General features: G+C 45.8%; 2 protein-coding genes and 1 long non-coding RNA gene across 3 annotated transcripts; all 3 read right to left on the reverse strand.

Moving 5' to 3' along the window:
- Positions 1–22,068: 22,068 nt before the first annotated feature.
- Positions 22,069–24,474, reverse strand: LOC120663822. Its single transcript, XR_005670634.1, has 2 exons — positions 23,370–24,474; positions 22,069–23,203 (listed from the first exon to the last, which is right to left on the reverse strand). It is a non-coding gene; the product is annotated as an uncharacterized LOC120663822 (long non-coding RNA).
- Positions 24,475–27,269: 2,795 nt separating this feature from the next.
- Positions 27,270–28,717, reverse strand: LOC120695000. Its single transcript, XM_039978331.1, has 3 exons — positions 28,021–28,717; positions 27,838–27,943; positions 27,270–27,454 (listed from the first exon to the last, which is right to left on the reverse strand). Exons 1-3 carry the CDS (start codon positions 28,189–28,191, stop codon positions 27,270–27,272), a joined length of 462 nt encoding a protein of 153 aa, XP_039834265.1. The 5' UTR covers positions 28,192–28,717.
- Positions 28,718–28,832: 115 nt separating this feature from the next.
- Positions 28,833–46,898, reverse strand: LOC120695001. Its single transcript, XM_039978332.1, has 7 exons — positions 46,773–46,898; positions 46,519–46,692; positions 46,064–46,438; positions 45,829–45,967; positions 30,430–30,950; positions 29,216–29,305; positions 28,833–29,102 (listed from the first exon to the last, which is right to left on the reverse strand). Exons 1-7 carry the CDS (start codon positions 46,887–46,889, stop codon positions 28,971–28,973), a joined length of 1,548 nt encoding a protein of 515 aa, XP_039834266.1. The 5' UTR covers positions 46,890–46,898; the 3' UTR covers positions 28,833–28,970.
- Positions 46,899–72,089: the final 25,191 nt, after the last annotated feature.

Genomic DNA, 72,089 nt, shown 5'->3' on the forward strand with positions numbered 1-72,089 from the left:
GGCTTAGAAATGAAGAAAAATATATATAAAACCAGAAAGTTTCCCGACATGGTCAAATTTTTTTATGCAAACACGGTTAATTTTATTCTTGAGGGGCTAGGCGTAAGGGTGTTTCCTTTTCCACATATGCTTCTTTTCTTTCTTGCACTTTTTATACTTTCAAGAAGACAAATCTCATTTACTGTATTTTGTTGTAGTGGTAATATATACGTTTATATGTAGGATTAGGAGGAATTAGTAAAATATCTGGCAGATATATATTTTACAGGCTTGGCTGGCAGATATAGTGTGACAAGTAGGAGTCTGTAATAGTTAGCAGGAGCTAGTATTGTGCCTCCGAGTTGAAAGGTATCGCGACATGTAGCTGTTAGAGTACCTAGACGTTCTTTCCTCCATCTCAATTGAGCCGATGGGAGGACTGGATCGGAGGTACATATATAGGCGCATTTGCTATTGCCACCAGCTATGCAGTTCAAAACCGTGCTTGCTAATGACAGCAGCATTTTGCTGGCCTCCAAAAAAAACTACTTGTTGACCTTAATTATACTGAGGCTAGCTAGGGGCAACGTGCTTAATTTATATTTTTTTATCTACAAATCTGATCACCGCTAAGTACAGGTACAGACTGTATTAATTCTTTATCTAAAAAAACAGGCTGTGTTAAATGTATCTTGAGGTACTTGGTCCCTCCTTAGGTTGTATCATATCATGTCCTAACACAACTGCTTGGAGTACTTCCCTGAAAAGAATACTGCTGCTGGGCATCAATATGTGTTCTGAAGAGGCTATTAAATGAAACGTGAGCTTAGCTTGTATACTTATTGTGGAGGTACATAAAATAAAATCAGAATTTGTATAATCATTTCATGAGTTTTCTACAATAAATATATGTTTTCCTGAAAAAACCTTCCGCTAATATCGTGTAGAAGTACTATATGGCACAGTATGCCGGAGAAATGTATGTTTTTTTATATATTTTTGTAGCTTCTTTATTAAACACTGCCCAACAATAAACCACACGTCACATTTCACCTACTCTTCTTCAGGAGCTATAACTCAATTAATTTTAATTTGTTGCTCAATGTCCTCTGCATAAGTTATTATATATAGATGATTCGTATGCAAAGGAAAATATTGAGAGGCAGTGGAGGCCTGCTCCTTGGTGTGATGAGTGATTGTCAACACGTGGAGTGGACTAACAGTGTGTAGTCGCGACTCTGTGGAGATTGCGCCAGTTCTTGGTCTGTGGTGGGCAGGTACACGGATGGCGCGGTTGCAGCGAGATGGTTTGGACAAGAGCGAGGCGCGTGCCGATGGACCATGTGGCGGCGTTGCGGTGGCGGGAGCTCGACGACCATGCGGAGGCGGGAGACCTTGCAATGGCGCTGGAGGCCCAACCGGACGACCGTGCGGTGGAGAAGGGCGGCCCAGATGCTTGGGCCACTGCTGGGCCGCGAGGCGATCCACTCCTGGCGCCAAGGCGGGACGGCGTGGAGTTTGTTGGTACCTCGGGAAAAACCAACGGCGGGATGCGTCGACGTCGGCCAAGTCGAAGAGGTTTCGGCGGGAGGTCGGACACGTGGCGTCATCGGGCTCGGCGGGTGTGCCCGGAAACATCGCGCGGGAAGGGTTCGCGGTTCCCTCCAAAACCGCACCCGAACTCGGTTTCGGCAGTTTTCCAAAAACTGCCCCCGGAAGATTCCAGAAGGACGCGTGGCAACATCAAGAGGATTGCGTCGAATCGAAGCAAACTTCTCGGAGTTGTCGCGGCCATCGGATGTCTTCGATGTATCTTTTCCGGTTTTGCCCCTACGGGCTTTTAGTTTAATTTCAGCTGTAGGGGTATTCTAGTCTTTAGTAGTCGGAGGCTTGGATGGCAAGGAAGGGGAGCAGGTGGGAGGGGACGTGCTGGCTTGGGAACAAAAGGCAGGCACCCTCCCTGGGTTGAGGGTGCGCTGGGCAGAGAAAGAAAAAGAGCTGCAAGCCAGGCGCCATCTCTCCTCCCTGTTCTTCTTCTCCCCTTCCATCTCTAGGATTCTAGCAATGGATTTTTGAAGAACTTGTAAGGAGATCTTGTGGGAAAGGAGGCCCATCCCTCCTTGTGCCCTCGGGGCTTTGAAATCAAGGTTCGTTTCATGTTCATCTGAGCTCTACATGCATGAATCATCCTAGTTCTTGATTTCCTTGTTCTGGTGTTTCTACTACTTGTTGCTGTGGTTCTTAAGGTTTTTCTTGGCGACTAGAATCATCCTAACCAAGTGCTAGAATTCATCTAGATCCCGAGCCTTCAAGAACTCAGTTTTAGGAAAATTCTGAAAACCCCGTTCTTGCCTCGTTCTTCGTCGATTCCTCACAATCCATGGAGTGGATCGTCGATTCCTTTGGTGGGTAGGTTCACAAGGTCTTTGTGAGCGTGCCTGCGAAATTTGGTTAGATTTCGACTTGATTTGGGCTTTCAAACGTCAAATCTCTCTCAGGTTGCGGGCTGGAAAAACTCTGCTCCGCTAGGACAGATTTTTCCCTAACGCCGGTTGAACCGACGCTAGCCTTCGCGTGCGTCGGATCAACCGGTGAGTGCGTTTGTCACGGGTTAGGGTTTTTGGGGTTTTGTGTGATTGCACCGGTGCTTTGATTTCCCCAACGTCGGTTTAACCGGCGTTACTAATTTGGTTTTGCTGTTGAGGGCGTTCGACCGGTGTATAGGGTTTTGTCAACGTCGGTTCATCCGGCGTTCATTTGCTTCGGTCTGTGAACCCTCTGAACAACTGCACCGGTGATGGAGTTTTTGGGAGCATCGGTTTAACCGGTGTTCATTGGGTGTTTTGACGCATTTTGCAGTGTCTCTGGACAACTGCACCGACGCTCCGTTTGATTTTGTCGGTTTAACCGGTGAGGCAATGTCGGTTAAACCGACGCCTTTCAAATGTGACCGTCGGTTCGACCGGTGTTCGATTTTCTTTGCTGCAGGCTCAGTATCACCGGTCTAACTGACGCAGTTCAAACGTGTGCGTCGGTTCAACCGGTGATATATACCTTGCGTTGTTCTTGCACTGTCTTTGTGCGTTTGCTTCCGTGTTTGTTTGTATTGGTTCCTAGGGATTTCTTGTGTTGTTGTAGCTTCACTATAGCTACTACACACTTTGCCTAGGACTAGGGTTGGGGTGCACTCTTGAATCTTGAGCCGAAGTTTTGTTTCGCGATAATTCCCGAAGGCTCCCATTCACCCCCCCTCTGGTCGCATTTCTCGGTCCTACAATTGGTATCAGAGCCGGGACGGTTTCTCTATAGCCTTCTCCGGTTCGAAACCGTTGTGCGACCATGGGTTCACCGGGCAAACCCCCGATCTTCGATGGATCCGATTACGACTATTGGAAGGTGCGCATGCGTGCCTATCTTTTGAGTCTAGGTTCCGAGGTCTGGGAGATTTGCGTGGACCCTGATTATGTGAACCTTGCGGTCCGTACGACCGAGCTTCAGGTTAGGAGACATGAGGTCAATAGCAAGGCGTACAACGCTCTCATAGCCTGTCTCTCTCGTCCTGAGTTCGATCGTGTCAGCGACCTTCTCACAGCCCGGGAGATCTGGACACGGTTGGCCAATTTCCATGAAGGAACCAACCATGTCAAGTCGAGACTGTATGAGACTCACCGGCGGGAGTACGAGAACTTTTCTCAGTTGCCGGGTGAGAGCATTGACACCATGTTCAGTCGTTTTCAGTCGATTGTGAACAAGGTGCGTGCGAACCAGCCACAGGGCACCCAGGCCTACTCCGATCATGAGAAGGCTATGAAGCTTCTCTATGCTCTTGATCGCAAGGTCTGGGAGGTGAAGGTCCAGACTATCATAGAGTCTGCTAGCTATGAGACCCTCACTGTGGATGAGCTGTTCAGTAAGCTCAAGGCTTCGGAGGTGGAGAAGCTCTCTCGAGCTAAGATGGAAGGCAATCATGCTGATGCCTCCGCCTCCAAGTCTATGGCCCTAGTAGGCACCTCTGGAGCTAACTCTGACCCTTCTCTTGGAGGTTTTTGCTTGTCTTCTCTTGTGTCTGTGACAGATGAGCAGCTGGAGGTGCTGGGAAACGAGGAGCTTGCATTGATCATCCACAAGTTCCAGCGTGCCTTCAACAACAGACAAGCACGAGCGAAGACCTGCTTCAACTGCGGCAAGACCGGCCACTTCGCCGCCGAGTGCCCCAAGAAGAAGAGTTCCAGGGATGATGACGGCCACTCCAGGCACGAGGAGTACCGCGAGCACCGCCACAAGCACAAGAGTGAGCACTCCCACAAGAAGAATGGCGGACGCTCCAAGCGGCACCACGAGCGGAAGAAGAAGAACGTCGGCAAGTACAAGGACAAGCAGGCGTTCGTCGCCCGGAGCGAGGATCACTCCTCCACCAGCCAGAGTTCGACGTCTTCGTCCTCATCCAGCTCCAGTGACTCTGACTCACACCACTGCGGCGAAAAGAAGCGGAGCTCCAAGAAGAAGGCCACAGAGGGCTTCACTGGCCTTTGCCTCCATGCTGGGAAGGCGGCCGGTCTCTGCACCATGGCCATCGACTCCGACGCCGACGGAACTCCTTCCACTACTGCAGAGCGTGCACCTCAGCTAGAGTCAAGCTCTGAGGTACGTCCTGAGCACCCCACTCCTGAGGAGTTGGAGGATCTTTACACTGCTCTAGATAATCAAGACCTGATCATTAAGGATGCAAAGAGGCAGTTTAGAGCTTTGAGACAGGAGCTGAAGGAAGCTAAGCTAGCTCTAGAAATTGCTCAGTCTGCACCTATTGTGGAGGAGTGTGTTGAGGAGGATGAGTGCAGTCAGTGCATCGGTTTGATGTCTGACCTGTCCGAGCTCAGGAGCAAGTATGATGAGAACTTGCTCAAGCTCGAGGAGGGCAAGAAGACCATGGATGAGCTCAAGTCCCGGCCTACCCTCTTGGGTGCTTGCAAGGAGTGCCCAGCACTTAGAGAAGAGCTTAAGGAGAAGAATGTTGCTTTGAGGAAGTTGGAGAAATCCGCAGTTCCTAGCTCTTGCTCTGCTGATTGTACTGTGTGCCCAAGCCTGATCTCTGAGCTTGAGGAGGCACGGAAGGACAAGACCCGGATGGAGGAGGAGAACTCCCACCTTCGGGAGATTCTCAGTTGGGTGTCCGCCCGTGAGCCTCAGTTGGGCATGATGGTTCAGCAGTTTAAGCGTCCTGATGGTGTTGGGGTTGGTTTTGCTTTTACTCCTGCTGACTTTGTCCAACCCTATGGTAAGATTGGTGAGATACTTGAGCCGAGTGTGAATGTACTCTCTTCCACAGCTTCACCAGTTCCTAAGCCAGCACCAGTTAAGGACGGAATCCTCACTGAGCCACCTAAAGCTCCACCTAAAAATCCAGTGTGGGTTCCCAAACCTAACCATCTCAAGAACCGACTGGATACACTCCCTCCTAGTGGTAAGCCAATTCCTAAGCCCAAGGTGAGGACTCAGCCCCCCAGAGTTCCTCAGAGAGCCCCAGCTTCTACACCACAGCCTACACACAAGAGAGAGCCTTACCTGTGTGAGTGGTGCGAAAGGGAGGGTCACTTGGCAGAATTTTGCTTCCGGAGGTTGAGGTTTGAGCGCAGGCAGTCTGAGAGGCGCGCTCCGGAAGTGTTCCACCAGCCTACAGGTGGACACACTCCAGCTCGACGTAGGCAGAGGCGGGATGCCAGGCCACATCGTGTAGGTGGAGGAGGGGGAGGCGGTGGTGGTTACCGTGCTCCTATTGGTGGTTTCGCCGGCCCCGTTCCACACCGTGCTTTCGGTGATGGTCAGGGTGGCCGAAGCTTTGGTGGCGGAGGCGCACCACGTTTTCCTCAGCGTGGTGGTCGCCAGCCACAGTTTTCGTTTGAGGATACTTACCCTGCTTTCGAGCAGATGGCACGACACTGGTTTGCTTCTTTCTGTGCTAACCCTAGTGTCGGGCCATTTGCCCGCTCTTTCTCTTCTTACTGAGCAGGACACTCGAGGCCTGGAGGACATATGGCTCATGGACTCTGGTTGTTCGCGCCACATGACCGGAAGTCACAGATGGTTCTCCAGCCTCACCCCGATGAAGGACAAAGAGTACATCACCTTCGGGGATAACAGCAGAGGAAAGGTACGTGGAGTTGGCGCTATTCGGATTTCAGATGACTTCACCTTGAGAGAAGTTGCTCTTGTTGATAAGCTGGGTTTTAATCTGCTCTCTGTCTCACAACTTCTTGATGATGGGTTTGAAGTGAGTTTTAAGAGAGGTTGCTCGCGTGTTCTTGATTCCAGAGGAGAGTTTGTGTGCGGCATTGTTCCTTTTGGCCGTGTGTTTCGCATTGACTTTTCTGGATCTTCTTCTAGCACCTCTCACTGTCTGGTGACTGGTCAGTCTTCTGAGCTCTGGAGGTGGCATAGGAGACTCGGTCACTTGAGCTTTGATCTACTAGTTAGGCTCAGCTCACTTGGTCTGATCCGAGGATTGCCCAAGCTGAAGATGGACAAGGACCTTGTGTGTCACCCGTGTCGTCACGGGAAGATGGTTTCCCTTCCGCACCCACCTGTAAATCAGGTGATGACATCGCACCCTGGCGAGCTTCTTCACATGGACACCGTTGGTCCTGCTCGCGTGCGCTCTGTCGGTGGGAAGTGGTACATTCTTGTGATCGTTGACGACTTCTCTCGGTACTCTTGGGTTTTCTTCTTGGAGACTAAGGATGAGACTTTTCAGCACTTTCGTGATCTTGCTTTGAGGTTACAGAACGAGCTTCCACATGCCATGAGGGCTATCCGCAGTGATAATGGAACTGAGTTTAAGAACGCTCGTTTTGATGACTTCTGTCGTGACTTTGGTCTTGATCACCAATACTCCTCTCCTTATGTTCCTCCACAGAATGGCGTGGTTGAACGCAAAAATCGGACCTTAGTGGAAATGGCCAGGACGATGCTCGATGAGCATAGGACTCCTAGGCGTTTTTGGGCCGAAGCGATCAACACCGCATGCTATGTTGCCAACCGCATCTTCCTTCGCTCATTCATGAAAAAGACTTCGTATGAGTTGCGGTTTGGTCGACAGCCCAGAGTGTCCCACCTGCGTGCTTTTGGTTGCAGATGCTTTGTTCTGAAGGAGGGAAATCTTGATAAGTTCGAGTCTAGGAGCTCTGATGGCATTCTTCTTGGCTATGCTCTTCAATCCAGAGGCTATCGTGTTCTTATTCTTGAGACTAACCGGATCGTCGAAACTTGTAATGTAACCTTCGACGAGTCCACTCCTTCTTTGTCTGCTTCTTTGGAGTGTGCAGGTGATGATGAGTTTGGCCAGGACATCTTCGAGGATGAGGATGAGCCTGAGGCCTTTGAGGGTGATGGTGGTGTCCCTGCGCCGGCTGCAGGCCCACTCCCTGGAGATTCGAGTTCAGACGACGATGGCGGCCCGCTCCCCACAGCTTCGACTACGGCCGATCCACGTCCAGCTCAAGGTTCTTCTTCCGGGACCCATGTTGAGGGCGGTGGTGAAGCGACTTCGTCAAGAGAAGCACCACGACACATTCAGCGTCGTCATCCACCTCAACAAATGTTAGGTGACCTCAATGAACGAACCACGAGGTCCAAGGTAACAAGTATCGCTGGCTTTGCTCATTCAGCGTTTGTTGCCTCCTTTGAGCCCAAAGATATTGGACATGCTTTATCTGATTCTAACTGGGTCAATGCCATGCATGAGGAGCTAGAAAACTTTGAGCGAAACCAAGTCTGGGTCCTTGTAGAGCCTCCACCAGATTGCCACCCTATAGGTACCAAATGGGTTTTCAAGAACAAACAGGGTGAGGATGGGATGGTTGTGAGAAACAAGGCTAGGTTAGTAGCTCAGGGTTACAGCCAGCAGGAGGGGATAGATTATGAGGAGACCTTTGCACCTGTAGCTCGTTTAGAGGCCATCAGGATCTTTTTAGCCTTTGCAGCTTCGAAGGGGTTCAAGCTGTATCAGATGGATGTTAAGAGTGCCTTTTTGAACGGGTTTATAGAGGAGGAGGTCTATGTGAAGCAACCTCCTGGCTTTGAGAGTCCCAAGTTTCCAGACCGAGTCTTCAAGCTTCAGAAGGCTTTGTATGGTCTGAAGCAAGCCCCTAGAGCCTGGTATGCGAGATTGAGAGCCTTTTTGCTTAAACAGGGGTTTGTCATGGGATCGGTAGATAAGACCTTGTTTCTCCTCAGGCGTGGTGCTGATTTTCTGTTGGTTCAGATTTACGTGGATGACATTATCTTTGGTGGCTCCTCTCACTCTCTTGTTTCTAGTTTTTCTGATGACATGAGCAGGGAGTTTGAGATGTCTATGATGGGTGAGCTTCAGTTCTTCCTCGGGTTGCACATCAAGCAAACCCGGGATGGCACCTTCGTCCACCAGGCCAAGTACACCAAGGACATGCTCAAGAAGTTCGACTTCGGGGACCTCAGTCCCATGCCGACTCCCATGAGCACTTCTACGGCGCTGGATGAGGACACTGAAGGTGTTGCTGTGGACCAGAAGGAGTATAGGAGCATGATCGGCTCGCTCCTGTACTTGACGGCCACCAGACCCGACATCCAGTTCGCGGTCTGTCTCTGCGCGAGGTTCCAGGCTTCTCCACGCACTTCTCACAGGAACGCTGTGAAGAGGATTTTCAGGTACCTTCGATACACTCCTGAGTTTGGCTTATGGTACTCCTCTTCCTCTTCTCTTGCGCTGGTTGGCTTCTCTGATGCTGATCATGGTGGGTGTCGGATTGATCGCAAGTCGACTTCAGGCACTTGCCAGTTTCTTGGAACTTCTCTTGTGTCTTGGTCTGCCCGCAAGCAAACTAGTGTAGCCCTTTCCACCACAGAAGCCGAATACATAGCTGCTGCTAGTTGTTGCTCCCAGATCCTTTGGATGAGACACACTCTCAGTGATTATGGCCTAACCTATGGCAGAGTTCCCATTTTCATTGACAGCACCTCAGCCATTAGCTTAGCCAAGAACCCCGTCCTACACTCTCGCTCCAAGCATATAGACGTGAGGTTCCACTTTCTGAGAGATCACTATGAGAAGGGTGATGTCGAGCTGACCCATGTGCCCACTGAAAATCAAGTAGCCGACATCTTGACCAAGCCCCTAGAACAAGCCACCTATGCTCGCTTGCGGGGAGAGCTTGGCGTGTGCTACCCATTTTGAGTTGGGTAGTTGTTTTTGTAGTTTAGGTTTTGTTTTTCCTTCTTTTTGCTTTTTCTTGCATTTTGTGTACATACCATCTTGCATTGCATTTGCTCATATGCATTACACTTGCACTAAGCTTCTCATGTATGATATCTGCATTTACTTGTGCCTTGTGCTATGCTATGAGTTGTATATATGCTTTGACCATGAGTAGCTAGCTCCTTTGAATATGTTGTATATTGGCTCTGAGCTTAGCTATTTTATTCTTTGAAAATCATAAAACATGGTCACCTTCTGGATCTGCTACTAGCATGTGTAGGTTTGTATGCTTATGCTATCTTGATCATGCTTAGTGGCTAGGTCCCTTGCTCTCACATGCAACAAGATGCCCTCTTTTCTGTTGGAATAGTTTAATTGGTATCTAATTTCAAAAAATCCAACAATTTGGTTTATCTTGGGTTGCTTTGAGTGAAAAGATCCAGGTGGGATTGCTTGCACCACTGTTCTTGTATCGAGACTGCTCCTCTGGAGAACTTGGACAAGGCTGTGGATGACTGAGAGTGGTGTCTTAAGCTTCTGATGGTCCTTGACCTAGGCTTGGCACATTCGTTAAGTTAAGCGCCTGCAAGCCTTCAACCCCTGGCACCGAAATTTGAAAGTTTTCAATTGGTATCAAGGCCGCTTGAGTGGCAGTTGCTGTGATATGGTTTGGGTAGCTCACCTGTATGTTCTTGCTAGCTCTAGCATGCTTGCTTGCCTTCTAGTATGCTAGGTCCTTTATGGTGATGCTTTTCTTTTACAAATGACAAATGCTTGCTCATGATCTGTATAGATATATTCTTATGAGCTTCTTCATGCATTGTCTTTGTATATGCACCCTCATAAGCTGTGCTGATTTGACCCTTGCAAATGCTCTTGTTCTGTACCTGGAAGCTTTTAGGCACGCATGCACTTCATGGCATATTTCCAGGGGGAGCATCTAGGCAGGGGGAGTTTCCTTGACGTGTGCCTTGTCAACAAGGGGGAGAGAATGTTGGTTTTTGTCTCACCTTAGGGGTTAGGGTGAAATTTCTTGATCCTTGTCCAAAGGGGGAGAGTTTGTTTGTTTGATCTCAGGGAGAGATTCAGACTTTGAGTGTGCACACATCGGGGGAGAGTTGCATAGTGAGGGGGAGCTGCATTTCAGGGGGAGTTTTTGAGCTTTTTTCATGCTCTTTGCTGGTTGCGTTGAGCTTAGCCTCTTTCTGGAGGAACCAGATTTGCACATGCTTGGCTGTGTTGAGCCTTGCCTCCTTCTTGAGGGGTCAAGCATGTTTTGGAGTCAGTGCGTCGAGCCGTTGCCCTTGTCTTAGGGGCTGACTCTTTTGGCTTTGCTATCTTCAAGTGATCTTTTCTGGCTTTCATTCGCTTTTGATCACTTGAGTTAGCTCTCTTTGTTTTCTATTTCTTTTTGGTTACCCTTTTCTTTCACCAGTGCCCGTGTGGGGTATGGTGTTGACAATGCACTCATCAAGGGGGAGATTGAGAGGCAGTGGAGGCTTGCTCCTTGGTGTGATGAGTGATTGTCAACACGTGGAGTGGACTAACAGTGTGTAGTCGCGACTCTGTGGAGATTGCGCCAGTTCTTGGTCTGTGGTGGGCAGGTACACGGATGGCGCGGTTGCAGCGAGATGGTTTGGACAAGAGCGAGACGCGTGCCGATGGACCATGTGGCGGCGTTGCGGTGGCGGGAGCTCGACGACCATGCGGAGGCGGGAGACCTTGCAATGGCGCTGGAGGCCCAACCGGACGACCGTGCGGTGGAGAAGGGCGGCCCAGATGCTTGGGCCACTGCTGGGCCGCGAGGCGATCCACTCCTGGCGCCAAGGCGGGACGGCGTGGAGTTTGTTGGTACCTCGGGAAAAACCAACGGCGGGATGCGTCGACGTCGGCCAAGTCGAAGAGGTTTCGGCGGGAGGTCGGACACGTGGCGTCATCGGGCTCGGCGGGTGTGCCCGGAAACATCGCGCGGGAAGGGTTCGCGGTTCCCTCCAAAACCGCACCCGAACTCGGTTTCGGCAGTTTTCCAAAAACTGCCCCCGGAAGATTCCAGAAGGACGCGTGGCAACATCAAGAGGATTGCGTCGAGTCGAAGCAAACTTCTCGGAGTTGTCGCGGCCATCGGATGTCTTCGATGTATCTTTTCCGGTTTTGCCCCTACGGGCTTTTAGTTTAATTTCAGTTGTAGGGGTATTCTAGTCTTTAGTAGTCGGAGGCTTGGATGGCAAGGAAGGGGAGCAGGTGGGAGGGGACGTGCTGGCTTGGGAACAAAAGGCAGGCACCCTCCCTGGGTTGACGGTGCGCTGGGCAGAGAAAGAAAAAGAGCTGCAAGCCAGGCGCCATCTCTCCTCCCTGTTCTTCTTCTCCCCTTCCATCTCTAGGATTCTAGCAATGGATTTTTGAAGAACTTGTAAGGAGATCTTGTGGGAAAGGAGGCCCATCCCTCCTTGTGCCCTCGGGGCTTTGAAATCAAGGTTCGTTTCATGTTCATCTGAGCTCTACATGCATGAATCATCCTAGTTCTTGATTTCCTTGTTCTGGTGTTTCTACTACTTGTTGCTGTGGTTCTTAAGGTTTTTCTTGGCGACTAGAATCATCCTAACCAAGTGCTAGAATTCATCTAGATCGCGAGCCTTCAAGAACTCAGTTTTAGGAAAATTCTGAAAACCCCGTTCTTGCCTCGTTCTTCGTCGATTCCTCACAATCCATGGAGTGGATCGTCGATTCCTTTGGTGGGTAGGTTCACAAGGTCTTTGTGAGCGTGCCTGCGAAATTTGGTTAGATTTCGACTTGATTTGGGCTTTCAAACGTCAAATCTCTCTCAGGTTGCGGGCTGGAAAAACTCTGCTCCGCTAGGACAGATTTTTCCCTAACGCCGGTTGAACCGACGCTAGCCTTCGCGTGCGTCGGATCAACCGGTGAGTGCGTTTGTCACGGGTTAGGGTTTTTGGGGTTTTGTGTGATTGCACCGGTGCTTTGATTTCCCCAACGTCGGTTTAACCGGCGTTACTAATTTGGTTTTGCTGTTGAGGGCGTTCGACCGGTGTATAGGGTTTTGTCAACGTCGGTTCATCCGGCGTTCATTTGCTTCGGTCTGTGAACCCTCTGAACAACTGCACCGGTGATGGAGTTTTTGGGAGCATCGGTTTAACCGGTGTTCATTGGGTGTTTTGACGCATTTTGCAGTGTCTCTGGACAACTGCACCGACGCTCCGTTTGATTTTGTCGGTTTAACCGGTGAGGCAATGTCGGTTAAACCGACGCCTTTCAAATGTGACCGTCGGTTCGACCGGTGTTCGATTTTCTTTGCTGCAGGCTCTGTATCACCGGTCTAACCGATGCAGTTCAAACGTGTGCGTCGGTTCAACCGGTGATATATACCTTGCGTTGTTCTTGCACTGTCTTTGTGCGTTTGCTTCCGTGTTTGTTTGCATTGGTTCCTAGGGATTTCTTGTGTTGTTGTAGCTTCACTATAGCTACTACACACTTTGCCTAGGACTAGGGTTGGGGTGCACTCTTGAATCTTGAGCCGAAGTTTTGTTTCGCGATAATTCCCGAAGGCTCCCATTCACCCCCCCTCTGGTCGCATTTCTCGGTCCTACAAATATATGTGGGCAGATGCATTCATGTATTATTGTGGATATATAGGGTTTGTGTAGGACACGATGCGTTTATTTGTTTATCAACACTGCATAGGTTTGGGTTTGGTAGGCATTGGGACTTGGGAGAAGTCGTGCATGTATGATTTGGTCATTCCCAGCGTTCTCTCTTCTCTCTGGTGGCTAGCTCGACTCCAACCAATGATCCTTCTCCTGCCATCAGCTATCTAACCAGGTAACTATCCAAATCCAGATTATCTAGCCGGCCGTTCAGCAGTGAATTGTCTAATCGGCTGTTTAAAATCAGATTAAATTAAACAGTATATAATAAAGATAGTCAACTCTTCACTATTTCCATACTTGTTCAGCTGTCGACGGGGAGCGCCACCACTACAGCAACCTAACAAGCTACATCGGTCATGACGTCTCCTGCTGGGGCTCCACGGCAGCCCGCGCGGTGGCCTAGTGGAGCGCCCGCGGCAGGCTGGCTCATATCTACGCGGGCAATAGCGCTTTGGCTTAGCCGGCGCTCATACGCGTTGTTGAAGTCTCTCTGCGTTGTGCCACCCGCATGTTAGGAACATATATAAACTTGCTTTAAAAATAGAAAAAGTACAGATTATACTCTCGAATTATCACAAAAGTCCGATTTTCAACATTCAACTACAAAATCGGATAACGAAGACCATCCAGCTGTCGAAACCGGACAAGTTTAGCCCCTAGAGTATGGTGGTTTCAAAGGTGTTTTTTCATTCCAAGAAAACTAAAAATATTTAAATTGAAACTAAAAAATCATAAATAATTCATTTTAAATTAGGAAAATATGAAACTAGTATCATTTTTTTAAAATGTAACCTATCTATTGGTACTCTACTTCTCATTTATTCGGATCCATTTTTTGTATTCCTACTATTTGTTTGCATGTAGTTATGCCTAATATTTTTGAATAAAATAAGATTCAAATAGTTCGATAATAGATAGATTATTTTTACAAAAATTCTGGTACATGTTTCATATTTTTCTAATTTAAAAGTTTTAATTTCTTAGATCTAATTAGATTTATTTTTATTTTTTAAGAAAAATATAAAACCACCTTTGAAACCATCTCCAAATTTATTCGGTTTTGACAGTTGGATGGCCCTTGTCATCCGGCGGTTTTGTTGTTGAAGGTTAAAAATTGGACTTTTGTGGTAGTTCGAGGATGTAAACTGGACTTTTTTTTAAAAAAAATTATCACATAGCTCATTACATATCCGTAGTCTACTCTGATGGACTATAGTAAATTCAAGTACTTTTTCATTACTAGTAAAGATCCATTCATGCAAAAGTACACAAGACCAACCATGCCAACTTCGTCCTCTTCATGAGCGACTGGTGACCACATCTGTATGTTTCTCCTTCATCCGCCGCATCATGGCATGAGTATATATATGTGGCTTAGAAGAGGCATTGGTATCTGTATGCCACTATGCCAGAAAGTTTGCGAGACAGTCAATTGTCGTGAGGGATTGGGCATAATGGTGTTCAGATCAAGCCGATTTCAATATGGTCCTTTAGTTTCTTTATTACAATTCTATGCTTTCAGGAAGACAAACTATTCCATGAGTTGCGTTGTACGTAGTAGTAATTTGTAGGATTGGGAGAGGAGTTAGGAAAATATATCGCAGTCTTTTGCAGATAATTTGTAGAGCCAGAGCCAAAGGTGTGCCCTTAGATGAATAGAGACGTAATCATGTGTCGTCTTCTGAACAATGCTCGAGAATCCTTTGATGACATTGAGATCATGATTGGAAAGAAGTAGTCATCGCAGAAAATGTGGTGGCGCATGTTTTAGGTGTTCCGGAAGGAACTGGTGAGAGTCTTGAAGCTTGCGGTCCAGAAAAATCATCTTGTGGCTGACCACGGTGCATGGCGCCAACAGTGAACACCGAAAGGTCAGCTTCCCTCGAGAATTTCATGATGCTCGGCTGGGTTGCGTTTGGCTACAGAAAAAATGCATGTCTTCTCCAATTGTTGGGAAAACAGAAATGAAAGGTTGTATATTCCAATGAGTTGTCTTAACTAATGTTAAACTTGATATATGTAACCATGTACTAAAATAGTTATAGCAAAGAATGCATGCTTCTGCTTGGAAAACAACTTTTGTATCGGTTGAATTATCAGGCCTCAATGCAATCATCATTATTGGTAAAGATTCATACTAAAGTACACAACACCACGGTACCAACTTTTTCTTCATGAGTGACTGGCCACATTTATTTCTCCGCCTTCCGCTGCATGATGACACGATGATATAAGTCAATAAGGTCAGTCTCAGTGGGAGTATCATCGACACAGTTACCTAGACTGGAATCTTAAAAACTGTGCCAGTGGAGTGTCATCACCATGACACTCTTCTCATATTTCATGACACTTTTCTCTTCTCTCTCCTCATACTATTGGTACATATTATCAAATTTAATGTCCATGACACTCTTATAACACTTCCACTGAGATTGGCCTAAGTGGCTCAGCAGTGAAGGATAAATATATAAAACCAGAAAGTTTGCCAACAAGTCATTTGTATTCTTGAGGGCTAGGAATCATGGCATTCCGATCAAGCCGATTTCCTTATGCTTCTTTTTTCTTTCTTACACTTTTTGTGCTTTTAGGGAGACAATTGTTTCATGTGTTGTGCTGTAGTAGTAATATGTAGGATTGGAAGGAATTAGGAAAATATCTTGCACCAATGCAGAGTTGGATAGCAGAGCCAAAACAACTTGGAGGTGTGTATTATCATTAGTAGTCGCGTAGGTTGAATTCCATAGAATTCAATGGTATTGTTTAGAGGGGCTAGGCATGATGGTGTTCCGATCAAGCTGATTTCCTCATGCTCCTTTTCATTCCCAGACCTTTATGCTTTCAGGAAAACAATTGTTCCATGTGTTAGTGTTGTGTTGTAGTGGTATAATACGTAGGATTGGAAGGGATTAGGAAAATATCTCGCGCCATCCATGAGTTGGTCCGCAGAAACAGAGCAAATTAGAGGCGTGTATCATTGAGTTCCATGGAGTTCAAGGTACCACGGCATGTAACTTTCTCTGTTTCGTGTCGTGCTTTCTTCTTCCTTCAATGCAGCCTGGTTGGAGGATTGGAGCCGTCTAGGCTTTGCAACGGCCAGCAGTATGGAGTTCACACATACTTGTTCACAGTGCTTGCTAATGACCGCAGGGCTTGTTGGCCTCTAGAAAAAAAAAGAATACTTGAACCTTTACCGGTAGGCCTGGGCATTCGGTTAGAACCCGATCGGTTCGGTTCTTCGGTTCGAAGACAAGTTCGGTTCCTGGAAAAGGAGGACCGATCGGTTCTTTTCAGAATCAAGAATCAAGCAACTTCGGTTTCGGTTAGTTCGGTTCGGATCCGGTTCTAACCGAAGGAACCGAGTTTTACCAAGCCAAGGGAAAAAGAAAGAAGAAGAAAAAAGCTGCCGCAAGAGGGGTGTTGCTGCTCGGGCAGGTGCTGGCGTGCTGCTGGCCTGTTGCCGTCGATGGGCCGCCGCCGTCGATGCACCGCCGCACGCTGCCACCGCGAGACAGCCGGAGCGGCGGCGCTAGCGCTGGCCGGGGCGGGCACGCCTGCGCGGAGCGGCGGCGGCCGGCGCTGGGCGGGGCGTGCGCGCCCACAGCCGCGCGCTGCCCTGCGCCCCTGTCGTCGCCGAGAGGAAGGGAGGGAGACGGCGGCCGTGCGTGGCGCCGCCGCACTGGTAGGGAGGGAGGGAGACGGGCCACCGCGCCGGGACTCCGAGAGGGAGGGAGACGGGGCCGGATCGCGCCGGGAGGGACTTGGGAGGGGCGCTGTGCAGCCACCGGCCGCTGGGGTGGGAGGTGGGGGTGTTGTGGGATTGGAATGGATAGGGTTTGCTATTGGGCTTGATGGGCTGAATGTCTAGTTGTGTATTAATTTCGATTTTTTTTCTCTCGGTTTAACCGAGAACCGAACCAAATTAATCGAGTAAATTCGGTTCCTGAGAACTTAGAACCGAATGGGAACCGAAATTCTCGGTTTCGGTTCGGTTCGGCTCTGGTTCTCGGTTTTTTCGGTTCGGTCTTTGGTTCTCGATTTTTCGTGCCCAGAGCGATTTACTGGGCTAGCATGAATATATCTTGCTGGAACTATGTACAATAATCAGGTAATTGTGTAATTATCAAGGTCCCATATAATACCCTTTAATAATTGATAGGTGATTACTATTTTAATTCTGATCCTGATAGAACTCCAGCAAATGCCAAGGCCAAGCAAATGACGTCGCAACTGTGTATGGTTTAGGTTGGGAGGTACTGTCACTTATCAGGACTCCATTGGAGGATTGAATGCAGGTGCTTGCTGCAATGCCACGGATTGGCTGGAATGATGGCATTGTTTGATTGGAAGTTTTGACTTATATTAATCTACAATACGCCATTCAATCGAAAGCTTTCCATCAGGATTTAAAATTGGCCGAGATACTTCTTTATTTGTCTCCTATTGCCACAAAGTTTGTAGGTAAAATTTGAAATGGCTTTGTGCTCAAATGCCTCAAATGTTTCATGTTTGGATGCAATCCAACTTGTGTATGCAGCACTAATGGTGTCTTGCTGTGCTGTTGTTTTTTTTTCGGACAGATAATTTGAAGAATCTTTTTGGGGAACTTGATGGGCCGGCCCATCCGGTTCCGGAAACCCCGAGCCGACGCCCCAACCTATCCATTCCCGTCGCCGTCGCCGTCGCCGTCCTGCCCTCACCCCGCTCGCCCAGAGCGGAGCCCCCCACCACACCGCTCATCCGGCCGGCACCAGCCCAGAGCAGAGCGGAGCTCCGGTCACCAGGTAAGCTCAGCCCTCTTCGTTTGTCGCACCAGCCCTCGCTTCCCCGGCATGACAGTTTCGATTCTGGATGCCGACGGATTCGTAGGCTCCGTCGATGCCGCCGCCGGGGCCGCCCCCCCATCCGCCCGGCCAGTCCGGGCGCCGGCGTGCGCCCACCGCCACCAACGCCGGCGTGCTGCCCCCGGACCTGATGTTCGACGTCCTGCTGCGGCTGCCCGCCAGGGAGCTCTGCCGCCTCCGCGCCGTCTGCCGCTCCTGGCGCTCCTCTCACCTCCGACCCGCTCTTCCTGGCCAATTTCCGGGGCGACGAGGCGCACATCCACATCGTGGATCTGTCCGGCAGAGTGGTGAAGCGGGTACCCAACGCGGACGGCCACCGCCTGCTCTCCACGCGCCTCGACCTGGCCAGCGCGGCGACGGTGAGGAACAGCTGCCGCGTGCTTGATCCGGCTACCGGAATTGTTCGCAGGCCGTCCACCTCTTTCGCATTTGGGAGGTGTCATGGCTCTAGGTGGAGAGCCGCACCCGGGTGGCGGAATGCACCCGCCTATCCCTCAGGGGTAGTTACCCGGGAAAGTGCAAGCTATTCTCCAGATCTACTCATGGAGCAAGAACACAAGAACACTCGGGATTTAGAGTGGTTCGAGCCGCCGGAGCGTAATACCCTACGTCCACTGAGAGTTGTATTGCTTTTGGATCTGTGAAGGAGTCAATCCTCTGCCTCCCAGTCCCCTCTTGGACCTGAGTCTTTCTATAACGGGTGTCTCCCTTTTATAGAGCGAGGAGGACGTGTACACAGGCGTTGGACCCCGACAGGTGGGTCCAACAAAGATGTATACTATACTAAATAGACACTAATGGTGCTACAGTGATGGAGAATCCATTGCCGGATACACTTCATCGTCCTGTAGACTCTCTGACCGAGGAGGGGTCCTCTCCTGTCCCATCGGCGAGGCACCCGTTGAGGCAGTGTAGGTTGCGGCGTAGACTGTTAGGTCTACTACGTAGGCGTTATGATACTCCGTCGCCGAATTGTCATGTCTAACTGGCGTAGCAGACCGACGCGCGTGGCGTGAGTGGCGCCAGCGGCTGTACTGTGCACCTTGGTAACGCGCGACCAACAGTACAGCCTGGCGAAAGTCTCCTCGGGCTCCACTGTGGCAGAGTGCTCTTAACGTCTCCCGCATTGAATGCAGTAGGTAGGCAAGTCTTCCCGAGGAAGCTTGGCAGACGCGCACGTACCTGCGCCTGCGGACACATGGCGGCTCCGGACCTCCCCAGGCGGGGTGTCTGTTTCCTCCCTGCTGAGGGGTTCGGATAGTATATGGGGGTTCGGGACCCCGTGGGAGGTCCAGGGCCCCCCGGCTGTTTTGGCTGAGTGCTCCCTTCTGCGGGACACGTAGTGACACCGGACCCGTCCCCGAGCGGGATACGGGTCTCGGACTGTTGGTCTGGTGAGATGGAGTCGGACTCTAGGGGTCCGGCTGGTCAGCTCTTTTGGGCGCAGTTACGGATAACCACACGAGTCTTGACATAGTAAGAGGGGATACGCTAGTCCAGAGGTACCGACAGGAGGATTGCCACCACTGGAGAGTACAAGGTGTTCCGGATTTTGGACCTCCCCTCCCACCTTGCCAATAACAACGAGCACCAGCTATTTGAGGTGCTTACCATCAACGGTGCTTCCACTTCCGGTTCTGTCCGTGCGTTGTGGGGGGCAAGGCGGAGCAATGCCCACTACGTTGAGGGGAGCAGTGCCATCGTTGTTGGTGAGGTGGTCTACTTCAAGTTGAATAGTATATACCACACTCTGATTGAAGCTGGTGTCCCTGGCATCATTCCAGACTGCATCGTTTCGTTTGACCTTGAGAGTGAGGAATGGAGGGATGTTCTCTGGGAGCCAATAAGTGACATCTTTTTTACAGATGATGAGTATGATAAGCATTTGGAGGGCTACCCAGGGTTTTTTTTTACAGACCGTTTTGGTGAAACCGCCGGCCACCGGTTCCGGTAAACCGGACCGGTTTGACCGGTTACCGGAAAAAACCAGTCAAATTCAAATTTCAAACAAAAAACGGCAGTTCAACCGGTTTTCACCGGTTAGCCAACTGGTTAGACCGGTAAACCGGTCTGGTTTGAGTGGTAACCGGTCGGTTTGAGTGGTAACCGGTCAAATTCAAATTTTTTATTTTTTAGTTTAAATTCAAATGCCCGCAATTTTTTTCTTTTTAGCCTAAATGAACCCTCCAACCCTCTTTTATATTACTTTTACATTAATACAATGTATAACATGTTTTACATTGTATTTGTATACTTTTGTATGAATGTTTTTTTGTTTAACTTCAAATGTTCGTAAAGTAAACTAAATGAACGACTATTTGAAAAAAATTGACACTATTAGATTCGTCGCAACTTGAAGTTTTTTTAGGAATTTTTTGAATTTTTTTTATTTTTTAAATTTAAATTTGAATTTTGAATTTGGGTCAGTTTGAAACCGGCCGGAACCGGAACCGGTTCAGACTGGTTTGACCGGTTACCGCGGTAACCGGACCAGTTCCGGTCGGGAAAAAAATCCCTGGGGCTACCACGGCCTTTGGTCTGAGATTACTTTAGCTGATCTGAGAGGCTCCGTAGCTCTTGTGCACTACCGCAAATCCCAGCACATCATTAACCTCTGGCTTCTGAAAGACTTCGATGATGGTCTGTGGGTGAAAAAGTATAGGATTCAGATTGAACCGGTTTTCCCGACTGCCGAGGGGTGTGTAAGGGCATTGTTTATGTTAGATGATGGAAGGATAGTCATACATTTCCCAAAGACTGGACTGCTGTTCATCTATGATCCAAGAACCAATACTTCTGTACAAGTGGAGATTAGACATCTTGATGCGCTTGCAATGTACACTGGAAATCTGCTGAGTTTACAAGTTGGCGAGATGGTGTAGTGTTGTAGCTTGCTGCTAGTTGTAGTTGCTACTCTGCTTTCCATGTGCTCAATGAATCCAAATGTACATGGGACCTTGTAAATGTAAGACTTTTCATCGGTGGTTCAATTATTTTACCTTTAGCAGTTGAGCACTCACTTGTCTAGTATGAAGTGCATTATTTAAGTTACATCCAAATGCACTGGACACCTCTGTATGATCTATGTTACCTTCTTTAACTTTATTCTTCAAAGATGGTGGCATTCTTTAATCTGAAGCTAAATATTGTAGGGTCACCATCAAGGGCGATTGCAGGATAGAATAAAGTGCCATCATGGTGGCAGAGAAAGACAAAATAATACTAAAGAGGGGAACTTTGATTTATGCTTGGTGTGCATATGTTATTTCTCCTTGTAGTTTCTTTCATATACATGTCTGAAAATAATACTAAAGAGTGGCCACATTTATTTCTCCTCCCGCCGCTGCATGAGGACACGATGATATAAGTCGATAAGTGGCTCAACAATGAAGGACAAATATATAAAACCAGCAAGTTTGCCAACACAGTCATTTGTATTCTTGAGGGGGCTTGGAATAATGGCATTCCGATCAAGCCAATTTCCTTATGCTTCTTTTTTTTTTTCTTGCACTTTTTGTGCTTTTAGGAAGACAACTATTTCATCTGTTGTGCTGTAGTAGTGATGTAGGATTGGAAGGAATTAGGAAAATATCTTGCACCATTGCGGAGTTGGTTCACAGAGCCAAAGCAAATTGGAGGTGTGTATTATCATTAGTAGTCGCGGAGGTTGAATTCCACCGAATTCAAAGGTATTCATGAGAGGGGCTAGGCATGATGGTGTTCTTGAGAGGAGCTGTAGACTCATCAGTCAGGGATAAAACAGGGCGTTCATCTATTGCAAGATTTTTAAGCATGAATAATGGCTATTAATACATACCACCCAGTTCCATTGACCATATGTTACAGTTACTAAACATCTAAAGCATCACAACGTGTGTTTTGGGCATGGTTGGAAATAGCCCGCTATGGCCTCGCTATAGCCCGCTAATAGCTTTTTAGGAGATCTACCGCTACGCTATACAACATTTGTCCGCTATATCCGCTAAAGGAGGTTTTATGAGATTTAGCCATGCTAAATGTCCGCTAAATAGGTTTTTGTGAGACTTAGCAGTGCTAAATGTCAATTGGGTACTGTTGGGTAGTTAAGAGACGTGTTAGACTCAAATTTTAGGTGTTAGACCAATGATACTTATAATTTATATGAGATTATTTATTATTTTATCATTCCGCTAAATGATTTAGCTTTCGTTATAGCCCGCTATAGCTTCGCTATAGCTATTCTATAGCTTTTAGAGAAGGTTACCGCTAAACTTCATAGCCCGCTATTTCCAACCTTGGTTTTGGGCCTTGTGACTTGTGAGAACAGATAAGATCATAGGAGTATAGAAGAATTATGTATGAAGAATAAAAACAGGAGAGGTGATCTCCAACAAGAAGTTGAGAATTAATAAGAGCAGAAACATTATTTGGGTTAGAAACACAAAAGTGTTAGTGATCCCTAGGATACAAACAGGATGATATTATCATGTTTCTGTGATTTTGCACACGCACGTGTGGGTGGTGGCTTGGTGTGTGTGTGAGAGAAAGCAAGACCTTAGGCATCTCTTCTTCATTGGGCTCAATCAGTGATCAGCCCATACAACTGTTACATTTAGACATCTGTCAAAAACACTTGTCTTTGAAAGCTTTCTGTATGCCATCAGTGTATGTCTATTCGTCCCAAGTCCAATAAATGCATATCCACAGTTATGAACTGGGTTATTACAGTCAGCCATAAGTGTCACCGTATCAATGTTCTCAGCTCCATGTAGCTTCATGATCTGCATTGACAAGAAATAGGTAAGCTTAGCACACTAACAACACTTGAGCCAAATATCCAATCTCACAGAAATACAGAATAAATAAATTGGTAGCAAGGGGTTCAGCTGCATTCACATCTTCTTTCTTCCATTTCTTGTCAACATTTCCAAGAAAAAATTTATCACTCACATCCAGAGCTTCAGCTTGACTAAGGATCCAACAAATCTTGTAATGGGGTTCCAAAGAACAAGATAATAATCAATATGGTGAAAGAGGAGGGAACAAAATGTGGAGGCACCGCATTCCACTTAGATAATACACACAACTGTAGCTAAAGGTCACGAACACTTGCTTCAAAAAAAAAAGGTCACGAACACACAATGCCTTCTTTTATGCAAGCAACACTCTGGGCAACAAGATATTAAGGCATAAGTTCCAACATATAGTAACGTGACATACATATCATTTGAGAACATTCATTTTTCTGTACTAATGATATATTAGTTTATGATGTTCATTTGGTTAGAGTTCATAAACCATACGTTTTACAGATATAAAAATTTTCATCAATTGTGTTTTTTACGGATAGCAAATTTTAGGTTAAAACTAAATGCACAATTCTCAATTGTGTAATGTTGATATTACCACCGTTCAGTCAGTGATCAGTGTTGTCTCAAGGGAGATCAAGTACAAAATGAGACATCAGAGTACCACTGTAACATGACTCAAGCACTTCATGTGGCACAATGTGTTCCCTGTGCATGGCAACGATTACAGGGTAAGTTGTTTTTCACAAACATGTAAAATAGACACTGTGCAGAATAAAAAATATAAAAGTTTCTACTATGACAGTGCGTCAATCAGACTAAGGTCAAAATTGGGATAGTTCATTAGTAATGTTGGCAAATCAACTGGGCTGACCTGACTCTACAAAACCAATCTTGGCATAGTAGGGATACATCATTGATGGTCTATCTGTTACTGAAAGTGAACTTGTTCTTCTGCCCGATGATTGAATGCAAAAGGTAGAAGCACCTGATCATGTAGTTTGTTATAATCTTTACGAAAAAACCAGATCTGGAGCATCTGCGATTATACTAATGTGCAGCCAACAGGAATTGCGAGTTCATACATGGGAACCCGATGTTAATGAATTGATTCAAGAGAGTCGAAACAACCTTCACTTTGCAGAACTCTGAAACAGCCCTCTTCGCCTGCATTGACTCACGGTGCCGCACAAAGAAGTATCCTCTGCTCTTCCGCGCCCTCGCATCCTATACCATCCAGACCTCGATGATTTCCCCCGCCCTCACATCTTCCTCTTTCACTTCTCTGTCAAGCCCACCAACAAACACCTCCGTCGTCACCCTCCTTTGCCGCTCCGGCAATCCCCAATTCCTCCTCCTTTTCGATGCACATACTCGCCACTTCCTCTGCACACAGGCATCAGGATCCGCCGCCGGCTTCACAACAAAACCAAGGCTCCACCACCAACTAATTCCTCCCCCAACAATGTTTCATCGCAGCCAGCAGCTGGCTTCTCCACTGCAGATTCTCTAACAGTGTGCTCCTTACCCACCGCTTCACCCCAAGCAGAATTTTCTATGGAGGACTTGTCACATCCCTCCCCCACACCAGCAACGTGCTCTCGGGGACACGGCTTCTGATTATTGTGAACTTCCTCTTCATCCTCCGCGCCTCCCGTGCGGGCGGAGGCTTCGCGGCGACGGCGTGGCGGAGGGTTCCTCGTCCGCAGACGCCCTAGGCGGTTCCGCCTCCGCCTGAGGCGGCGGGCTCGGGCTCGGGAATGCGGCGGCGACGGGGGACGCGGAGGTTGCGAGAGCGGGTGGGGGCGTGGGGCCGGCGTCCTTGCGCGGGGTCCGCAGGACGCGGCGAATCTGTGGGGTCGCCGGCGCCGGCGGAAGCGGCAGAGAACGCGGAGCTTGGCGTCGCGGTGGCGGAGAGGGAGGGGCGCGGTGCGGAGGCGGCGCGCGGCGCGGGGCCGCGGAGCGAGGCCGTGTTTTGGTTCTTTCTTTGGGAGAAGATGGCACACAAGCCGAGAAATTTTTACTGATAATTACGATGTGGAATAAAACCAATTTGCAAAACTAACTCCAGAACCCTGCACTAGGAACTTGTAGAATCTAACGAGGCCTTTGACTGCGTGACTAGAGGATGATGCTGTAGCATCACTGTAGTCAATCATTAATTAATTATCGTTATTAGATTCGTTGCGAAAAATTATATCCATTCCTAAAAAAAATTTACAAATAGATTTTATTTAGCATTTCATACATTTGAGATTTTTTTTTTCAGCTTGTGTGTACGGAAAACCCGAGCCGGGGACCCGCTACATGACGAGGGGGCCTGGCAATGGCATTGCCCGAGAAGAGGTGCTGAGCTGTCTCGCACGATCGCACACCCAACAACGGTCAACGGTCAAGTGGGGAGGGGTCAAAACTAAAGTCAACAGATGAATTGATTTTAAAAAAAACTGCTGAATTTTGGTACTATCTTCCGGTCACCTTAATTTGGTGTTTCCTACAACAATGTTGATTTGCATGTAATTTTATTTGTTTATCTAAAACGTCAGCTAAAAATGACCTGAGGTTTTTAAATATATGATATTTAAGGGAAAATTATTGCAATTTAACAAATTATATTTTCATAAATGCAGTATATATATTTGATTTTTAGGAAAAAAAAACTAGTGCATTTTTTTAACTAATTACATTGTTATAAATGTCGTATATATATTTTGGGATTTTGTTCCCTGTTGAAGAAACTTTGGTTGATTTTGTTGACTGTGGTGTTGGAGATTTTGTTTATGAAACCTGTGATTTTCAGACTATGGCTGATTAACGGGTTCCACACACCAAAGGCTGCTTGCTCTTTTATCCGGGAACTTCATTTATCTCAAAAGCTTAGGCTTTGATTTTAGTGGCTGAGCGGAGGGGACATTTCAGGTTCCTGCATGCATCCCGTGACAATTTGCTGATAGTTACTCGATCAGATATGCAGCGTGTTTACAGAAATCTGAGCAAACTATCAGTATTATCAGTGGTCATCGGTTCATCAGAAGAGACTACTTGCTTGTCCTTTAGACGTTGGATGGAGTAACAAAAGCATTTCTGACCTTAATCGCACGTGATTACTAGTGCAGAAAATGAACACAGCAACGTTTGCTACGGTAGTCACTAAAAGTGAGCTGTACACAAATGTACGACACGCAAATATGACATGACCATCCTATATATAATAACCCCCAACTATTTCTGAGTCAGCTACGAGACTCCTGGGAGAAGCCTTCATGTGAATTTACATGAATCCTTCCAATTGCCCGAGTCGCAAAACAGTCAATTTTAGCGGTGCAGTCAATCTGTGGAAGAACATGGAACAACATGCCGAATATCAGATATCAAGTCCTAACCCCTGAGTGTGTTAAACAACATGCAAAAGTGCGTGCAACACTTACATGTCTGTTAATGTCTGCTTCCATGTGGCTGCCCAGGTTTGCGAGAACCTGCTTGCATCATCTGTATCCATTCCAGTCAAAAGCAAAAGTGTCAATGGGATTCCCTATGCCATTTGTTTAACGAAGGCAGTGTAGAAACAACTTTTTTTTTCCGAAAGATTAGAAACAACTTAAATTATGATGAAAAAACATACCTGAATTCCACCCCATGGTTCTGCTAGTCCATAATCAGAATCTGATAGTAAAATAGCACATTCGTACATACTAGAACACGAGGTGACAAAGGGACAGATAAGCACAAGACAGCCTGCAAGACATACCTGGCAGACATCTCCTGGTGTCATGATGATATGGAGGAGAATACCCAGTGATGGCATGGAGCGACCCACCATAGCTGAGACAACAAATTGAGATGGAATCTGTTACTCTATGCTGATGTATACATCGATGAATGGTGACAGCTTAGAATTTGAGATAACCTTGAAGTTAATGTAGCATAGGTACTACTCTCATGTTGAGCTCGAGGGTTGCGGCTCGCACGATAAGAAGAATCATTGCCCTGGGGTAAGCACGATCAAAACCAATATGACAAAATCAATAGGTAAATGCTTCATGCCTGTATGGTATAGCTTACTAGTGCTGAAAAAGGCCGCATCTCTCCAGAGTATATGTGGGGATAATCTTGAATAGCACTTCCTGCTGCTTATAACGATGAAAATATCAGCAATTGGGATTTTAAGGCTGATGGACTTCAATTTAGAAATAGTGGTGACAAAGCCTCAAAAGTAAACTGGATGCCAGAAAGCTTCTTTATGTTTTAACGTAGCATGCATCACATAGATGCACTTAGTGACAGAAGCTAGCAGAAGTTGCAGCCCAGGCCAAGTGCCAAAAAAAAATGGTGCACCCAAGATTAGTTAGTAGCTAAAACATAAAACCATCCAATATTACAGTTTGCAATCATTTGCACAGTAGCAAACAGTTTATAGGAGTTTCAAAACTAATTCAGGTTAATTAATTACTCCCTCCATACTCAAAATAATTGACGTTTAGGACAGCAACACGGTCTCCAAAACACAACTTTGACTTCTTATTTCTCTAAAAATATTTATCAAAAAGTGATATATGTATACTTTCATAAAAGTATTTTTCAAGACAAATCCATTTATATAATTTTTATATTTTCAAACTCAACAACTTGAGAGTTATTCATGATTTATATTCTCAAGGTTTGACTCAAATAGTCAAATCTTATCCAAAATGTCAATTATTTTGGGTATGGAGGGAGTATTAGGTTAAGGAACTCAAAGATCTTTGACAATGGCAGACCATCTATTCGACTATGGCTACATAATTTCAAACAGCCGGCTCATCTTCAACTCTTGAGAGTTAGAGAAGTAGGTAGACCAACAATTGTACAATGGATAGATTCGATTCCATAACCCCAGTGTTGTAATTTTTTCCTTTTTTGCTCCCCCCCTGGAACTGGAAGGCAATATATGCAGTGAAGACGCCCCAAGTTTTCTTTCACCTAGATGGCATGGTTCAGATAAATTAAGAAAGCGCACATCAACTGTTCATTCAGCAGAATAACTTTTAAAAATAAATTTAATACATGTTACCGCCATTATAAAGGCTTGTTCCATTAAGCTCATTACAATCAATTTTAAAAAGAACAAGGGGATCACAGGAGATATAAATCAGCATCAGACCTGCATATGCAGATCACTGGACTACTAAAATTTACAGATACCAGACATACTGTGACAAAGAACATCAAGAAGATGGTGGTCATATTTTATTTTGAACACACAGAAACAGTATCAGAGGACTGAGATCAGTAACCATAAAAATTAGGCATATAATCTGAAATGAACCACAAGGTGGATGGAGCTTCGAAGGAAATTAACTCACTTTTAGGAATATTTGTCGTGTGTTTCTCACTAATATAACATTTATGATCTTCTATATCCTTCCTGCTCTTTTGGACAGATTTCGCAAGAGCGACTTTCATATTAACCTGGCATGAAACACTAAAAATGTTAGAATCCTGTTAGCAAAAACTCAAACTTACACTAGATATGAGCTACAAGAGACCTTTGAGCCATTCTCAGTCAATTGTTCCCCATCAAATGATTGAAGACAAAAGACGGCAGCCTCATGGATAGTGTAGTGAATGAATGCAATGTCATTCCTTTTAGTCAATCGCATATCACGTGATAGAACAACAAGTTTGATCTTTCCATATTTCTTGAAGATTTCTTTCATCTTAGCTTGATCCCAAGAATTTGGTACACCTTCCACAAAAACTGCTTTCACCTTAATGGTAGGATTATATCAGGTTACTTAGACTTCTTCGGGAATTTGTGACTGACCACTGAAAGCACAATCATGAATGATGTTCAAAGTGACAAGTCCATATGAGTGAAGAATCAGATTGTCACAGGTCCTAAATGTATAAACCATACAAATGTGTTTACAACTTATTTTAGCACAATTAGGGAAATGCAGAGGATGCCAATATATATGAACTAACCAAAAAAGGAGAGGTGATCTACAGCAAGAACATATAATACTATTCGGATAATAGCTTCCATTTGCAGGTTCCAGTCTCATTGGAGTTATCGAGGAAGAATATTAACAATGGTCTTTTGCAGGGGCTCGAGGAGTTTCCCATGTCCTCGCCCTGGCAGCTCCAGCTCCAGCCACTTAGGGGTGTTTTTGGTCTAGTGTTTCTGGTCATGTGTGTTTTTTGTAAGAGTCTCTTAATCTTGTTGCTAGGGTGGGTCCCTTATAATCTGTAACATTTTGGGGATCTTTATCCCTTTTTTTCTTCTTAATATATTGATGCGCAGCTCTCCTGCGTGTTCGAGAAATAAAAAGTTGATACACCACAAATGTGCAAAGGAAAAGGACACCAACAAAAGTATGTGAGAAAGAGACCTGCTGTATCTGTTTTTCATCTGGATCATCCAATGGCTCAGCCCATGCAACTCTTATATTTAAACCCTTGCCAAAAACATCTTTCCTTGAAAGCTTTCTGTATGCTACCTGTGCATCTCTATAAGTCTCAAGTTCAAGAAATGCAAACCCACGATTACAGCCTGGGTTATTACAGTCATCCATAAGCGTCCAACATCAATGTTCTCAACTCCAATTCTCTGTAGTAGCTTCATGATCTGCTTCAAGAGAAATATGTAAGCTTAGCAAACAGTCAACAATTTAGGACAGATTATCTGATCAAGTTGTTCGCAGAGAAAGAACATGGCATCTACAGTGCAGTTATACTCACATCTTCTTTCTTCCATTTCTTGTCAAAATTTCCTAGAAAAATTTTATCGTTCCTCTCCAGAGCTGCAACTCGACACTGCTTCCCACAAATCTAGTAATGGGGTTTTCAGAGAACAAGGTAACAATCAATATGGAGAAAGACGAGGCTTGCAAGGTGCAATAAGAATTCACTAGAGAAAAACATGGAGGCAGTGAAAGGTAAGCCTCTTTCGACTTGGCCAGTAGACACAACTGTAGTCAAATGTCACTAGGTCCAAATGGTTTTTCATACAAGCAACACTATAACAAAAATATGCTAATGCATAGATTCCAACAAAGAAAAATATGCATAGCACCAAAAGCAAAATTCCCCATTAATACCTGCCTCTTTTGCATTGCATTTTGCACAGAAAGCAGTCTTTAGTTTACAGCCATTACACAGTGTTCAACAAGATAATGATCGGTATGTTCGACATGATTAGCCTTGGACAGATTGTCAGATCTATCTCAAGGAAGGTTAGATTTGTAAAATTGCAGTCACAGACACAACATTGTGTAAATGACAAGTATTGGCACCATATGTCCACATCACTATATCAGGCAGAATGGCAGCCTATCTATGAGAAGTATTATGCACCTAAGATCTGCATATATCACAAATTTCACTAACTGGTTGCCTTTCACAAGGACCATTTTCTCAATCATGGAAAAAGTTTGCATTGGATTACAAAGTATTCAGATATAGCAAACAAATTTAGAAACTTGTGCCAGGAGATGTGGTCAGATCAAGTTGGGATCGAGCAATATGACTCGATAAATAATTTTGAAATCATGCAGATAAGTCAATTATCGACCCGTAAGTGAGCACTGATTAAGATGTGACAGTGGCAGGGCATTACTTGTCTATTCTTTCTAATGATCAGAATTCAAAAGGATGCAAAACATGACGCCCCATTTGATAGTGACATCTGGTTTACATAAATCGCACAGATTTATAACATCATGTCCTATTTGATGATTCTTTGGCGCCACCAATGCACAGCACACAAGGAACATGAGTTCATCTGTGGCAAGTGCCACAATGAATTTGTTACTGTCATGCTCTCACAGTCTCACGTAACTAGCACCATGCTTGCCCAAAAACATGTCACTGTTCCATGTTGTGGTATTTCAAATGAATGTTCAGATGGGCAGAACAAAATGTAATGTGTTCATCCAAGTGGGGAAAGCACAAACCTTAACATTGCCAAACTCTGTAATGGCCTTCCTGGCCTGTGCAGCCTCATGGTAGCGCACAAAGCAGTAGCCTTTGTTCTTCTTCATCCCGGCATCCATTATCATCCGCACCTCGGTGATCTTCCCCGCCTCCGCAAGCGCCGCTCTCACATCCTCCTCGGCGTCCCTGTTGAGCCCACCAACAAACACCTCTGTCATCCTCCTCCTCTGCCGCTCCGACATTCCCACCTCATCCCTGCCCGCCAATTTCTCCACCTCCGGGGCATCACCACAATCCGCCACCATTTCCCTATCAATTGCTGTTTCACACACAGCAATCGAATTGCAGCCAGCGGCCGGCTCCTTAATTGCAGTACCCCCCAAATTCTCCCCCTTCACCACCACTTCATCCACGGCAGCATTTCGATCGACCGTGGACTTGTCCGGCGCGTGTCCCTCCCCAATCTGCAGCTCCGCGGTGGCAGCTGAACCCGCCCCCGCCGCAGCAGCCATCCGAGCTGTCAAAACCGCCCAATTTGATACTATTTTAAACGAACCGTCAGTCATTATCATTCAGATGAGAGTCAACACGTGCTTACCGGAGAGTGTGCCACGTGTTATCCCACATCTAGAGACACGAATAACCGACATGTCATTCATCCAAAATAATATCAAATCCGGTAGTCCCGGTATGTGCTCCAACATACGCCCAGAATCAGCATATGCACATACCGTTTACAATCGAATACATCACCAAGAATCCACAAAGAGCAATTTTACACACTTAATATTACAAGTTCAATATAGGTGGGTTTCAAACTTCACTTACAAGCCTTGGGTTCACGAAAGTCATATTAAACAGAAACGTAAAGTTTATTATATTTACATGCTCTCACGAAGCTCGATTACGATAAAGATTTACTAAAGTAATGACGCCTTGCTCAAGGACATCATTACAGCCACCACGACCTACTCTTCCCCCGCGTTTGGATCAGCGGGGTAGAAGTGGCCGAACACCACTTCTGGCTCACCTGCAACTAGGTTTAGAAAGCACCCTGAGTACAAAGGTACTCCGCAAGACTTACGCGATTAAATAAGCAAGGATCATGCATTGGCTCAAGTAAAAGCTTTATGGCTAAGTAATTATTGCATAAGCATTAGCTCTCTACACTATCACCTATCAGAATTAATTAATCTTGTCCAACCCCAACAATTTTAGTTAATTAAGAGAGTAATAAAATCTATAACTGATCATAACTATAACATGAACCATTCCCATCATAATCGAAATTCTATGAGGAGTTCATGGGATAAAGAGATTGCTCATAACCGAGAGCGCGGCAATTCAAATTGATTATAACCTTGCAAGGGTGTACTACTTTACCCACACGACGCGAGGACCATGCAACTTACCCAACCGATCACGCCAGGCAAGGGGGTACTCACGTCAACCGTTCCCAACATGGCTCGATCATTGAACCTCACACCTAGCTTACGAGTAGAGACTTAGTTCCACCAGGGACATCTCTAAACTTTCCTACACATAAGTCCACCTGGGGACACACTAAGCCTCTCTGCATAGCCCGTAGCCACGTAGCTAGGACTGCACATCAATGATCAAGTCAAAGGAGGTAATTGGCTTATCCGTTCCATTATATTGGATATGTGGTAGCACGGAAAGGTGCTCAAAACCGACGTCGTCCACTCGGTCCTTAATCGATCCAAGCGGACTATGCCCATGTGATTTCATTCTCTAGGCCCTATCATTCCGCTCGAATCTCGGTACTACCACTCCATCACCACCCAAACCGAACCAGTGCGACCAAGGATTATCAGCAAGTGTGAACCTCCAAACCATTCTTGTCTAGCGAGCAATAGAAGTATTCTAAGCAGGGCTAAGCATCTAGTCAAGTTAAGTAATTAACTAACTAACTAGTGCCAAGAAAAGGGATAACAAATCAAGGAAGGATCATGCATAAAGATAGGTACAAGAATGCAATACATACATAATATATATATATATAACCCAACATTACCCAAGTGAGATAACTAAGCTAGTCAAATTAGATAGGTACAAGAAATTATGCTGGAACACGATGGCACTGCTTCAATTGAGAGATATGAAAGATATTGTGCACTGCGGAGAGTGATTGAGGAAGTTCCAATTGATAAGCCACTGCTCCAACTTTCTTGATAATCCGAAAAGGTCCGACATAGCGTGGCGCTAACTTTCCTCTGACTTAAAACGGCGAGTGCCCTTAAATGGAGAAACCTTGAGATAAACATAATCACCAATTTTGAGATGGAGTTCTCGGCGACGACGATCAGCATAAGTCTTTTGACGAGATTGAGCAATGCGAAGATTCTCACGAATAATCCTGACTTGCTCCTCGGCATCTTTCACCAAATCTGGACCAAAGAAAGGCCTTTGTCCTGATTCGAACCAATTGATTGGAGTTTTGCACCGTCTTCCATAGAGAGCTTCAAAAGGTGACATTTTGATACTTGCTTGATAACTATTGTTATAAGAGAATTCTGCGAATGGCAAGCAAGTAACCCATTTCTTCTCATATATAAGAGCACAAGCTCGTAGCATGTCTTCTAGGATTTGATTGACCCTCTTGGCTTGACCGTCAGTTTGAGGATGATAAGCAGTACTATAAGTGAGATCGGTTCCCATGGCTTCATGCAGACTTCTCCAAAAATGAGCGACAAACTGAGGACCACGATCAGAGACAATTTTCTTGGGAACACCATGAAGACAGACAATGCGAGTGAGATATAACTCCGCATATTGCTTGACATGATACGTAGTCTTTACTGGAAGGAAATGAGCCGACTTCGTCAATCGATCCACAATTACCCAGATAGAATCATACCCTTTAGAAGACTTGGGTAATCCAGTGATGAAATCCATTCCAATTTCTTCCCACTTCCATGATGGAATTGGCAAGGGTTGAAGGGTACCGGCAGGTTTGAGATGTTCGGCCTTAACCCTTTGGCAAACATCGCATTCGGCGACATATCGAGCGATTTCTTGCTTCATGCGAGTCCACCAAAACCTTTGCTTGAGATCTTGATACATTTTGGTACTGCCTGGATGAATGGAGAATTGAGAACTATGAGCTTCATCAAGAATAATTCGCCTGAGGTTATGATCCTTTGGCACCACAATTCGCTTCCCAAAGAATAGAACTCCTTGATCATCTGTAGAGAAACATCGAGCTTTTCCCTCATTCATCAACTCCCGAATTCGAGCCATACCCTTATTCTTCTTTTGGACTTCCTTAATTTGATCATAAAGATCAGATCTGATTGTAAGAGTAGCAAGATAGCCTTCTTTGACCATAGAAATTCCGAGTTTCCGAAGATCATCACAGAGATTATGCACAGGAGGAGCTATGGTCAAGCAGTTGCATTGAGCCTTCCGGCTTAGTGCATCAGCGACGACATTTTCCTTACCAGGATGATAATGCACTTCAATGTCATAATCCTTGATTAACTCAAGCCATCGACGTTGCTTCATATTGAGATCAGATTGAGTGAAAATATACTTGAGGCTCTTGTGATCAGTATAGATGTTGCAATGATTACCAAGCAAATAGTGACGCCATATCTTTAGAGCATGGACAACGGCCGCAAGCTCTAAATCATGGGTAGGATAATTTTTTTCATGTCGCTTGAGTTGACGAGAAGTATAGGCTACCACTCGGCCTTCTTGCATAAGAACATAGCCAAGACCGATGCGAGAAGCATCACAATAAACATCGAAACTCTTGGAAATATTTGGCTGAGCAAGAACTGGAGCAGTAGTGAGGCGATCCTTAAGGGTTTGAAAGGCTTCTTCACAGGCTAGGGACCAATCAAACTTGACCCCATTCTTCAGTAACTCGGTCATAGGCTTCGCAATTTTAGAAAAGTTCTCTATGAACCGGCGGTAATATCCCGCAAGTCCAAGAAAGCTCCGGATCTCATGGACATTCTGAGGTTGCTTCCAATCAAGAACATCTTGCACCTTACTAGGATCTACTGCAATACCATCCTTGGAGAGGACATGACCGAGAAAAGATACTTCTTCAAGCCAAAACTCACATTTGCTGAACTTGGCATAAAGACGATGCCCTCTAAGCTTTTGGAGGACGATATGAATATGACGAGCATGATCTTCTTTGGTCTTGGAATAAATGAGAATATCATCAATAAAGATGATCACAAAAACATCAAGTTCCTCCATGAAGATGCTATTCATCAGGTACATGAAATAAGCCGGTGCATTGGTGAGGCCGAAAGACATGACAGTGAATTCATAAAGACCATATCTAGTAGAAAAAGCCATTTTTGGAATATCTTCTTTCCGGATCTTGATTTGATGATAGCCTAACCTTAGATCAATCTTGGAGAAATATCGAGCTCCCGAGAGTTGGTCAAACAAAATATCAATCCGAGGAAGAGGATATTTGTTCTTGATAGTGACTTCGTTTAACGGACGGTAATCAACACACATCCGCAAACTATCATCTTTCTTCTTCACAAAAGAGCCGGGCATCCTCAAGGAGAGGAGCTCGGACGAATGAAACCCTTATCCAACAGAATCTTGAGTTGTTTCTTCAATTCCTTTAACTCATTGGGAGGCATTCGGTAAGGCTGTCTAGAGATAGGAGCAGTCCCGGGCATGAGCTCTATAAGGCCAGTGGAAAGATATGGAGAATGATATGGAGAATTGTTTCTCTTAGATATAGAGAATGATACTCAAAGGCAGGGTGGAAAGATAATGTGTAGATAAAGATCTAACACATAACCAACACTAGAAAAAACATATCTAAGAGAAAGGGTAGATTTGGCCCACTAAGAATAACAAGAACGAGATCAGCGAAAACTAGACCACGGCACCTTAGATTAGCTAGATGCAGATTTGAAAACCAAAAGAAAGTATGCATGCATGCATGCATGCGAGGTATGAATGCAGCATGACGTCTCCTCACATCGTGAGCACGCTTTAACGTTCTAGCACTCACGACCCGAAACAACCACATTGCCCAGCAGCACTACAACCCTCCTACTAGCGCTCAGGACAATGAGTGATTCTCACCTTCTCAACCCCGATAAAAGGCTTAAAAGGTTTCCAGTAGATGAAAAGGTTTTCCTACGCTCCCGCTACTCAAAAAGACAAGAGAGGTTAAGCACATCTTAATTAAACAAGTGAAGCAATAAGAAGGAATTAGTTCTAAGACCAAGGAAGAAAGTTAGCATTTTACCTTAATTTCGAATTTTTAATAAAAGTAAATCTTAGTGCAAGTAGTCAAATTTTATTTGACTCTCAACCCACTAAGCCAATTTTAGGTTCACTTCATGAAACCTTAGCTCTGATACCCGTTGTGAAAACCACCCAATTTGATACTATTTTAAACGAACCGTCGGTCATTATCATCCAGATGAGAGTCAACACGTGCTTGCCGGAGAGTGTGCCACGTGTTATCCCACATCTAGAGACACGAATAACCGACACGTCATTCATCCAAAATAATATCAAATCCGGTAGTCCCGGTATGTGCTCCAACATACGCCCAGAATCAGCATATGCACATACCGTTTACAATCGAATACATCACCAAGAATCCACAAAGAGCAGTTTTACACACTTAATATTACAAGTTCAATATAGGTGGGTTTCAAACTTCACTTACAAGCCTTGGGTTCACGAAAGTCATATTAAACAGAAACGTAAAATTTATTATATTTACATGCTCTCACGAAGCTCGATTACGATAAAGATTTACTAAAGTAATGACGCCTTGCTCAAGGACATCATTACAGCCACCACGACCTACTCTTCCCCCGCGTTTGGATCAGCGGGGTAGAAGTGGCCGAACACCACTTCTGGCTCACCTGCAATTAGGTTTAGAAAGCACCCTGAGTACAAAGGTACTCCGCAAGACTTACGTGATTAAATAAGCAAGGATCATGCATTGGCTCAAGTAAAATCTTTATGGCTAAGTAATTATTGCATAAGCATTAGCTCTCTACACTATCACCTATCAGAATTAATTAATCTTGTCCAACCCCAACAATTTTAGTTAATTAAGAGAGTAATAAAATCTATAACTGATCATAACTATAACATGAACCATTCCCACCATAATCGAAATTCTATGAGGAGTTCATGGGATAAAGAGCTTGCTCATAACCGAGAGCGCGGCAATTCGAATTGATTATAACCTTGCAAGGGTGTACTACTTTACCCACACGACGCGAGGACCATGCAACTCACCCAACCGATCACGCCAGGCAAGGGGGTACTCACGTCAACCGTTCCCAACATGGCTCGATCATTGAACCTCACACCTAGCTTACGAGTAGAGACTTAGTTCCACCAGGGACATCTCTAAACTTCCCTACACATAAGTCCACCTGGGGACACACTAAGCCTCTCTGCATAGCCCGTAGCCACGTAGCTAGGACTGCACATCAATGATCAAGTCAAAGGAGGTAATTGGCTTATCCGTTCTATTATATTGGATATGTGGTAGCACGGAAAGGTGCTCAAAACCGACGTCGTCCACTCGGTCTTTAATCGATCCAAGCGGACTATGCCCATGTGATTTCATTCTCTAGGCCCTATCATTCCGCTCGAATCTCGGTACTACCACTCCATCACCACCCAAACCGAACCAGTGCGACCAAGGATTATCAACAAGTGTGAACCTCCAAACCATTCTTGTCTAGCGAGCAATAGAAGTATTCTAAGCAGGGCTAAGCATCTAGTCAAGTTAAGTAATTAACTAACTAACTAGTGCCAAGAAAAGGGATAACAAATCAAGGAAGGATCATGCATAAAGATAGGTACAAGAATGCAATACATACATAATATATATATAACCCAACATTACCCAAGTGAGATAACTAAGCTAGACAAATTAGATAGGTACAAGGAATTATGCTTAGCTGCTTGCCTGGGTTAACTTCAGACTCGACCACGAACGGGACTCCGGGTTCGGGCTCGACGGACTCGGCGGGCTCCAAGGGTTCGACCTCCGACGGTTCGGTCACTATAATGCATGAATGCGATGCAAGAATTAAGGAATGGACTAAACAACAAGCATAAATCATGGAACAAATTGAGCATGCAAAGGACAATGCAAGGAACTATGAAAATTGGATTTGCAGTAAAAGGACTTTCATAAAATTAAACATAAATAAAATAGTTTTCAGCCACTCTAAACAAAGTAAATCAGAAAAGGGATGCAAACTAAACTAAACAAATCCAAGAAAATTATCTTAGATACTAGGCATGAAAACAAAGCTAACAAAACTGGTTTTACTATTTTCTCACTTTCCAGCAAGAAGTTCTATATTAAACCATTTTTAGACAAATTATAAGAAAACAAACTAAAACTTTGATAAACAGCAAGGAATCATGTAAACAAGTTGCACCACTGAAAACTACACCTCACAAGGTGTCTAACAAAATTTGGTTTGACATTTTTCGAGTAGTACACAAATAACCAAGCATTAAACTCACTTTTGCAAGATAAACCTATAGCAAGGTAACATGCAAAACAATATTTTTCCTAAGTAGATCTCAGCTAGAGGAACCCAACAAAACAAGTTTCATAATTTTTGGAGCTACACAAGAATTTCTATGGATTTTACAAGATGACAGACAATTAAAATGTTACAAAACCCTAGCAAAAGGCTAGGCACACCCGAGGGCAGCCACCCCGGCTACCGACAGGTGGGCCCAGGGGGCCGGGCGGCACCACCAGGCCGGGTCAAGGCCAAGGCCTGCCTTGACCCCGCGCCTGGGCGCGCCCAAGCGCGCGGCGCGCACACGCGGCGGCGCCGGCAGATGGCGGCGCGGCGGAGCGAGGCTGGAGGGGCTCGGGGCGAGGGCGCATGGCGTGCCCTAGGTGATGGCGAAGCTGACCGGCGGGTTGGACGGCGGGGAACGGCGGCGGACGGGCGGCACGGCGGCGTTGGGCGGCCGTGGGCGGAGGAGAGTGGCGGCAGCCCTGCAGGGAGGCGGGTGAGTGCCGAAATCAGAGGAGGAGGGTGAGAGGAAGCTCCCCGAGCGAAGGATTGAGCCACGGCTCACCGGAGCGGGCGAATCGCGGCGGCAAGCGGCGGCGGCACGGCTTGGGGCGGCGGCAATGGAGGTAGAGAAGGGCTAGGGTTTGAGGGGGAGAAGGGAAAGATGAGGCCGCGGTGTCGTCGTGGGAGGATAAGGGCGAGCGGAGGTCGCGCGCGTCACGGAAGTCGAGGATGGCCGGCACGTGGCGGCGTTGGCCAGCGGTGGCGACGCGTGCGACGCGCGGCGCCGAGCAGAACAGGGGAAGGAGAGGATGGAGGGGCTGACAGGTGGGGCCCGGCGGGGGATTTTCTTTTCTTTTCTCTATTTTTTTGGGCTGTGACACGAGCGGCGATCATCCCCTTGGGGACAAGCTTCCTTACGACCTTCCGCGCCTTCCGTGTACGAGCACAACTCGCGGCCGTGTCGGTCGGAGGCGGCGGCGGCGGCGGCGAGGAGGAGGAGGAGGGTTTTTCGGTGGCTGGTGGCGGCGACGAGGAGGGTTTCTCGTCATCGGCGGCCGGAGGCGGCGGCGGCGGCGAGGAGGGTTTTTCAGCAGTTGGTGGAGGCGGCGAAGAGGGTTTTTCGGCGGCTCCTGGCGGCGGCAAAGTGGGGTTTCGGTCCACGGGCGGAGGTGAGCCTACGGACGCCGCCTGAGGCGGCGGGGTGGGGTCTGGGAGCGCTACGTCACCGGCGGCGGCGGGGACGAGCGGCGGAGGAGGGGGGATGTGGGTGGTGGCCTTGGGCGGAGTTCGCAGGACCCGGCGCTTTTTCGGGGGCACTAGAGCCGACGGCAGCGGCAACTCCAGCAGCCGGGCTCGGCTCCTCGGGGCGGAGATGGCGGCGGCATTGAGGCGGCGGCCGGCGGCGCGAGGCGGCGGAGTAGATGAGCGGCCGGCTGCATGACGAACCGCTCTGAGAAGCGGAGAGGAAGCGTCCGTCTCTGCCTTTGAAGGGGAGGAATGGGACATTGGGTGGACCGCACTTGCACTTGCATTAACTGTGAAGAGGACAAGTCTTGGTAGGGTCCACCCTGTGGTAGTCCATGTTGGAGGTAGACGTGGTATTCACGAGGTTCTCCTTTTACTTGTCTGGTTGTTTTTTTTAAAAAAACTTAAACTTCTTATTTCGAAAAAAAAACTGGAACTTATTTGATTTGTTGACACACTTTGCTACAACTTTAGACACACTGTGTCAAGCACAAATGGCAAACTGAGAAAAATGGTCGGTAACCAAAAGAATTTTGTCAAGTTGTAACAGTGGCATGAATAGAATGACTATGGATAGCATGCTGTATATATTATAGCAATTTTTATTTCAAAAAAATATATATATTATGGAAATTATAGTGATGCATGCTGGGCCAGCATGCAGAACACTAAAGCTGAGGAGGAACAATAGCCTGAACAATAAGTCACTCGTGCATATCTTGGGCTTGGTTTCCATGCCAGTGTTAGTTTTTGACCTTTTCCGGATTACAATTTATTATAACAAGTAAAATGAAACGAATATGGATCGGATCTTTTCAAAAAAAAAAAAGGCAACCCGCTGGAGAACATATCTCTTGTTTCCGTTTCCATTCCTAGTCACATCTATCCTGGTTCTCGTTCCGTTCCTAACTGATACTCAAAAATATGAAAATATTTGGGACGGAGAAAATGAAATTCGTATTCACCCGTGGCCCAAACGGAAGGGGCAAATTCGTATTCACCCGTAGCCCAAACCATTTGAAAGAGTTAAGTGCTGCACAGCTAGAATCTGTATGTAGAGTCACCACGGCCAAACTTGCAATATCCTTGCAACTAAATGCAAATAAATTAAAAGATTCTTTTTGTAGAGCAATGGTGACCTAGGTACACAGGTTTTTGATGAACATGTACGTAGTATCCGTCTTGCACATTATTGTTGGAGATAAAATCATTTTGGATTCTTTACTTCCTCAAATTGTACTTGCAACCTACTTCCACAACTGATTTTCAGATCAGCTCTTAACTTGAGCCATAGTTCGCCCACTCTTCTTTGTGAGTTACTGATCCATTTTGGGGGGGCACATATAAACAAACGACTTGGAAAGGTGAAGAAAATGTTGAGCCAAGAGCCAAATCAAATATAAGGATTTTTTTGCTACCGTGTCTGAGCACATTTTTTCATTAAGAAGAAAACAATTATAAACACAAACTTGCTGCGGCCAAACAGGAATTGGCCAACACAAAAACACAAAGGACTAAGAAAAAAAACACTAAAGAAAAAGTACAGACAAACACACAAACGGCCGTAGCCACTAACACAATAGGTGGTCAGCAGAAGAAGTACGAAGGGGGAGGACTCTCCAAACAAGTCACCCAAACAGAGGCCACCCGAGCAGGACCTGCACAAAATATTGTCGCCAAAGATGCCAAGGGAGCAAGCACGAAGCAGGAAACGGTGGTGAAGCATCCACCGAATATCATGACCACGGCGGAAAAGCATCTGCTAGAGTAGAGGAATAGCGGCAAAGCATCCGCCAAAGTCGAAGTAACCACCGGTGGCAAAGCATCCACCAAACAACATGATCCCGACGGCAAAGCATCCGCCAGGGCCAATGATCCACCATCTGCAAGCGATCCGCCACGACCTAGGCTTCCAAGACGACATTGGGTAAAGCAAGACAGGCACACAGGACGAACCACCGAACAGGCGACCAGCCATGGGGGCACGGAAGGGGTAGGAGCGAACAAATGATGCCTCCAACGAGGAAAACGGTGCCCGAAGACGTCGCCATCATCGGCCTGCAGACAGGCAAAGGCTTTCTCCTCCGCTCCACCCCAGAGCACCCACCACAAGCAACGCCGAAAGGATGGAAACGGTACCGCGGCGGCGAGGCAGAAGGTCGACGACTCCCAAGACAACACAACAACACCTCCAGGGATGGGAACAGAGCTTTCGCCCGAAGTTATTGGGAACGAGGCAATGGATGCCTGCGACGATCGTCGATGGACAGCAGCGCCAACGGACGGCGCCCCAACCGGCAGAGGCACCCCACGACCCACGTCGACCACAGGCAGCCCCCAGCCACCCGAGAAGCCAGAGGGGCAGCCCATGCCCTAGGATGAGCGGCGGTGAAGGTCGCCCAGCCATGCAAGGGCCGGCCGGAGGAGGGAGGTCAATGAGGAACTAGGGCTAGCGGCGATGGCGGCACCCCCACCAACCAAGGGCCCCGCAGGAAGAGCCGGCAGTAGGAGGGGACGCAGACCCAGCCATCGGAGCCGAAGCACCAGCGGCGATGGCGGCGCCGCCAGCGACCGTCGGGGCCGCAAAGCACGACGGCGCATGGCTCGAGGCCAAGGCTGGCGCGGGTGCCAAGGAAGGAGGGCACCCACGGGGCAGGACGTTGGTGCCAAGGTGGCGAAGCCCGGCACAGCAGATCCGCCCATGGGCCGGCCGGGTCCAGCAACCCCATCGCCGGATCTGGCCCCCGGCGACTGGCGGTGGCGAGAGTGGAGTGGTAGCGCCGTGCGGGCCGCCGCCGAGAGGTGGGCTGCGCCTGGTGCGGGACCGCCCCCGCCAAGCGCGCCTGCCGCAGCTGCCGGGGCGAGCAGGAGCCCGGCCACGAGGCCTGCCGAGCAAAGCGAGCTGCCACCCCCGTCGCCCGCCCGGCCACCGCACATCGAAGCCGGCCAGGATAGGCCGCCAACGCATGGATCCGGGCCGCCAGCACGCGGATCCGGGCCGCCGCGCCAGCGCATGGAGCCGCCCTCCCGGGGTGGATCCGGCCACTAGGGCGCGGAGGAGAGGAGAGCCGAGAGGGAGGAAGAAACGGCAAGAGAGCGGTGGAGAAAGTGGAGAAAGGAGTGGAGGCCCCGCCGCCGCCCTCGTCGTAGCTCGCTGGACTTCCGGCGAGCAGCTCCAGTGGCGGCGCAGGCGGACGCCGATGGTGGAGGTGGGGTTTGGCGGGCGAGACGGAAGCCGCCCGTGTCGCCCAGGAGGACGACGCGGGGGCCAAACAGTTAAAGCAATACACTGAGCTGCCGGTCCTCGTGGTGGACGACGACTCGTCCTCTGGTTCCTCAACATAAGGATCCATAGTGCGTTGGTTTTGAAAGATAGTGTTGTCCTAGTGCACATTTGGATCTCTCGATCGAGAAAGAAAGGATATGCGTTTGGTTTCCAGTGAATGTGCATACATCAGTGTAGGTTTGGGAGGCAACAGGACTTTGCAGATCCGTATGATCGGTAAGACCAGCATTTTCAAGAATCCGTTGTCCTTGCTCCTTGATCCTAGAAGCATGCGCCAACTCAAGGTGATGACTCAGAGTGATTATCTCATGGTATGTACTTTGATAGTATAGCCAAACTGGATATCATTGCAAGGGTGGCAAGGCCAGATGATGACTTTGTCGATGTTCAGGTAGCGCAAGGTTGTGGCCATTCGAGTCTGCAAAAAAATGTATCATGAAAGAGTCACGATCAAATTTGTAAAATGAACACTAATGAAATATTTTTTTAGAAAGTAATGGTGGTCTAGTTATAGGCTTTTAAGAACATGGCACTAGCTAGTATATATAACTCATCAGCTGCCTTATATTATATTGTGCATATAACTTACCGTAGAAGATAAAGTTCTGTCGATTTCTTTACTACTGCCTTACATTGTGCAACAACTTTTCGAGCCATTATTCACTCTGTTCGGCTGGTTTGTCAGCCAACCAGCCAGCAGTGCATTTCTCTCACACCAAATCAGCACCAGTCAAATAGCCAGTGGTATTTTTTTCTCATAACAAATCAGCACCAGCCACAGCCAGCCGAACAGAGTCCCAGATCTGTGACTTACTCATCTTCTGAATGAGTTATTGACTCTCCTCACCTGTGATTCTTATTATCCTCCACAAGGTGATTATGTATAAGAGGAATTTTACTATGATTATTGGAATAATGGAAAAATTAATGGTCTTGTTGCAGTGGTTGGAACTTGGAAGGTACTAGGGGTACCATCAGGTACTATTTTTTTATTGATCATTGCTGACCGCTGATCTGATATGTGAATTAAATAAAATAAATTAAATTCGGTACCGCCCCCGCAGATTTGATACCTTTTTCTCGGTACCTATCAATACCTCTTATATCTCAGGAAGTACAAAGCTAGTGTCGGGAAAAATTGTCATGATTTGATCAAGGGACTCAGCACTAATGAAAGATTATTTTTAGAGAGTAATAATTATGGTCTGATTATCAAGTTGGCGTCTTCTTTTGGATGTAGGGTGGATTTTCCAACTTGAAGAGGGTACTATACTTCAAGGCTGTGCTTGTCTCGTTTCCACTGAACAGATTAAACCTGTACAATTCAACTGAAGCAGATGTCAACGTTTGTTACGTTGGATACAACCACATTGTAGTAACAAATAATTATGCCTGTTTGGCGCAAGACAATATGTGATCTGAAACTAATGGAACTACTACCCGCCAAGAAAAAAAGAGTCATCATGGACTGTGTGGAAGGAGAAAACAAATTTATGCAAAAACATGGTAAGCGAGCTTCATATATGAGTAGTAGAAATGAGGACAAGCTAGCTACCCGCACTGAAAACCATGGTAAGCGAGCTTCAGGGGGAAAAAAGCATGGTAAGCAACAATATGCATCTCTTCTAGGTGGCTGTTGACTCGAGTTACTTTTCACCTACTGTAGTACATATATGAGTTATTGACTCATTTTGGTTCCAATCCTCCGATCCACATGGTGGTAGTATATATAAAGTATCTTGAAAACTGAAGAAAATGTGCATGAAAAAGAACAAACGAGTTCCGATTGCTAGTGTCCTCCAACGCAATGCATTATTGCTTTTGAAACATCATGTTGTGGCACAGCATCCTGCTGTGTGCTTTTGTGTAGTGATTACTGTGTTAGAAGATAGATTTTTTTTAGGGCTGTTACACTACCGGATTTCCTCATTTCGCCGTGTGCCAGGGGCACACGGCGAAGCCCATTTAGCACACGGCGAAAACTTCGCAGTGGGTGGCCGACGGCGAAGCGCCGATGGCAGCCACTGGCACGGCGAAGAGGGTGTTCGCCGTGTATTATTCATGGCACATGGCGAAATAAAGATAACAAACGGCGTCGGCCGGAGTTGACGGCGGCGGGGTCGACTTCGCCGTGTGCTAAACGTGTGACACACGGCAAAGATTAGATACTTCGCCGTGTGCCGCGGGCCCTGGGCACACGGAGAAGGGGAGAGATTTGCCGTGTGCCTACCGTGTGACACATGGTGAAGTCCTTGTTGGGGGCCCAGGTGGCAGCATACTTCGCCGTGTGCCAGGGCCCGTGGCACACGGCAAAGGTTGGTCAGTTCGCTGTGTGCTGCCGCCTGGCACACGGCGAATTGTGGTCACTTTGCCGTGTGCCATGGGCTTGGCACACAGCAAAGTGACCAGAAACAACCTGTTTTTTTTTTCACGTTTAAAGTACCCACTCAAACCATATATCATAGATCATATATCATAACAAGCACATGCAATATATATATATATATATATATATATATATATATATATATATATATAGACAAACCACAAATTCACAAATCAACGCATAAATTAAGTTCACTAGTCTACAAATCCTTATTGAAAATCCTACTAGCATCATCAAGTTTACATCCATAGAGGCACAAATTAACAAGTTCATGGCTGAGGTGGGTCGTCGAATGGCGGTGGGGCGTTGAGCTGAGGTGGCAACATGTTTTGTACGCCCGGCGACAATTCTGGCGTATTCGATGCCAACGATAGATTCTGCAAAAAATATAAGACAATAAATTGCAGGTGAGACAAAAACCAAGTTCTCAAGTTATAATTCATGAGAGGAGCTTAAAGATCCAACCGCTGTAGAGAGGTCGAAGCAGGTAAAGGATCAGATGTAAAAAGAGCAACTCAATCTTGCAAGGAAAAACTTTATCCAAGAATATAACTTGGTTAATGAAAAAAAATTGCAAAGCAAGAAGCTGACAGGAGCTAGCTAGATATATATATATATATATATATATATATATATATATATAGTGTCTTGCCTTTTTCCTCCCTCATGCCAAGATCAAAGATCTAGTGATCTAGCTGCTAGGAGAAGAAATCTCAGAACCAAAAGCTAAGACCTTCGAGCTCAGGGAAAGAAGATCCAGATACACACATATAGAAAGCAAGAAAAACGAAAATCAAGTCTAAATATGTAGGTCCCCTAAATCGTTAAGTGAGTAATGTAAGTCACAATCTCTAAGTATAAAGTTCTCTAAGTATCTAATACTTCAAAAGAAACTAATGGGTTTTCAAGATACTCACCGGAGGAGTAGTAGGAGCAGGAGCCACAGGGAATTGCATGGCTGGGATGGGATTACCCATTTGGACAGAAAGACCTCGAATGTAGTTGTACATCTGGGCCATCTCGGCCGTCTGCTTATGCTCGTTCTCTTGTCGTATCCTCCTCTCTTCGGCCAGCGCCGCCTCGTACGCCGCCTGTTGCGCTTGCATTTGGTGCTACAATAGTTCATGAAAATGTTACAATGCAAAGCAAATATATGTACAAAACGAAAGAACTATGAATAAATAAGAAATAATCTGAAGTTCCTGCACTTGGAGCTGCGACACGGACAGCCGTGGGCGTATGGCCGGGCTATTGGCCGTGCTCCTCGCTCGAATCTGGGAGAGGGTGGGAGTGCCGGCCGTGTCTACAAGGCCATCGCCAATGTTGTAGCGCCCATATTTCTTGCCTCCTCTCACCCTCATAATGACTTCTCCATCAAGGGGCTGGGTCCTCGGATCCCAGTCTGGCCCATGGACCTGTCTTCCCATCTCTGTGTACACCTGGATACAACTGTGGACGGACGGGTTGCTGTACGCCGAGGGCGGGTCGTCAGGGTTGTAGGTGACGTTGGATGTCGCCTTGCCCTTGCGGGCCAGAGCCCATCCCACGAACGGGGTGCACTCCTGGCCTTCATGTGAGGACGACTGCGAAAAAGGAAGAAGTTGATTACAAATTATGCTGAATTGAACGTTAGATTAGAGAAATGAGTCTGTGTAGTGTGTACCCATATAGCCCTGTACTCGTCGTTGTTGAGGCTGCCTTGATGGTGCGCTGGACCTGGCATCAGCAATCGCCGCTGCCGGCCAGCGTCGTGCAAAGCCTGCCACTCGGGGTCGAACCACTTGTCCACTATGCGCTCCCAGCACACGGTGTCATTACGACACCACCACGCAGGAACCTACACGTGATCAAATGCATGACATGTAAGAAGAGAGACATTTAACGATGTTTTTCATCTTACAATAAATTTGAACTTACCTGTAAATATTGCTCTCGGGTCAGCTTCAAATCCCTCGCCTCAGTCTTCTCGATCTTCTGCTTTAGGAAATGTGCACAATAGTTGATGACGCACTGGACTTGCGCCTCATAATGCATGTCTTTCACGAGTTTAACGCATCTATTATGAGCCACAATCGCCGCCCGCTCCTCGTATCCCTCATCACACTTGTAAAAATCCTTCATATAAAGACGATGGATCATGTCATTATTAACAAAATGTTCAATGAATGTGATGTATTGATCATTTTTTGCCGGGGAAAACTTACCCAGAGCTCGCCCTTTACCCGCTCCGCCTTGTTCTCAAAGGCTTTGCCGCTCCAATCCAACTGATCGTTATTGGCGGTGATGTAGTGGTCCCACGTCCAGGCCGGCTCGTACCGTCCTTGATAGTGGACCAGGCCTGGGAAGTGGTCCCTGCACAAAAGACCCAGGATGCCGTTGACCTTGCATTTGTGAGTACCGCCACTGAGGACAGTCCAACTCCCGCAAAAGTGATTAAGAGAAAATATTAGTTTGTACCATGATTTTCGAGTTAGGAAATGAAAAAGTAGTAATTACATGTCAAATTATTTACATATCCCCGCTCGGTCGAATCAGCGGGCGCAAGGCAACAGATATCGGCCTATCTGGGAGTCGCGAAGGACCTCGCAACCAGACAGCCGGCGTAGAGGTATCCTCGGCCGTGTCCTCCTCAGACGACTCCCCCTCCTCCTCCTGCGCGTCCGCCTGCCACTCCTCCCGCTCCTGCTCCTGGTCCTGGGCTGGCTCCTCCTCCTCCTCCTCCTCCTCCTGAGACGGCGGTACAGGCGAAGGCTCTAGACGCCTCCTGCCTCCACCCTTCCCTCGACCCCTCTTGGGTCCACCCTTCCCTTGACCCTTGCCTCGCCCCAACCCGGAACTCCTATCGGAGCCCTCACCAGCATCCGAGTATGGCATCATTCTTCTGTACAGTGAGGCGACCGATCGTTGAAGTCCGCCGCCCGGCATCTTTCTTCAATCACCTGCAATTAAAAATAGTAAACCAATCAGCACATATATATACAAAACGATCTTATAAAGAGAAAGAAAATAAATGCGACATAATTAGAAAGTGTAACACCCTAATTTAATTTTCAGCATTTTATAATAAATTTAATTGGCTTTAATTAAATTTCTAAGGTTTATTGTGTTAGACTTGCATTTAATCTAAAATTTTGTTCCTTAAGTAATTAAAATTTTATCATAGGTTTAAATTTTGGTGTTGCATTCATGCTGGTGCATAGTTTTAATTATTTGAGTGTGGTTTGAATTCAAATTTGTATTTGAATTCAAACTTTGTTTGAATTAGAAATAGAAAAAAAGAGAAGAAATAGAAATAGGAAGGAAAGAAACCCATAGTCCAAACCTAGAAACCCGACCCAAACCCCAGCGCGTGCCTCCTCTCAGCCCGCTCGCGCGCGCCCCGCCGCTGACCCGTGGGCCCCGCCTGCCAGCTTCGTCTCCCCCGCGCAGCGCTCGCGCAACGGATCCCGTGATCCCCGCCGAGACCTCGCCGGCCTTCCAAACCCGGGCGCGGATGCCGAGATATCCGACGCCCTCCTTTAAATCACCACGAGACCCCCCCCCAGGAACCCATCTCATCCCGCTAGTGCCGCCACCCCGCAACCCTAGCCACCGCCTCCCCTCGCTCCGCAGCGCAGAGCACCCGCGCCGCCGTGGACTCGCCACACCGCCGCACCCCAACGCCTGCAAACCACCGCCGCGACTTCGCCCACGCACCAGGGAGCTTCTCGCGGCAACCATCGTCGACCACGACCTCTGCAGCGCCGGAATCACACCTGAGAACCGCCGCCAGTGAGCACCACCGCCACCCCGATTCATCGCCGCCAGTGGCTCTCAGCCCATCCTTACCCCCGTGACGTCTTCACAGCATGACGCCGCACCTACCTGTGGAGATCCGAAGCCCAGGGCACCCCCGCATCGACCCGTCACCGAACGCCGCCGCGACTCGCCGCCGGTCTTCGCCGCCGGACCCCCTGCACGACCCCCACGCTCGATTCGAGCCTCGGTGAGCCACATTCCCACCTCCCCTCTCTGTTGCGTTAGATGGTTTAGCCCGTAGGCCACCTTCGCGACACGAACACGCTCGCCGGCGCTGTTCCACCGCCGCCGAGCCGCCCATGTCGGCGAGACCCCCTCTCCCAGCCCCGCAACACCCCGCTATCCACCCCAGTGGGTTGTGCATCCCGCGCTTGTGCTTCCCGGCCAAAAACCGAGCCAAACCAGCCCCGGGCGGCCCACCTTGCTCAACTCCGGTGAGCCCCAGCCGTGCGCCGCCGTGAAATAGCCCGCCGGCGACAGCACCGCCGCCGCCCTCGCGCGGTTTGTTTCTGGCCGTCCGATCTGAGACGCGCGGCCAAGATTAGATCAGCTTACCCTTTGATCCACACCGTTAGATCTAGATCCAACGGCCGAAGATTGCGCGTACCGGTTCGGCCTGTTACTTTTGTTAAAGAGTCCCTGGACTCTCTGCTATTCAACCCGCAGTCCAGGCGCTTTCAAAAATAATTACAGTTAGGCCCCGGTTTTTACCAAAACCCCCTGACCTTCCTGGTTTTAGCGCCCGCAGTCCAGAGACTTCGGTTTTGCTTGTTAGCCCTTAGATTTAACGGTTAATTATGTTTAGGCCCTCAGTTTTTACAGAAAACCCCCTGGAACTTAGTTTTTCTCGCAGATAAGCCCCTAGAACTAGTTTTTAGCCTAGATTATGCGTTTTAACTCCGTTTTAAGCGTTCTTTTTGTCCACGCGATCGTTGTAACGCGTAGAATAGTTTTAGACTAGTTTAGTGTGCTATTTTTATATATTGATGTACTATTTCTTAGCTTTTGTTAGTGTTTGCTTGTATGCTTATTTTTTGTGCCTTGTTTTTGGCCATGTGTTCGTGAGTAGACGTTGAGCTACCGGAGGAGCCCCAGTACCAGTACCAGGAGCAGCCGTCTTCCGAGCACTTTGAGCAGTAGCAGGAGCAGTACGAGGAAGGCAAGTATAACATGAACAACCTATCACTTTTAAATACATTTTCATATTGCATTTTAATATTGTATGCCTATAAGGACTTTTCTAACCACTTTATATTCTTTATATATACCTTTGGGTTGCATTTTGGTTAGTTGTGCTAGGTTGCTGCGTTATAACACATTCTGGTCCTTTTTAATTAATTTGATTAATGGTTTACTTGAACTTAATTCTGAGAGTGGCCCTCTGTGTGGTTTGAGTGGCTCACGTCTCGTTAAAAGATGGTTTTTGTAGAAACATGGTTTAGGGGGCCAGCACGGTGCTTAGTGCTTGGTTGGCCACTCTCCATAAGGACCGGTTCATAGAGCGACAACCTGGGACAACAGCGCTACCACAAGGCTAGAATGGGATAGACTTGGCTTACTAATTAGGTCTTTTTGGTTTGGAGTAACTTACCTGCGGGGCAAGAGTAGTAAGCTTCAATGGTCCCTGCTCCTCCGGCTTGGTCTGTGCTAGGATTGCGCTCCGGTGCTTGTACCCCTGGAGGTGGGCCCCATCGTCGCTGACCTAACTCTCGCGGTTACGCCTTACCAACGAGATTCTTTGTAACGGCCTCGTAGTGAGTCGCTAGTCATCTCACCTAAGGAAGTGTGATGAACCTCTAGCGTAGCTCACGACTTGTGGGTAAAGATGTGCAACCTCTGCAGAGTGTAAAACTGGTATACTAGTCGTGCTCACGGTCATGAGCGGCCCGGATCCTCCTTTTGATTAGTGGGGTTATCTCCTTCCGACGAGGGAGGTGCCTCTCGGGGTTACCTTGGTGGTTTCGGTTTGGTTCTCAGTAGTAACATAATTAATTCTGACTAATTACTATGTAACTGGGTTTATGGTAATTCATCCACTTGTAGTAAATAGCTTTAAGAAAATTTTGCCAAGACTTAAAAGCTAATGCAGTCAGTTAGCCAACCTAGAGCCTCATAGTTTGTGTTATACTTGTTGAGTACAGTTGTGTACTCACTCTTGCCTCTTCTCTACTTTTTCCTCTTGGATACTCTACTGCTACTCAGTTCCTGCCGACGCGAGGGAGTTCGCTCAGCGCTACCAGGACTACGAGGACTTCTAGGCGTTCGTCTCCCAGTCGACATCCCTGTGGCGCCCTGCTCAGCTTCGGAGAGTTCTTTTTCGTATTTGTACTTCGCTTCCGCTGTATCAGACATTTTTGTCACTTATGTAATAAATATCATTCGTATTTCGATTTATTATGTCTTATTCGTGATATGTGCTGTGATATACTGTTCATTCTGTTGTATATACGTGTGACTTGATCCTGGCACGTATATGATTGCTCGGTTTATGTCCTTTTATAAACCGGGTGTTACAGAAAGTAACATTAATAAATCAATTAGTACGGATCATACATGTATTAGAAATAATCATCTTCATCGGGATTAGCTGGATCATATGTCTCATCATCACTATCACGCAAGTCGAGAAGTTCAAGCCCGTGCTCTAACGGTGGAATTTCATCCTCATTGTCATTGCCTAATTGTAATCGCTCAAGTAATTCTAGGTCCTTCGCATTACGAACCTCCTCACCAGCGTCCTCGTCATCAACCATTTCATCATCGTGTACTTCCATTTCGATCACTCCGGTTAAGTCTATCTCAAAATGTCCTTCAAGCCCATCTTCTTGAAAGAATTCCCCGTCATATGTGTTTGGGTCTATGTTGTAATCCTCATTATTTGGTATAGGTACTTTACCGTGTGGCGATACCTTGTACACAACGTCCCAACCCATAAGGCGATCGTCAGTTTTGCACGGATATGAGAGATAATAAACTTGAGTGGCTTGTTGAGCCACAATATACACATCGTCTCCTGGATACACTGATGACTGGCGAATTTCGACTAGGCCGAGATGAGGGGTCCGTCGCACTTCGTTAGGATCAAACCAATGGCTCTGGTGAAGTGGTTTTTGTGCCGCAGACAACATGTCGTAATACTGCTTTGCCGTAGGCTCTGGCAATTCCTCTCTAGGTCCTTCTTCGAAGTGTGCTTCATGAAAGTCTGCTAACATGTCTGGCAACCGGCATCAGCATCATAATCATCGATGCGTTGTCTGACTACCTCTTCTCTCGCACGATGGGCTTTACCATGGCAAATCCACCGGGTATTGTTTTCCACAAACCCATTTGTGATAATATGTTTACCCATAGTGAGTTGTGATTGATGTATCCTATTTCGACACTTGGTGCATGGACACGGCATTCTACTATGTCCTCTATCAAATGCCTTTTCCAAAAAGTCATTGACCTTTAGAGCAAACTCAATATACTCTTGTTCGCTCTGCCAGCCCTTGTACATCCACTCACAGTCATCCATCCTTTAACATACGAGCGAGAAATTTAAAAATCGATTTCATATACACGATATCTAACAAACTCTAATAGGTGAAGATATGTCATAATCCCACCCGATGATGTGTAGATATGGTTGGTTTCCATGATCCACTCCTAGCCGAGACAGAATTTCGGCAGCACCTCCCTGCTGCTCTCCAAATACACGTCCTGTCAAGGAGATTGTGTATTCGGAGAACAACAGGGAGGTGATGCCGAAACTCTGGCACGGATCGGAGTTGACCATGAAAACTAACCATATCTACGCACCCTTGAGCTGTCCAAATGACGTGGACAATTCGAAACACATACGGTTCCATATATGCAAAGAGCTGCATATTTCGAACCGTATCTCTTTCGAACGGGAGACGCCTAGGTTACGTGAAGCACAAACAAGATAAGTAAATGAAAGTCTGTGATGACTCACCTAACTGTCCTGCAAAGTGACGAGTCAAGAACGGTGCCACAACCTCTCCTAAAAAACAACTACATAGTATCAATAATTGAACATTTCAGTTTCAAATTCTTTAAAAATAAAATAGCACAGTGGTCGACAACCAACAAACATGCCTCAGATATGTTCCCATTCATTTGACCTTGAACTTGAAGCATAAGAAACCTAAAATAAATTCATGACCGCCATTAAACCATGTGACACATCCAGCCCAATCTTAACATCATCGCATCCGAGTTGTTGCTTGGGCATGGATGTGTCACATGGTTTCATGATAAGCATATCCATAGAACAGAAATAACACACTTCGACTAACACTCATGCTCAAGCTCAAGGTCAATATATATATAGCATATATCATCACAGGCAATACAATTTTCTATCCAAAATACTCTCCAGCGGTGGCGAGAGCGGCAAAGTGAGATACAACTACCTACCAACCTAAAATAAAATTACAAATTACTCTAATAAATTATTAATTTCTATCATAGAAAATATCACAAATTTGTAACTAATTTCTAATTTAAATGAACAAAGAGAGAGGGGTTGAGAATGCACTCACAGAGGGCGCCGACGGCCGGCCGGGATGGGGCAGGGCAGCGGCATGGCTGGGACGAGGCAAGGCAGTAGGGGCCGCGCCGGGACGGGGCTGTGGCAGGGGGGCCACGCCAGGGAGAGGCGCAACGGGGCGGGGCGGCGCCGGGCCGGGGACGCGCCGGGGGGGGGGGGCGGCGGGCAGGGTCCGCGCCGGGAGTCCATGCCAGGGCGGGGCGGGGCCGCGGTGGAGCGTCGGGGCGGTGGTGTCGGAGCGGCGACGTCAGGGCGGGGATGGCGCGTCGGGGCGGGCCGCGGCGGCATGTCGGGGCGGGGCGTCACGTCGGGCCGGGGGAGTCACGTCGGGGCGGTGCGCGTCGGGGCAGGCCAGGGCAGTAGGGGGCCGGGGCGGGGCGGGGCTGCGGCGGAGCATCGGGGCGGGGGCGGCGGGGCGACACCGGTGAGAGTGAGAGAGAGTGAGAGTGACAGAGAGTGAGTGAGAGAGGCACGCAGCGGTCTGAAAGTGCTAAGTGTAGGAGACTTCGCCGTGTGCTAGATCTACGGCACACGGCGAAGTAATGAGTTCGCCGTGTGCCAGATCCCAGGCACATTGCGAACACGGCATTTCTATATTTCATGTGAATGAAACTTGCATTTTTTTTAAATTTTCAATGTCATTTTTGAAATTTGTTTTGAAATTGAAAACAAGACCTTAAAGTTCACTGAAGAACATGAATATAATTTTTTCACTCATGTTAAATCATTATTTCATGTACTAATAGTTCAAATTCAATTTATATCAATTAAAGTTGTATAAATGCAGTTAATACATTAAAATTATCAAACAGATCCAAAAAAATGCAAAAAATTAACATGAAGTCATTTATGTTCTCTATTGCCTATATAAAAAGTGTAGAAATCAAATTCAAATTTGAACGTGTTTGCCCCTACAAACTTAACCGCGTCTTTCTCTGTTACCCAGATCTTCTTCGGGAAAGTTTGAGTTTATAAGCAGCGTACGTGACAAACACGTGCGGAACTCCCTCAATTTTTTTACCATAGATTCTATGTATGATAGCATGAGAAATCGACAAATCTCATAATTTTTAGACTTCATTTGAATTTTTTAAAATTTTACAACTATTCGGTTCTACGTTCACGAGAACTTTTTGTGAACACCATTTTCGAAATGACAATGTCAACTACGACATGAGTTCTTACTATGCACTCAGAAACACGAATATCATTTTTCCAAGAATTTTCTTCTATTATTTTATGTACTTGCAGTTCAAAATTTGACTCATCCGAAGAATTTGTTTAACAGATACACAATTTTTATATATAGTGAACATTACGATAAAAATACCAAACTTTAATACAGAGTACCAAACAATGTCTCTGCAGTGTAGAAAAAGTTTTGAGTTTGAAAATTCAAAATTTTCAAACTGTTTGCTGTGTGCCAAGAAAAAGCACACGGCGAAGTGTCTTGTTCGCCGTGTGCCAAGCTGTAGCACACGGCGAAGTGACCTGTTTGCCGTGTGCCCCATGCGGCACACGGCAAAGTTGAGCGCTGTTAACCTCCGTCGCCCCTCCGTCCACCTCCGTTCGCCACCTCCGCACGTGAGTGGCACGTGCACGAGGTGCCGTGTGTTTTGAGGACAGCACACGACAAAGATAGTAATATGCCGTGTGTTTGGTTTTTGCTGTGTGTTCCTGGGGCTGGCACACGGCAAAGAGGCAATTTTGCCGTGTGCGTGGGGTTTGCCGTGTGTTTTATTTTGGGCACACGGCAAAGTGGCTGTTTGTCGTGTGTCTGTTTTTTAGCATACGACAAACTATTTGGCACACGGCATATTAGCCGTTTCCGGTAGTGTCAGAAGATAGCTTTAGTAGGCTTGGGAGGCAACGGAATAAGGCAACGTGGATACTACCGTGTTCAAAGTCCAACATCCTTAACACCCCGTTGCTCTTGGTCTCGACGGCAAGTGGCAGCAGTGACAGCTCCCGCTAGGATCCATTGTTTTTCTTCAACTTCAGGGCTTGCTCGAGCCTCTCGTGTACATGCCACCGGTTCCTCCGTAAAAACATGAGCCCGAATGGGGTGAGGTGGCTCAGCAAAGGAGAAGAAAGGAGCGATTGCTATGCTCGAACTGTCGCTCTTGGTAAGAATAGGTACGGCGATGGATCGTCCCATGTTTCGGTCGGATCGGCTGGGTATTCAATCAAGCACATCGCACCTCTCACCTGGCGCAAATGGTCAGGGCGAGATGTCGAAGCTCGAAACCGATGGGTTCATATGACTTCAAGGGAGGATCGACAGTGGTTCAGGTTCAGGTCCTACCAGAGTTTCTTGGCTTCTTTGGACCAAGTTAATTCAGAGCAGAGCTGGACAAAGTGGACTCGTTCCAGTTTTTATCATACACCCAAGCTAAGCAAAATTAACACATGTGATGATGCATTGAGCTTGATAATAAAACGGCTATATATATAGTCTATATATAATGTCAGTACATATTAACAATGATAGTCAAAAGTAAGTGCTTTTGCATCCCCTTTTAAATGTAATTATATGTAAGCATTTTACTCTTAGATAAAAGCAATGTAAGCACATTTTGCAACTTAAAGGGTGTTATGTTATGTCGTGCCTTCTGACTCCATGACTCGTCAGTCGTGACCATATTAAGGTGTTGTTTGGCAGAGCTAAAGCTCTGAGATCTGAATAGGATATTTAGTCTGGTGCGGGTATGGTAAATGAAAATAGTTTAAATTTTAGTTTTTGTTTCAAACTAAGAATAATTTTTTTTACTAAGGCCTTGTTTTGTTACATGTAAAAAACTTTACACATCAATCACATCAATATTTGGACACGTGCATGGCATATTAAATGTAGACGAAAAAAATCAGTTTTCACAGATTGCCTGTAAGTTGCGAGACGAATCTTTTGAGCCTAATTAGTTCGTGATTAGATAATAAATTGCTACAATAAAATTTTGCTAATGATGGATTAATTAATCTTAGTAAATTCGTCTCGTAGTTTACATACGAGTTTTGTGATTAGTCTATATTTAATACTTCAGATGTGCAAAGATTCTATTTCAAATTTTACACGGGGCATTAAACAAGGCCTAAAATTAGCCTTATATTAACTTGTTCATGCATCTATAGATCTAGAGCTTCAAGAATTTCTAACCTAAATATAAATAAATACCCTCAACTAAATTAGACGCCAACATTTGATGGAGATGGCTGCCTTTGGGTTATTAACACAAGTAATTAGGTGACACGATGGAAGCATCCTTACCAACTTTCTTGCTTCTCTTTCATTCTCTTTTTACATTTTTTTCCTTGAGACAATTTATTGGGCTCGTTGTGCCTCCTAATGGTCTATGACAGAACCGTACCATGTCATGACCCGGGCCCATAGTTTTATTGGTTTCTTTACTGCTTCGTATTACCCAACCAACTATACCATTAACTTATTTTTTTGGGTATTATTCTTCTCAAGGGTGGTCGGTGTATATAAATGTCCAGTTGGAAGTCCAAGAAGATATAAGAAACAAAGATAAGAGTTCTTCCAGTTGTTCTCTGTCCCGCAAGGCATTGCTTTTGAGAAGCCATGCTGCTGTGTCTGAACTTTGAAAGAAAAGTGCATCCTTGACTCGATGGCCTCCACTTATATGTATGGTGGTTTAGGCTTGGAAGGCAACAGAAGGAAATCACATGGATCAAAGCGATCCCAAAGGTTAGCCACTGCAAAGGAAAGTTGCTCTGAATGCCCAAAGAGGGCGACCCGGAGGAGTCATCGATTGATGTAGAAAAGAAGAGTTGTTGACATCGATTGATAACGATTTCTGAATCCGTTTAATCCACAACATACTTCCTCAATGCTTTGACAGCAGGCAACGAGTGTGGCAAGAGCATTGACCGGCAACTGAAGAAGGTAACCTTAGGGTGTGTTTGGACACTATCAGTCGCTCTGTTTCATGAGCAAGTGGCAACAGTGAGCAGCGCTATCTCGATCCCGCTAGAGCTGGACCGGCCATCCTTCTCCTTCTTCAATGCGCCATGTCATCGTGTGAGCCTCTGCACTAAAAGTCCTCGGTCATCGCTAAACATTTCGCACTCGGTTGAACAGATTGATCTCGTGGATGCATAGTTGTTTGCAAGTAGTCAAGGTGCTAGCGATTTAACCAGGCACCAAGTCTGATGAGATGAGCAAAGCTGGTTGCCCTCGCAAACAAATTAAAACAACACTCCCTAGAATTTAAAATACAAATAGTACTGTAGCATTTTCTTCCTTCTCCTGGAGATTTATATTCACAAACTGGGGCTCTATTTCCCTCGGCTGTACTTTCTCGCTTCTTGTTTTGACCAATTACATTTTCTCTTTCATGCAAATTTACTTATGGGGCCTCGAGGTCTAACGAATGCGGAGCATTCTATTCTTTGCCATCCTTCCTGCTCTCATATTGTCCAACTACTCCCATAAATCATTGGTAATATATATAAGACATACCTTAGTACTTTACCAAGTCTTTTATATGTTTGTTATTGACTTATTATGGTTCTTATTATCATTCAGAAAGGTTATATATACGCAAATGTTTTGGAATGTGAAGAACACTATATAGCTAGCTAGGGGAAACTAAAACGCACGAGAGTGTGCCCATTGTTGGTTCTTGCCTCTCAGGGCACTGTCTTTCCAAGGATCATGCTACGTTTGGGTTCCAGAAGAAAATGTCATCCTTGTGTTAATTACTACTAGCAGTGACAATGTTTTATGTTTGGAGTCTAGCTAGGATTGGAAGGCAGCAGGAGCCGATGACACGGATCCAATAGATGGTGAAGTCCATTTTATTGCTATGTCAAATAATCCAGTTTACTGCTTCTTAGCCTCTTGAACAACACAACTCGATTTGTTCCCCAACCATTTAAATTGGTCCAAACTGTTAATGAGTTTTAAGGTCAAAATTTATCATGTCAAATAAGTTCAATTTTTTACAAATTTGGAACCTGAAACTTAACTTGCACACACATTTAAACAGAGAAGAAACAAATATTGTTAGGGGCCACATTGGGTCCAATGAAAAAGGACGGGCCCAATGGCAACCTGCATGAGCCAGCCCATACCACACGAACAGCCCACTCATTCCCCATTGGTATCCCTTTTGCTCGTCTACAATCAAGTGGAGTTCCTAATAAGTCTCACTTATTAGGAACTCTTCTGTATCAGTTATAAATTCACTTTCTTGGCCATTATTCTTCTCAAGGTTAGAGGGTAGCATATATAGATGCCTTGGAATGCGATGAGTATATAAAAAGAAATAGAACAAAGAGCTAGTTCACTTGTTGTGTCCCTCGTCAAGGCATTGTTCTTGAGAGATCATGCTAGGTGGTTTAGGCTTGGAAGGCAACAAAAGCAGCTCACATGGATCCAAGCAATCGCTAACGTGATCGTCTTTTGAAATCAGTTGTTCAGAATGGCCTATGAGAGCGATGAAACTAATTGATGCTACTCGAGGCCCTAGCCGGTTCGCGGTCCTTGCACTCAAGGTAGTTCAAGCTTGCTTGAACTGTTTGCATCTGGAGCTGCGCTGCCGGCCCCATCACGTGCTCAACTTAGATCCCTGGATGAAGTGATTCTTAGGCGTTCAGAGCAACAGCTTCTTGCGTCGCAAAATTTACAATCCTGTTGGCTCGTCCAACATTTGGAGTTTATGCAATGAAGGTTGCATTGCAACTATGCGCTGACGAGCTAGACTTCTTGTGCCTATGTGCTATTTCCTCTGAGAAAAAAGTATATAATAATAAGTCTATTATTACATCAACAAGGTCTTGAAGTTGAAGAAGATCACAATTTGACTAATAGTACCTAAGAAATAGAGCTGGGACTTGGGCCGTGCCGGCTCGGCCCGGCCCTCTCGTGCCTCGTGTTGTGTCGGGTTTAGGTTTGTAGGCACGATCGGCACATCGTGCCATGCCGTGCTGGCATGGCAAGTCTATTATCAAGCCCAAGCACGGCCCATGGCACGCCGACACGTCTTCGTGCCGTGCCGGCCCAAGCACGGCCCTCCGAATACTTGCAATTGGATTTATATGTATCGATACAGAAATATTACTATTGCAATTAGAAAGCACATAAACTATCCATTGTATGGAAATTACATAATTTTCTTGAATGAATAATATTTTTTCATGATTGTTGTTAAATAGAAAGGAAGATTAACTGTCATAATAGAACAAGGGGCTATATACTGGCCGATGGGCTGTTTTCGTGCCGTGCCGGCCCAAGCATGGCCCAAAGTGTGGGTCGTGCCATACAGCCCATCGTGCTGAGATTCTAGGCACGACACGGGCCTCGTGTTCATGTCGTGCTGGCACGGTCCAAAATATTTCATGCCATGTCATGCTTTGGGTCGTGGCCAGTGGCGGACCTAGCAGGTAGTCCAGGTAGGCCTAGGACTACCTGAATTTTGGCCCAACAAACTAACATACGAATTAGCAGTCCCTTGTAGCCCACCAGCCACCAACGCTCCTGGCCCATCCAACCATCCGTATTCACTCTTTCAGCTTCCACACCGCCAGGCTCTCAAGCCGTGCAACGCCTGATGCGCGAGTGCACGACAATACCATATTGTACATTGGATATTTTTTTTTGCTAGGCATACCCTAACTTTAAATCCTGAGTCCGCCACTGGTCGTGCCAAATGATCGTGCCACAGCCCGCCAAAAAATGGCACGGCCCAAGTCCCAGCTCTACTAAGAAATATACTAATTTTCATTGTACGGACCTGCACAATTTTAGCGTCAGAAAAAAAGAAAGCATTAGTAAAAATTTATTCCCTCAGTTCAGTTGGACCCGGCCAGCCGGCTGCTGGACCACTGCAGTGGATTCTTGGCAGCAGCAGCTCCAGCCCACAGCAGCCAAAACCAGACATCAAGCAGCGGCATGTAGTCCAGCAGAACAATGCCATTGTTTTCTCCGTGTTGCGAGCATATGTTTTAGCTAACCGCTACGCTCGTAGAGCACGGCTTATCATTCTCTTTCTACACAGGTTCTTAATTGTTTGTTCTTGCATTGTTGATGTTTGCCGAATGGCCAATCATTTAGCTGTACTGTGTGAGTTTAATAGAATAGAATGGGCATGTTAGATAGAAAAGCACAACATATATTTTCCTTTTTCTCCTAAAGGAAACACAAAACTGAGGTATTTTCTCGCTTCTTCTTTCTACCAATTTCACATGTAAATTTACTTATCGGGCCTCCCTTTTGCCTCCTAATGGGCTATAAGAGAACCAAAGCATGACTCGGCCTATATGACTGAGGCATTGGGTGACAGAGCATTGGTCCAAAATCATCCTGACATCAAGTGGAGTTCTTAATAAATCTCACTTCACCTACTTTTCAGTATGAGTTATAAACTCATTTTTGGGCCTCTAGAATAACTCATTTTAGGGGGGTATTATTGCTCTCAAGGTTGCTATATATAGACGTCTTGGAATGCGACGAATTGTATATAAAAGAAATATAAAAAAGAGCTACTTTTCCGGTTTTTGCATTATGTCCTGCGCAAACCATTGTTCTTAAAAGATCATGCATGTTATGTGGTTTAGGGCTTGGAAGGCAACAGGAGCAGATCACACGAATCGAAGCCATCGCTAACGTGATGCTCTACCGGTCTGGCTTCGCCCCTGTTCTTAATGGCCTAAGAGAGCCATGGAGGAATTGCTTCTACTCAAGACCCTAGCCAGTGCACTCGTCCCTGCACTCTAGGTCACCTCAGCCGCATGTGGCGCTACCGGGATCCTCTCGAGCTTCACGGCCAGCTCACCCAGATCACATGGTTGAAGTGATTCAGAGCAGCAGCTTCTTCCGCCACTACAGTACACAGTTCATGTAAATACACAGTGAAGGCTCGATTGTTTGAAGTCCCATTGTAAGGCTTCTTCCGCCCATGTGTTGCAGCTTACTCCCTTAAAAAAAATGATGTGCCTATCAGGACACCAACAAGCTCTTGAAGAAGATCAGCAATTGGCTATTAGCAGTGTCTTAAAAATATACTTAATAAAATGAAAACGCTTACATGTTAGGGAAATATTGTTACTATGAATGATACTCGTGTTCTCAATCTATATACAAATTGATGTGTTCATGATCGAAGGTATACAAATTTGACTTGGAACAACTCTAGATGGACTTGTATACCTGATTGAATAAGTATTGTGAATATACGGACGTACAACCTATTTCTATGATCGTCTCGAAAAAACTGGACTAGCAAATTTTAAGATTGATGAGATTTCAACATGCATCTCGCTGTTGATGAGCATGCCATTTACTATTAGAATAAATTTAAAAATGCGAGCACTTGTGTTAAGTTAAGGACTTAGACCCCGGTGCTATTGACATGAACTAACAACTTGTGCAGGTTGCCTAATTATTATAAACATTTTTTTTGCAACATCTGTGACTTCATTTCATTATACCCACCATGCAAAGTAGTGTACTAGTTTTAGCGCTAGTAAAAGTTACTTTCTTTTTTTTCCGTTGGGAGCATAATATGTTTTAGTTAAGCACTGTGTTGGTACAGCAAGGATCACCACTCACTGTTGTTTGTCGAAGGGCCATCCATTCAGCTTTGTAAGTTTAAGATAATGCCCATTTTCCGAGAGAAAAGCACACGCACCATATTATGATTTCTATACAATGAACTAAGGTATTTTCTGACTTCTTATTTCTACCAATTATCACAATAAATTTACTTGTTGGGCCTCCCTTTGCCTCCTACTAGGCTAACAGAACAAAAGCATAACCCAGCCCATGTGACTGAGGCATTGCCTTCCAAAAGGCAATAAAAAAAAGATTCTTGTAAGATTATCAATATAACTCTAACCATAAATCATCTTGATAGACATCCTGTGGGGCTGTTAATACAACTCACACTTGGGTGTTACTTATAATAACTCCCTAAACCATTTTGATTGGTAATAACCTACTCCTAGTCAGATTTATAATACTTTTTCTCTACATGCAATTTGGGTTTTAATTTCAAGTTTTCCATGTCAAAAAATTCAAATTTTCTGGGGTGATAAACATTATTTTGCTATGCTTTTTTGGAAAAGTTACATTATGTGCTTTATGGTATTTTTATGATAAGCTAAAGAGTTAAAAGCATATTAATACATTTAAAATGGAGGAAATACCACACAATATTATTTTAGGATGGCAGAGTCTGCCTCACGTCGTTGAACCTACTTCTCAACGCAACAACACGTACGTCGTCTGAGGCTTTTAACTCGAGCTACCTTCACCTACTCTTGTACATTTATGAGTTATTGACTCATTTTGATTCCTATCCTCCGATCCACATGCTGGTAGTATATAAACTATCTTGGAAAGTGAAGAAAATGTGCATGAAAAAGAACAAACGAGTTCCGAGTGTTAGTGTCCCCCAACGCAATGCATTTGCTTTTGAAACATCATGTTGTGGCACAACATCCTGCTGTGTACTTTTGTGTAGTGATGACTGTGTTAGAAGATAGCTTTAGGCTTGGGAGGCAACGGAAGAAGGCAACGTGGATACTACCTTATTCAAAGTCCAGACTCCTTAACACTCCGTTGCTCTTGGTCTCGTCAGCAAGTGGCAGCAGTGACTGCTCCCGCTAGGATCCATTGTTTTTCTTCAAATTCAGGGCTTGGTCTTGCCTCTCATGTACATGCCACCGGTTCCTCGGTAAAAGCATGAGCCCAAAAAGTGTGAAGTAGCCCAGCAATGGAGAAGGGTGAAGGGACCAGCGGTTGCTGTGGTCGAAGTGTCTCTCCTGCTCAGAATAGGTGATGGAACGTCCCCCTTGTTTCGCTCGGATCGGCTGGGCACTCAATGAAGCACATCGTGCCTCTCGATCACCTGGCGCAGATGACCACGGCGAGATGTCAAAACTCGAAAGGTGGCACTTTGACTGCGAACAGATGAGTTCATCGGGACTTGAAGAGGGGGATTGACAGTTCAGGCCAGCAGAGTTTCGTCGCCTTAATTTTTGGACCAAATTCAGAGCAAGACTTGTTCAAAGTGGCGGACTCGTTCCGATTTTTATTGATATGTGGTGCCTTCTGACTCCATGACTCGTGACCATATTAAGGGGTTGTTTGGCAGAGCTAAAACTCTGAGATCTGAGTAGGATATTTTGGACTGGTGCGGGTATGGTAAATGAAAGTAGTTTAAATTTAGTTTTTGTTCCAAACTAAGAATAAAATTATTCAATAAAATTAGCCTTAACCTATTCATGCATCTTGCAAGGAGGAACTGGCAAGGCTCCCAAAAATGTTGTTTTTGCCACGAAAATGAGACAATTCAACATCTCTTTTTTGACTGCCGTCTATCTAAAATGGTCTGGTCAATGGTACATGCAGCCTGGGGCATTAGAAGGCCTTCAAGTGTTGCAAATCTATTCGAAGGGTGGCTTAATGGAATACCAAAACAATTCAAAAACCTCATCCTTGTAGGCGCGGCAGCCCTATGCTGGTCTGTCTGGCTCTGCAGAAACGCTGCGGTATTTGAAAACAAAAATTCCCCTTTTTTGCAGGTACTCTACAGGACTACGCACTGGCTGCGCACTTGGGCTACCCTTCAACAGCCTACTTCGCAGGAGGCGCTTGTTGCGGCCTCTCGGTTCTTGGAGCAGGTGGCCAAGGATATTTTCTCCCAGGCGCATGGGTGGCGATCTAGTCATAGGATTGATAGTCACTAGCGTTTGGCTTTGTGTCGGACTCACTTTAGGCTGTGTGCTTTTTGAGGCAGAGGCCGGGATCGTTTTCAAGACGTTGTATCTTCTCGATGTAACATCTTGAAATCAATAAAGTTCCCCCTTCAAAAAAAATTCATGCATCTATAGATCAAGAGCTTCAAGAATTTCTAACCTAAATAAATACCATCAACTAAATTAGACGCCAACATTTGATGGATATGGCTGCCTTTGCGTTATTAACACAAGTAATTCGGTGACACAATGGAAACATCCTTCACCAACTTTCTTGCTTCTCTTTCATTCTCTATTTACATTTTCTTGCTTCAGAAAATTTATTGGGCTCGTTGTGCCTCCTAATGGGCTATGACAGAACCATATCATGATCCGGACCCCTAGTTTTATTGGTTTCTTTACTGCTTCGTATTACCTAACCAACTATACCATAACTCATCTGACATCTAGTAGAGCTCTTATGTCACACTCTACCTATTCTTCTGTATTATTATTAACTTTTTTTTTGGGTCTTATTCTTCTCAAGGGTGCTGTTTATAAATGTCTTGTTGGAAGGCCAAGAAGATATAAGAAACAAAGAAAAGAGTTCCTCCAGTTGTTCTCTGTCCCGCAAGGCATTGCATTTGAGAGAACATGCTGCTGTGTCTGAACTTTGAAAGAAAAGTGCATCCTTGATTCGTTGGCCTCGACTTACATGTATGATGGTTTAGGCTTGGAAGGCAACAGGAGGAAATCACATGGATCAAAGCGATCCCAAAGGTTCGCCACTGCAAAGGACAGTTGCTCTGAATGTCCAAAGAGTGCGACCCCGAAAAGTCATCCTACGCTAAGGATGGTTGACACTACTAAATTCATCTCTTCACTGTCCACTGAGCAGATTAGACATGCACAATAATTCTACTGAACTACTGGCTAGATGTGTTGACGTTTTTTGGAGAAAACAACCACTCTGCAATAGCAAATAAGCCTTGTTATTAGGCAAAAGACAAGGAAGAACCAGTGGCGGAGCTTGAGTAGCTAATGAGGGGGGGGGCCAGCTATGGTAATCTCCTCTGAAAATCATTGAATAGTAGCCGATTTACTGTTCATTTAGTGGTAATTTGCATTAATCAGGGGGGCCATGGCCACCCCTAAGCAACACTAAGCTCCGCCAGTGGGAAGAACGTAGAAGAAGTTCGAAGCTTAGTCTTTTACACTTTCTTTCTTATTTCTTCCTTTTCTTGTGTTTTGTATTCCTCAGTTAGAGATTTGGAGCCTAAGTACTCCTGTAAGCTTCTAGCTTTGTGGCTAGATGTTTTTTCTAATGGTTGTAGGCATTCAACTGTGAATGTTCAAGACCGGGTTTTTCCCTTAATCTAAAAATATGTTAGCTAATGCAACCAGCAGTCCAGCACCCGTCAAGAAAAAAAAACTCATGTGAAAATGTGAGCAGATGCAAGTATGAAACTGGTTATAGAAATGGGAACTGGGTTAGCTAGCTATCGATGCCTTTTGAATTTTCCAGCTTCAAGATCACGGGGCTGTGCTTCAGCGGGGTGCCTTAATTGCTCTCGATGCCTCGTGCCCACTTGAATTGATAAAACAGTGGCGATCGATCGAGCCGAACTACTGGACGTAGGAAAAAAGAGTTGTTGACATCGATTGATAACGATTTCTGAATCCGTTTAATCCACAACATACTTCCTCAATGCTTTGACAGTCAACGAGTGTGGCAAGAGCATTGACAGGAAACGGAAGGAAGAAGGTATCCTAGATGGTTTTGGACACTATCTGAGTATCAGTTGCTCTGTTTCATGAGCAAGTGGCAACAGTGAGCGGTGCTAGCTCCCGCTACAACTGGACCGGCTGGCCATCCTTCTTCTTCAATGCGCCATGACGTCAGCCTCTACACTAAAAGTCCGCGGTCATCGTGTTGATGACCAAAATTGGCAGTAACCTGAACAGACCGGTCTGACCGGTGTGTCCAGGCGGTCTGACCGGTGTGTCCAGGCGGTCTGACCGGTCTAGGCGTTTGTAGACGGTCTGGCATGACCAACCGGTCTGACCGGTCTAGGAGGAGTCCGAGTACAATTAGAGTTATTAATAGATTTAGATCTGTAAACAGGATTTCTTGCGGGGTAAGTCTTCCCCACCCTATAAATATAAAGGGTCACGCCGATTGAAGGAACAACCCAATTGAATTTATCAAAAACACATCTTTTATCTTTTTACCTTTATCCTACTTTTCCAACCTCGACATGCTGTTCTTCTCTCGTCTCCATGGCGTTTGAGGACGCCCTAGCTGGCCTGCCGAGCCTAGGGCAACCCTACACGCGCTTGCCCCGACGGGGTCCCTCCCGGGCAAGCATTCGTAGGATCGTCGCCGTTCTGCACGGCGACCGGTCCCTCTGACCGGTCTGACCGCTCCACGCAGGAGGTGTTGCAAGGAGCTCCTCCTCGCGTCGCGCGACCTAGCGCAATTGTGTGTTGGCCCGTAAAAGGCGTCAACATATTTTGGCGACTCCGCTGGGGAAGAAAATCAGGTAATCGTGGCCGATTTGTCAAACCTTAGTAATATGGCAGCACGTGAACAAGGAGTCAAAGTGATAAAGGAGCGGCAAATACCATCCCCCATTGATATATTGATGAAGATGCAATCTTTAGGTAATTTATCTGATTTTGTATCCAGTATTGCTAAAGATTTTATTCAAGCTCCTATTGTTCAAAAGTCGGTTATTGAAAAGCCGACTAATAATCCTTGCAAAGATTTGCCTATTTTTGATGTTGTTGGTCAAGATACAGTTCGGCCGTCTCAAGCCGAAGTTGTCGAACCAAAATCCCCTTGCAAGAGCACAGAGACTAAATCTAGTACTTCAACGCTCGGGGGGCAACAAAACAAAGGCAAAACTACTGGTTGCACTGCAACCGGTCTGACCGATCTAACAGGCTCATCTAGAGTTTTGCAAAATAAATCAAAACCTAAGATGGTTAAGTCCAAAAAACCCGTGATTGGTGTTTGGAAAACTGTTGAATCCAAAGGCCGTCACAAGCATCAAAAGGAAAAGGCGAAGCCCTTTCTTGGAGATCTTCCGGCCAAATTCAGAAAACAAAATAATGATGCTAGTCGGCTAAAACATCCAAAACACTCAAGATCTACTCCAAGACAACAATTCCATGATCGGAATCGGCAGACGATTAATTTTCCTAATTCAGTGCCGTTTTCATCACATAGGTCGTCTACACATATACCATACGGGTCTTATTATAGTATGCCTTGTTTTTATCCGTCATGGTATTTTAATTCCTATATGCCGTCTCTTCCTACATATTTGTGCCCAAATTATATTAGCTATAGGGAGCCGGCAATTAGTAAGCCATCACCTACAAATAATGGCCGTTTTGATCAAAAAAATCGGCCTGTGCAGAGAAAGAAACACATGGTGATCAAGCAAGTTTATCGTGTCAAAAAAGATGGGCGATTGAATAAAAATTTAGATTTGACACAAGATAAAGAAAAGCCGACCGTTGAAGAAACATCGGCTAGTTCCGTTGCTCAGATTGTCCCCAATGGAGACCATACTTCAAACAATATAGTCGAACAATGTTCAAATTCGGCTGGGGGCAAGATAAAAGCATCTATATCGGTTCTGACAGGACCGGTCTGACCGGTTTGTCTGACCGGTCTGAACCTGGAAAGTCTGGTGGTGCAAAAAATAGGATCAAGCCAACCTTTGAGGAGCTTCTGGATAAATACAAGAAGATATCTGCGCAAAAACAAAGCAATCAATTGGAAGGCAAACAAAAAAGGAGTTCTTCATCATCAAGATCAAGAAAGCATCAACGGTCATCGTATTGGTCTTCGTCATTCATCCCGTCGATGCATGTACCATGGTCTGCATATTCAGGCTTGTTTAATCCATGGTTTGGTCAAAATCCTTGGCTGACATATTATGATTATCAGTTTTATACTTTACCAAGGAGCTATGATTTGTATAATCGGCCTCATTGGCCGTCTCAAGATTTTTGTTATTGAACATGCTAAGGAATGTAAAGCCGAAATAGTTTGCTGATCGTAAGCTAGAAATTGTTACATGCTAGTTCTCTTAGTTCGGCTATTTTAGCATGTTTAAATATGGGTCAGTTGGATCCATGCCACTACAACTTCTTGAAATTGGATTTCATGTTGAAATCCATGCCATTGAGTGGCATGATTTTGAACATGAAACCCAATTTCACGGAGTTGTGGTGGCATGAATCGAATTTTCTCTAAATATAATGTGTGGCCGACGTATTGTTAATCGTCGCCCTTAGACAATTTTGGTCCAGAGAAGTGTTCTTTGGCACGCAAGCTTTGCCAAAGAATAGGGGGGCATATGTTGACGACCAAAATTGGCAGTAACCTGAACAGACCGGTCTAACCGGTGTGTCCAGGCGGTCTGACCGGTCTAGGCGTTTGTAGACGGTCTGGCATGACCAACCGGTCTGACCGGTCTAGGAGGAGTCCGAGTACAATTAGAGTTATTAATAGATTTAGATCTGTAAACAGGATTTCTTGCGGGGTAAGTCTTCCCCCACCCTATAAATACAAAGGGTCACGGCCGATTGAAGGAACAACCCAATCGAATTTATCAAAAACACATCTTTTATCTTTTTACCTTTACCCTACTTTTCCAACCTCGACATGCTATTCTTCTCTCGTCTCCATGGCGTTTGAGGACGCCCTAGCTGGCCTGCCGAGCCTAGGGCAACCCTACACGCGCTTGCCCCGACGGGGTCCCTCCCGGGCAAGCATTCGTAGAATCGTCGCCGTTCTGCACGGCGACCGGTCTTACCGGTCCCTCTGACCGGTCTGACCGCTCCACGCAGGAGGTGTTGCAAGGAGCTCCTCCTCGCGTTGCGCGACCTAGCGCGATTGTGTGTTGGCCCGTAAAAGGCGTCAACACATCGCTAAGCATTTCACACTCAGTTGAACAGATTGATCTTGTGGGTGCATAGTTGTTTGCAAGTAGTCAAGGTGCTAGCAATTTAGCCAGGCACCAACTCTGATGACATGACCAAGCTGGTTGCCCTCGAAAACAAAACAACACTCCTAGAAAGTGAAATACCAAAACAATACTGTAGCATTTTCTTCCTTCCCCTGAAGATTTATATTTACAAACTTGACCAATTACATTTTGTCCGTCATGTAAATTTACTTATTGGGCCTCGAGGTCTGGCGCAGAGCATTCTATTCTTTGCCATCCTTCCTGCTCTCATATTGTCCAACTACTCCCATAAATCGTTGGTAATATATATAAGACATACCTTAGTACTTTACCAAGTCGATCTTATATATGTTTGTTATTGACTCTTTATGGTTCTTATTATCATTCAAAAAGGTTATACATACGCAAATGTTTTGGAATGTGAAGAACACTATATAGCTAGCTAGAGGGAACTAAAACACACAATAGTGTGCCCGACTGCCCGTTGTTGGTTCTTGCATTTCAGGGCATTGTCTTTCCAAAGATCATGCTTCGTTTGGGTTCCAGAAGAAAATGTGTCATCCTTGTGTTTATTACTACTAGTAATGACAATGTTTTATGTTTGAAGTCCAGCTAGGCTTGGAAGGCAGCCGGAGCAGATGACACGGATCCAATAGATGGTGAAGTGCGGCGTGTGGCTCCGTCAGTTGCTCTCGACCTCATGAGAGCGCGGTCATGAAGGCAGTCGCTGCGCGAAACCCTCATCAAACTTGTCCCTCGTTTTGGTGGGCACTTCACATCCATGATCATAGTGTTGGTTGGTGCTGCCGGCCCTGTAGCATTCTCGTACTCCCTGTGAAATTATGCGGCATCCCTCCAAATAGCTCGTTACTTTGTATCCATGTATCCATCCAAACTCCAGTTTACTGCTTATTAGCCTCCTGAACAACACAGCTCGATTTGTCCCCAACAATTTAAATTGGTCTAACCTGTTCCTAATGAGCTTTAAGGTCAAAATTTATCATGTCAAATAAGTTCAATTTTTTACAAATTTGGAACTTGAAATTCAACTTGCACACACGTTTAAACATAGAAGAAAAAATATTGTTATGGGCCACATTGGGTCCAATGAAAAAGGATGGGCCCAATGGCAACCCGCATGAGCCAGTCCATACCACATGCACAGCCCACTCATTCCCCATCGGTATCCCTTTTGCTCGTCTACCATCAAGTGGAGTTCCTAATAAGTCTCACTTCACCTACTCTTCTGTATCAGTTATAAATTCACTTTTTTGGCCATTATTCTTCTCAAGGGTAGAGGGTAGCATATATAGATGCCTTGGAATGCGATGAGTATATAAAAGAAATAGACCAAAGAGCTAGTTCAGTTGTTGTGTCCCTCGTCAAGGCATTGTTCTTGAGAGATCATGCTAGGTGGTTTAGGCTTGGAAGGCAACAGGAGCAGCTCACATGGATCCAAGCGATCGCTAACGTGATTGCCTTTGGAAATCAGTTGTTCTGAATGGCCTATGAGAGCGATGACACTAATTGATGCTACTCGAGGCCCTAGCCGGTTCGCGGGTCCTTGCACTCCAGGTAGTTCAATCTATCTTGCTTGAACTATTTGCATCTGGAGCTGCGCTGCCGGCCCCATCACGTGCTCAACTTATTAGATCCCTGGATGAAGTGATTCTTAGGCGTTCAGAGCAACGACTTCTTGCGTCGCAAAATTTACTATCATGCTGGCTTGCCTAACATTCGGAGTTTATGCAATGAAGGTCACATTGCAAATATGCGCTGACCAGCTAGGCTTCTTCCGCGTATGTGCTATTTCCTCTGAGAATAAAAGTATATAATAATAAGTCTATTATGACATCAACAAGGTCTTGAAGTTGAAGAAGACCACAATTTGACTAATAGTACCTAAGAAATATATTAATTTTCATTGTACGAACCTACGCAATTTTAGCATAAAAAAAGAAATCATTAGTAAAAAATTATTGTTTTCTCCCTGTTGCAAGCATATGTTTTAGCTAACCGCTACGCTCGTAGAGAAAGGCTTACCATTCTCTTTTTACATAGGTTCTTAATTGTTTGTTCTTGCATTGTTGTTGTTTGCCGAATGGCCAATCATTTAGCTGTACTGTGTGAGTTTAATAGAATAGAATGGGCATGATAGATAGAAAAAGCACAACATATGTTTTCCTTTTTCTCCTAAAGGAAACACAAAACTGAGGTATTTTCTCGCTTCTTCTTTCTACCAATTGAACATGTAAATTTACTTATCGGGCCTCCCTTTTGCCTCCTAATGGGCTATAAGAGAACCAAAGCATGACTCGGCCTATATGACTGAGGCATTGGGTGACAGAGCATTGGTCCAAAATCATCCTGACATCAAGTGGAGTTCTTAATAAATCTCACTTCACCTACTTTTCAGTATGAGTTATAAACTCATTTTTGGGCCTCTAGAAAAACTCATTTTAGGGGGTATTATTGCTCTCAAGGTTGCTATATATAGACGTCTTGGAATGCGACGAATTGTATATAAAAGAAATAGAAAAAAAGAGCTACTTTTCCGGTTTTTGCATTATGTCCTGCGCAAACCATTGTTCTTGAAAGATCATGCATGTTATGTGGTTTAGGGCTTGGAAGGCAACAGGAGCAGATCACACGGATCGAAGCCATCACTAATCTGATGCTCTACCGGTCTGGCTTCGCCCCTGTTCTTAATGGCCAAAGAGAGCCATGGAGGAATTGCTTCTACTCAAGACCCTAGCCAGTGCACTCGTCCCTGCACTCTAGGTCACCTCAGCCGCATGTGGCGCTACCGGGATCCTCTCGAGCTTCACGGCCAGCTCACCCAGATCACATGGTTGAAGTGATTCAGAGCAGCAACTTCTTCCGCCACTACAGTATAAGAGCCGTCCATCTGATAGAATCACACGGTGGTCAAGGTAGTAGAAAGTATCTAGACTAAAGTACCTGGTGGTACCAAAACGTGGGACCAAGTACCGAAAAGAATGGGATGAATACTAATCTAATTTAATTTTTATAAATACCTTTATTTATATATCAATGGCAAGAAAAAAGTCAAGGCAAAAGTACTAGATAGTACCTATTTGTACTTTACAATAATTGTAACAAAGCTCGTAAGTCATACCTTAGTACTTTACCAACTCTTTATATATTTAGGGTTCTTTATCATTCACAAATATG

The sequence above is a fragment of the Panicum virgatum genome, chromosome 2K, assembly GCF_016808335.1.
Source record: "Panicum virgatum strain AP13 chromosome 2K, P.virgatum_v5, whole genome shotgun sequence".
Classification (NCBI taxonomy): Eukaryota; Viridiplantae; Streptophyta; class Magnoliopsida; order Poales; family Poaceae; genus Panicum; species Panicum virgatum.

Excerpts from the sequence above, each read along its gene's own strand:
- LOC120695000 (XM_039978331.1), bottom strand. The coding sequence starts at position 28,191 with ATGAAAGAAATCTTCAAGAAATATGGAAAGATCAAACTTGTTGTTCTA. Across the intron at positions 27,944-28,020 it reads TGACTGAGAATGGCTCAAAG|GTTAATATGAAAGTCGCTCT; the intron begins GTCTCTTGTAGC and ends GTTTCATGCCAG. Across the intron at positions 27,455-27,837 it reads CACGACAAATATTCCTAAAA|GTGAAAGAAAACTTGGGGCG; the intron begins GTGAGTTAATTT and ends CATGCCATCTAG.
- LOC120695001 (XM_039978332.1), bottom strand. The coding sequence starts at position 46,889 with ATGCATTATGAGGCGCAAGTCCAGTGCGTCATCAACTATTGTGCACAT. Across the intron at positions 46,693-46,772 it reads CCCGAGAGCAATATTTACAG|GTTCCTGCGTGGTGGTGTCG; the intron begins GTAAGTTCAAAT and ends GATCACGTGTAG. Across the intron at positions 30,951-45,828 it reads AGGTCTTTCTGTCCAAATGG|TATCAAATTGGGCGGTTTTG; the intron begins GTAATCCCATCC and ends CGTTTAAAATAG.